The sequence below is a fragment of the Tachysurus fulvidraco genome, chromosome 11, assembly GCF_022655615.1.
Source record: "Tachysurus fulvidraco isolate hzauxx_2018 chromosome 11, HZAU_PFXX_2.0, whole genome shotgun sequence".
Classification (NCBI taxonomy): domain Eukaryota; kingdom Metazoa; phylum Chordata; class Actinopteri; order Siluriformes; family Bagridae; genus Tachysurus; species Tachysurus fulvidraco.
In genome coordinates this window covers 16794635-16866723 of record NC_062528.1, presented here as the reverse complement: position 1 = coordinate 16866723, position 72089 = coordinate 16794635, and the positions used below count along the sequence as shown (strand labels likewise).

At 38.4% G+C, this 72089-nt stretch overlaps 5 protein-coding genes across 13 annotated transcripts in view; 2 read left to right on the top strand and 3 right to left on the bottom strand.

The window, feature by feature from the left end:
- Positions 1–321, bottom strand: part of LOC113643754 (ephrin type-A receptor 4-like) — a 42773-nt gene extending 42452 nt beyond the window's left edge. The window contains exon 1 of the mRNA XM_027148180.2: positions 14–321. Within this exon, the coding sequence (XP_027003981.1) occupies positions 14–104 (91 nt within the window). The 5' untranslated portion in view covers positions 105–321. The remainder of the gene's footprint in view (positions 1–13) is intronic.
- Positions 322–4852: 4531 nt separating this feature from the next.
- Positions 4853–23346, bottom strand: LOC113643759 (NACHT, LRR and PYD domains-containing protein 12-like). Of its 9 annotated transcripts, XM_047820626.1 has the most exons (17): positions 23207–23311; positions 22869–22964; positions 22108–22209; positions 20875–20976; positions 20574–20681; positions 18303–18404; positions 18002–18109; positions 17199–17300; positions 12283–12390; positions 10493–10582; positions 8614–10410; positions 8356–8529; positions 7909–8091; positions 7634–7804; positions 7256–7429; positions 6469–6642; positions 4853–5698 (listed from the first exon to the last, which is right to left on the bottom strand). In XM_047820626.1, the coding sequence occupies exons 1-17, from the start codon at positions 23218–23220 to the stop codon at positions 5692–5694; spliced, it is 3612 nt and encodes a 1203-aa protein (XP_047676582.1). In that variant the 5' UTR covers positions 23221–23311; the 3' UTR covers positions 4853–5691. The 9 variants fall into 9 exon arrangements, with proteins under 9 accessions (XP_047676582.1, XP_047676583.1, XP_047676586.1 ...); XM_047820627.1 differs by lacking the exon at positions 22869–22964 and having other exon boundaries at positions 23207–23346; XM_047820630.1 differs by lacking the exon at positions 18002–18109 and having other exon boundaries at positions 23207–23312.
- A 10237-nt stretch (positions 23347–33583) lies between these two features.
- Positions 33584–48785, bottom strand: LOC113643567 (calponin-3-like). Its single transcript, XM_027147889.2, has 7 exons — positions 48586–48785; positions 38010–38131; positions 36974–37040; positions 36733–36870; positions 36005–36121; positions 35257–35403; positions 33584–34627 (listed from the first exon to the last, which is right to left on the bottom strand). The coding sequence occupies exons 1-7, from the start codon at positions 48640–48642 to the stop codon at positions 34283–34285; spliced, it is 993 nt and encodes a 330-aa protein (XP_027003690.1). The 5' UTR covers positions 48643–48785; the 3' UTR covers positions 33584–34282.
- Positions 48786–53628: 4843 nt separating this feature from the next.
- On the top strand, positions 53629–63683 carry LOC113642892 (TLC domain-containing protein 4-B-like). Its single transcript, XM_047820238.1, has 6 exons — positions 53629–54741; positions 54884–54973; positions 55121–55179; positions 57991–58085; positions 60083–60156; positions 61172–63683. The coding sequence occupies exons 1-6, from the start codon at positions 54587–54589 to the stop codon at positions 61488–61490; spliced, it is 792 nt and encodes a 263-aa protein (XP_047676194.1). The 5' UTR covers positions 53629–54586; the 3' UTR covers positions 61491–63683.
- Positions 63684–65436: 1753 nt separating this feature from the next.
- LOC125145944 lies at positions 65437–71355 on the top strand. The gene is made up of 6 exons (XM_047820927.1): positions 65437–66114; positions 67138–67240; positions 70168–70275; positions 70707–70819; positions 71044–71189; positions 71316–71355. Exons 1-6 carry the CDS (start codon positions 65473–65475, stop codon positions 71353–71355), a joined length of 1152 nt encoding a protein of 383 aa, XP_047676883.1. The 5' UTR covers positions 65437–65472.
- Positions 71356–72089: the final 734 nt, after the last annotated feature.

The following is a 72089-nucleotide window of genomic DNA, read 5'->3' as shown; positions in this document are numbered from 1 at the left end:
GTCACTTGTTTACCTTCGTTAGGAGGATAACTCCGCTGTAAGGTGCTGATACCGGCAGAAATCCCAAATAAAAGTGAAGCGAGTGAGTAAATAATCCCAGCCATGTGCAACACTCTTCTTTTCTGTTTTCTGTCCAGTTTCTCTCTCTCTCCCTCTCTCTCTCTCTCTCCCTCTCTCTCTCTCTCTCTCTCTGTTTATCTGACGCGTTCTCTCTGTAAATATTTATGGTTATAGAGATATATTTATATATATAGGTACTTGAGTGTGTGTTATATCCGAACCCGTGTTATCGCTTCTATCCCTGTGGAAACGCTGCACTGAGCTGAACGCGCTCGGATACACAGATACGCTTAAAGAGCTCAGGGGGGCGTGGTTATGGGCGTGGTTATGCCTTGTGACGCAGATGCCAATCAAAGTCAACTCCTTAACTTTAATTATTAATTGCATTTATTACATTATTTTCTTGTTTAAAATACACTCACCAGTAAGCACTTGTATTATGTATTTGTTTGTTTATTTATTTTAGATTCTTTATATGAATTGTATCTTTTGTCTTCTTGAATCTTGCAACTTTATTTTTATTTGTATTACTAAATGTATTTATATTGCATTATTAAAACTTTATTAAACGTGTTGATATTATACTTTATAAAATATTATTATTTATAGAATGTATTAAATATTATTTGTATTAAAAAAAAACATAAACAAAAAATTATTAAGAAACTTTAACATATTAAATTGACATTCATTCATTTTCACTCATACCATAAATCTGAGTTACAGTCCCACACGCACTACTGTAACATGTCATTTATTGTGTGAAATGTTATTTACAGTTATAAGCAGTCAGACATCATCATTATTATTATATGATTATATAGTGTTATATTACTATGAGTGTGCACACTAACTCATTTATCAGAGATGAAAATCACTCCTTATATACAGTCTGTAAGCCTTGCTATATGTAAATGTAAAATATGGGGGGCGTGTCAAAAAAGTTATATAGGGAGATAGTAAAATAATAATAATAAGAATAATAAGAATAATAATAATCATTATTATTATTATTAGTAGTAGTAGTAGTAGTAGTAGTAGTAGTAGTAATGGACTGTGATACAGTATGTTTAAATCTTTGAGTAAAAGGCCCACTGATGCATATAAATAAGGTAATGTCTCCCTCTAGCGGTCAGTACCTTTCAATCTATTGTATGCCTTATCTGACTCTGTTTCAATAATAATAATAATAATAATAATAATAATAATAATAATAATAATAATAATAATAATAATAATAATAATAATAATAATCCTATATATAATAATTACATTTATAAGATAAATGAAATGTTCAAAGATAAAAGATCAGTACACACACACACACACACACACACACACACACACACACACACACACACACACACACACACACACACACACACACACACATACATACAGAGAGAGAGAGAGAGAGAGAGAGAGAGAGAGAGAGAGAGAGAGAGAGAGAGAGAGAGAGAGAGAGAGAGAGAAATAAGATAACCCGCCTGGGAATGTAAACTGCGTAATGAGCAGCACTGGGTGAGGGGTGTTAATCTCAGTACTTGTGTCAGGGTTCAGCTGCAGCATGCGTCACCCATTCACAGAGTTTAATCACAGTCTTATTGACCCACATAGGCAGGAATGTTTCTGCTATTGATCTCTACCTCACACCTGGTCTCTCCAACGCAGCCAGATGGTCCTGCTAACAGGACCTGTCAATCATCTATCCCACTTTCTCCTACCTTCTCTCTCTGTCTTTCTTTCTGGATGTTGCCTGGATGTCTTATCCTACCACCCACATGCATTTGCCTTTTCCAGTTCTCCTCTATTTATCACTGAACATTTTATCTCGTTTTTATCTGTATCTTGCCCGTCTCTCTTTTTAATCTCCTCATAATGTGTCTATCTTTGACCCTAAGAGGTGTATGTAGATGTTTACTCTAAAAGGCAATTTTAGAAAAAGATTTTTTAGAAAAAAAAGGCAACCTGAAAAACTAGATGTATATTCAAAGGAGTAATATGTTCAAAAATTTCCGGTTAATCCCAAATGTTTAATACTTAACGTTTCTTTTGCACTTAAGCATATAGCATGGTATAAGCATATAGCATGGTACAATTGAGCAAACTGGAAGTCATCACAAAACCTGTTCAGTATATGAGGCAGATTTACTTATGTGGTTTCTGACCTTGTAATACACTGATGATTAAAAGACTGGAACAGAAATTAAAAAAACATAGTAGAAGCATCATCTTAAAAAATGAATTACTTTTCACTGCAGCAGATAATTTGGTGTCATTCCAAACAAGCATCAGACTCAGGTAGGAGGCATGGCCCAAAGCCTGGGGCCAGAGTTGTACATGCACGATTAGGAAGATAACATGGTTCTAATTTTATTTGCTCGAGCAAGTCAAGGCTGATTGACTAGATGCAGCATAAAGAAGAAATTGTGTACAATATAATTTGGTTGAATTATACCTTGAAGGTAAATATGTGAATGGAGAATAATGTGAATAAATGTGTTTAGCTTATAAAGGTCATGGCCACAGATGAGTTAATGATTGTGGGTTGTATAGTGAGTCAGTGAGTGATTCTGCCAGGTTTAATTTCACGCACGCACGCACGCGCACACACACACACACACACACACACACACACACACACACACACACACACACACACACACACACACACACACACAGACACACACACACATACACACACACACACACACACACAGTGTGTTCTGTGTTTCTGGCCAATCTAATCACAGTCCACTTGCAGGTCCATTAAAATTCTTTAGTCTAAATTGAGAAGAATCCATTTGTGTGAATGCTGATTTGAATGACTGCTGCCACTTAAACAGGATCTTTCATCGGCCATGTCACACTTACATACCTACCATGTGTATGTGGGTTTGTTTGTGTTTTGTGGTTTCAGATCTGCTGTATGTTCAAATGTACCAGCATAGTATACTGCAAATATAGATTCCAACATATATTTAAATATATATTACATTTTAGATTGTAAACAAATTGGGATCATTTTGTTTCACAGCATAGACTTCCTGAAGCTGTGTCTTAATTTTTGGTGTATACATATATATATATATATATATATATATATATATATATATATATATATATATATATATATATATATATATATATATATATAAGCAAGGGTAAGTTGCTTAACCTTATGTAAGACAGTGTATGTAGTATTACACAGATGTAATATAACTGTTGGCTGTTCTTTTAATTGATTTAACTCATAAACCATAGTGATTACTATAAAATGCTACATTAGTTGTATCACTGGTACAGAAGTATCTGTACTAACTAGCTAACTTAAACATTACCTCTAAAGTAGCTTAAAATTTAGTAGCCATTACACAAGCTGTTGTATTGGGTATAATATACATACTGTTTTTGTCAAGCTAACACTGGGTTAACTATCATATTGCACAAGATTAAATTAAATACAAAAACCACTAGCTTTTAAGTCACTAACATGAACTAAACTACTTTAGTGATCTGTAATATAAAATTGGCTAATGCACTATTTTATTTTTGATTGGTTTTGAAATATATATTTTAATCTTTAACAATATGTTTTTATTTGTCAAACTGCAGACATCTGAGGACGAGTGCCATATACAGTGATCAATATATCATATGAAAGAACTCTTTGAAAACAGTGTTGCTTGTTATAGGGAATTTAAGCAAAGATGGCTGTACTGACAACAACATCAGTATTTTTTACAGTTAAAATCATGCCCTGAGTTTATTGAAAAGGCTTTTAGTAGATAATGACACAGGATGTCATAATCTACTTCAAATATAATTATAATTCAGAAAACACACAGGAAGCTTATTTTCTTCCAGCTTCATCATACTGAGATTGTTACTACAAAGGAACAACAGGCTATAAAGGCAGGAAGCAGGAAGTATTACCTGTTCCCTGTCACTTTACCTTCAGCTTCTTCAGAGTCTGGAAATTTTTCTTACTGAATCTAAAGAGACAGGTTAAATACATTTATTTTGGAATTACAGCAACAAAAAAGATCAAATTTTCACATACTTCTCACCAGTGCTGCTTGATTTATGTCAGTTGGTGGCTTTTGTACCATAGCTGTAATAGCTTCTGTGCAAAACAAAAGTAAAATAAAAGCTAGACTTATACACTAAAGATATCTGTATTGATTGAGTGCTTTCCAAATATGTGGACAGTTTGAATATTTGATTTTTCCTTCAAACCATTCACTGAAGTGCCTGAAGAGCCCAGAGAGCTTGCAGGCATCAGTGCAGGTGCTGTTCAAAGTCTCCAGAGGTTTCCACACAGCATTCCTTTCTTTCTTCGTTTGGAAACTAGTGAATTACTTGTTAACTCTGTTGGGAATTAAAAGTCAGTTTCTTCCTCTTATGTGTCCAGGAGCAACAACCTGCTGTGTTTCAAATGCAGCTGCTTCAGATAAAGGCCTAAGAATATATAGGAAATAACATGAAGTAGTTAGTTTTAAAATAAATAAACATATTATTATTATTATTATTATTATTATTATTATTATTATTATTATTATTATTATTATTACTATTATTGATATTATTATTATTATTATTATTATTATTATTAATAATAATAATAATAATAATAATAATAATAATAATAATGTAAAATAATGTTTCTAAAGTAAAATACATAAAATATGAAATATGACTAAAAAACATTTTTTGTTTAGAATATCTTATTTTATTTATCCAGTTCTTCACAAAAAATACAAAAACCCATATATTAGACAAACACTAGAGACATAGTACAAATAAAGTGATTTATTTCACATACTGTTCATATGACTAACGGAATAATGGTAAGTGCATACAGTGCATACAGAAAAGTCATTTTGTGATCAGATAAAAAGGACCAACCCCCAAATAAAAACCTTTACAGTATGCAGTGGGATATCATTTATAAATGTCTTATTTAAACATCTTTAATAATAAATTGGCATAAATATATTATGCCATGACTTGAACACCTATAAAATGGATACAACCAGATTTTGTTAAAAGAAAATGCTTAAACAAAGGCATCACACAGATCCATGCAGAGCTATAGATACGAGTCAGTGATAAATCTCAATCTATCCCATACATGATGATACCATCATGCTTCACCTGTTTGGAGTAAAAACACTGCATGACTATGACACCTACCTAGACAGCATCCTTGGAATGAAACTATGATGTAGTAAGAGTAACCTGAGATATCACGATAAAAATATTGTGAATTTTAAAACTGGAGGCTGATCATTATCACTTGTAACTGCTAATGGATAATCTTTTTATTCATACAAAATTAAAGTTTAGTGTTCCCCAAGGCTATGTTCTAAGGCCACTTCTTTTTTCCTATACTTGCAGTAAAACATATAATTTAACTGGTAATCATATTGTGTGTGTGTGTGTGGGGGGGGGGGGGGGTGTCACAAAAACATCTCACAAGACACATATCTAGTATTTCCTCAGTTGAAAGACAGCTCATGGTAGATCAATATGCCCAGTGTGAGCAGCCCATCCACCTTCCACACTTCCATTTCTTTTTCAAGATTTTTTTTAAAGAATGCATTTAGTTGTGTCCTGTACAGGAGCCTTCTATAACCTACAATGATATGAGGAAAAAAAACATTATTTATGATTAAACATAATGATTAGAAAGTTACTCAAATTTAGTTTACTAAAGTACACAGCAAATTTCTGGAGTGGAATATTCTGGAGTTAGACATAAACTTGGATAATTGGATAAGTTAATTTTTGGGAGTTTATTTTATAACTTAGACTATAGTTTGTGTTATATTATTTTATATTAATATTTTGTGTTAAGGGTAAGTGTTGCTCTGGTATTGTTTGGTCTACATCTTTCCTGCACCCAGCTGCATTATCTTGGACTTTGCTGTGAGGAAAGAAAAATGGCATTTTAATTTTTTTTAACTATGTTTTATGCTGTGAGGGCTTTTCAGAGAAACCTGTGCTTGGAAGTAGTAGCCTAGTTGTTAAGATATTGTATTATTAATCAAAAGGTTATGAGTTTGAATCCCAGGTCCACCAAGCTGCCTCTCCTGGGTCCCTGAACAAGGCTCTTAACCTTCAATTAAGTTGTACAATGCTGTAAGTGTATTTTTGTTTGTATTGTTATTTTCAAGGGAAACCATACAAATATACATTAAGTATGGCAAGATTCACACCCATGTAATATATAATCATGAAGTATGAGAAGTATATAAGCATGAGAAATTACAAAAGTACATGATTTGAAAAGCTTTCTGGACCTACATGTTGGTTATACTAAGTTCTCAGAAATGCTCTTTCAGCTTGGATTATCCAGATATTACAGATTATCAGAACTATTTTAATTAAAATGGGACAACTCACTTTAGTTTTTCCAGTTTGTAGTCTTTATGTTGTTGTAGAACTGAAAGTTTTTCCCGTCCAGTGTTTCCTGGGTTGTTCCCAGTTAGTTGCAGCTCTTTGAGGTGTGATGGGTTCAGTGTGAGAGCCGACACCAAAGCAGTGCAACCAATTTCAGTGACACAACAGTATGACAAACTAGAAAAATACACATTTAATTACAATTCACACAAGTCTCAAAAAAGTGTAAGCAGTTACAGTATAAAGTTTTGTGTGAAAATTGTACACATTGAAAAGTACACTATCTATTTCCCTCTTTCACCACCCTCTAAGCTACTGTTTTTTCTTTAAAGTACTTTACGTTTCAAGTAAGAATAAAAGATTAATTGGGACTAAGATTTCTTTTCTATTTATGAGCAGGGACGATATTGTCTTTCTCCTGCCGGCTTGCATTGGAGGCTAATGGCTTTTGACCATCAATTAGCATCAAGCTAACTCCATCATTATTATCTTGAAAAAAGCTAATCTGCAGCATTATTTGTGACATTGGTATCAAAAACAATACAAAAATACATCACCAAAAGTTAAACTGGAAGATTCCTTTAAATGTTAATCATGCTAGAGTCACTGCAATACTCAAGAGGCTAAATTTAGACATAAAACATGCATTTGCTTCTAGATTTGTGGTACGTGGAACGATTTTCCCTGATCAATTTATTTAATATTCCCCATATATTCATTTATATATTTATATTTGAAAGCTATTTGTTTAAAAATCCTATTTATTGAATTAAACTGAATTCATGTTCACCTTAGCTTTTCCAGCCTACAGCAGGGTTTGCTTAGATAATTTGAGATGTACTGTACTCCAATGTCCCCAAATTTATTCCTGTTCAGACACAGCTCAGTCAGGTGAGAGGGGTTTGAATCCAGAGCGTTAAACAGCAAGCGGCAGCCGTTAATGGTGATGCCACAGTCTGATAAACTGTATATAGAAACAGACAGATAGACACTATGTCAGCTAAAACAGCTTTTTTAAGTGATCAAAACTATTTTTGTGAACACAAGAGCTATCAGTGTCTTTTATGTACAGTAATGCATTTCTAACACAAACACAAATAGTTGAAGAAAAGTCAATATTTATTTTGACACTTTGGATGGTATAAAAAGTTTTAGATAAATCTCCTACTTTAGAACGCTCAGTTTACAGGACGGATTCCCCAGGCCTTTAGAGAGATGTTGTACTCCATGAGAATTAAGAGCATTTTTACTCAAATCCAACTCAATCAAGCTGGAGTTATTCTTCAGCGCCTCAGCCAGGTATGGGCAGCATTGACTGCTTAGCTGACAGCTATAAAGCCTGGTGAGAAATTGTAAGTTTCAATTTTAATAAAATATCAAAATTATTTTGTCTAAGATAAATGACATTCAATTGACTGTTTAAAAGTATGATCTAGCGCTCACTTTAATGTCTCCAGCCTACAGTGTGGATTCCTCAAAGCATCAGAGAGGAGGCTTATTCCTGATGTTCCTGGTGCGCTCAGGGGATTGAAGCTCAAGTCAAGCACTCTTAGCTGTGAAGGGTTTGAGTTAAGGGCTGAGAAAAGGGGAATGCAGTCTTCTGCTTGAATAGCACAATCAGACAATCTGCACAAAAAAACAAACAAATAGAATTAAGAATATACACAAATAAGTATAGTCTATAAATGTTTTATGAAGATATAATATGGAGGAATCATTAAAAGTCTTATTTTAAACATTAACAGGGGTTTGCTTTTAAAAAAGGTTTTAAGTAACTATTTTTCTAATTTTTTAATTATCCAGCACACTGTAATGGTTAAATTGTTTATCTTAGGGAGCACTGGCAATATTAAACAGAAATGCTTATTTGTGTTAATAACATCAACTTACTCCAGAATTTCCAGTTTACAATGTGGACTTTGAAGACCTTCAGAAAGAATTCTTATTCCAGACTGATGCAAAACATTACTACCGAGTTTCAGTTCTCTGAGGTTTGACGACTTTGAGCTGATGGCTGTGGTCAGAGCTCGAAAGCCTTTGTCCAAAAGGTTACAGTTTCTGACTCTGGAAGACAAATCAGGAGACAAAGCTGAAACATATTGTAGGAAAATTATTATACTCATCTTCCATGTGTTGCAGAAAACTTACTCAGCTGTTCTAGACAACTTCACAACAGGCAGCATTCTTTGAAGGCATTCGTCTGAATTGTCCATGCAGTATTTCCTCAGATCATAGACATCTAGTGAGTTTCCTGAGGTCAGCAACACAAACACCAGAGCAGACCACTGTGAAGGTGAGAGCTTGGTTTTGGCAAGGCGTCTGGATCTCTGAAATTCTTGTATCTCCTCCTCGAGAGAAAAGTCATTGAGTTCATTAAGGCAGTGAAACAGGTTGATATACTTCTCTGGATCAAGGCGCATCCTGAGCCGGATCTTGATGTACTCGATTGTCTGTTGAACACTTTGCGAACTGGATTCTGATGTCTGTGTTAACAGCACTTGCAGCAGAGCCTGGTTGCTTTCCTGAGAGATTCCAAGCAGGAAGCGGAGGAATAGGTCAAACTCCCCACTTTTACATTGCAAGGCTTTGTCCACAGCAGCCTTGTGAAGTTCAGTGAGGGACATACATGTAAATTTTATGGCGCACTTTGTCGGATTCCACTGGTGAAGCACAGAATTGTTCCCTCTGCTGAAGTCTATGTGCACATACAATGCTGCAAGATGTTCCTGGATACTTAAATGTACGAAGCAAAACACCCTTCCTTTACTATGGAGAAGATCGATCTCCTCTCTGAAGATTCGGGTACAAACTCCTGAGTTCACGACTGCATCATTGACGTTGATGCCACACTCTTTCAGGTCTTCCTCATAGAAGATCAAATTGCCTTTTAGCAACTGTTTGAAGGCAAGCTCTCCTAATTTAAAAATCATCTCTTTGTCATCTCTTTGCTCCTCGTTATACTTTTCCTTTCTAATGCGAGTCTGAATTATGAGAAAATGTGTGTACATTTGAGTCAGAGTCTTGGGAATTGATTTACCCTCTGCTTCTTTTAACAACCTCTCCAAAACAGTTGCTGAAATCCAACAAAACACCGGTATGTGGCACATGATATAGAGGCTCCTTGACAACTTCAGTTGTTTGATGACATCATTGGCCAGGTTTATGTCACTGATGCTCTTTCTTAAGTACTCTTCCTTCTGAGGGTCATTAAATCCTCGGATCTCAGTGACTTGACTTATCCATTCATAAGGAATTTGACAAGCTGCTGCTGGTCTGGAGGTTATCCAAATGAGTGCAGAAGGAAGAAGATTCCCCTTGATGAGGTTTGTCAGCAAAACATCAACTGAGGTAGTGATATTTACCTCACTAACAACCGTACTGTTTTGAAAATCCAGGAGTAAACGATGTTCATCCAGACCATCAAAAATGAACACAATTTTTTTTGTCGTGACATTCGCGATCTTTATTTTTTTTAGCTGTGGAAAGAAGTAATGAAGCAGATCCTCCAGACTGAACCGCTGGTCCTTCAACAGGTTAAGCTCCCTGAACGGAAGTGGGAATATGAAATGGACATCTTGATTCGCTGTGCCTTCAGCCCAGTCCAAAATGAATTTCTGCACAGAGATTGTTTTTCCAATGCCGGCAACTCCCTTTGTCAGCACAGTCCTACTGACTCCATCTTGTCCTCTTAAGGCTTTGAAGATGTCGTTGCATTTAATTGGCTTGTCATCTGTTATCTGGTGAATCCTTGATGCTTCTTCAATCTGCCTCACTTCATGTTCATTATTCACTTCTCCACTTCCTCCCTCTGTGATGTAAAGCTCTGTGTAGACGTCATTGAGAAGTTTTGAATATCCCCGTCTTTGTAGTCCATCAGATATCTGCTGAAATCGATTCTTTAGACTGGATTTTAGTTGTATGTATGATTCTTTTTCAGGTGAGAACCTGTAACATAATGTATATTATGTAACACACAATCACGGTACAAAAAAATCCTTAATAAATATACAACAAAATGTTAGCTTACTTTTGAGAGTCATAAGCAGCATTAATCATGTTTTCTGAAATTCCAGTTACGTTTGTCATTGGCATGTTTAGTTGACTCTTGGGACTATTCCTAATTTTGAAGAAAAAATGTAAAAAAATACAGCTGTTAAGAATAATCATATTTATTATCATATTAACCATACTCACATTTTTCTACATTGTCAGGTCAAGTCACTTTTATTGTCGCATCACCACAGCACATGTGCCTTAGTGAGTGAAATTGTTAGGAGCAAACTCCAGAAATTGCAGAACTTATACAGATATTACAAATTATACAGATAAAGATATAGATAATGAGTTGACATGTAAAAATGTGCAATTTGCTCATACATATAGTCAGTACAATAGGTGAGTACAATATGTACAATTAACAAACAGATAATGGAATCAGCAAGTGAACACATACAATATGCTCATACATATATATGTTTTCACATATATATGGTTATATGCTATTCTTGACTTTTCTGTGAAAATCTTTGATGTCTACTTCTGGTACACTTACCAAAAAGGAACTGGTCTTAATTCTGATAGAGGGTAAAATAAATAAGTACAGTTCAGTGCCTGCCAGATCATTTGTCCATTGGCTGAGGGATTCCCACCCAATCGAAAGTTAGAAATCATGCAGGTATTTTCCCTGTTATTTTCCATTTTGGCTAAAACAAAATAATCAAACATTTGCAATACCCAAATTTGGAAACAGGATGAAAACAGGCTTAAAATATGTGTGATCTAGTAACCTGGAACAGCCTGAATGCTGTACAATGATCCTCACCGATGAGAGATGTTAAACTGATTTGTCAGACAGCATCCCATTACCATCATTAAAACAACACTTCAGTTAATATCTTTTGGAAAATCAGTTTCAGAGACTTGAAGAATTACAGGGCGAGTACTCACCGCATGTTTTGCTGTAAGCTCTATGGTACGTGTATAGCATTCCCAGTCAGATATTGGAACAATATGTTAGACAGCACTATATGCCAGTATAGTGAACAAAAATGACACCTGAGGGAAAACCTGCTTCCAAAATATAACCGGAGAACTTTCTTCACCACTCTCTACCTGTGTTTACTAGATTTTTTCAACGAGACTGGTTGTTCCATAGACTAGTCACTTTTAAAAGACACACGGCTGGATGGTGAAGTGTTTAATCTTTCCTGTTGAATCGCCCTTAACACGAACATTGTCAAAATAGTCGATAGTTCTAAAACAAAGATATTTAACTACTTGTATTGTTTTTTTGTTTTGTTTTTTACATGATTGATGGACCTTCTGAATATTGCACTTTAAAGAATATGATAATTTATCTTATCCTGTTTTTCAAGTGTCATGCTCATAAATGCCGCTGTAACACCTTTGTACTCATGTAAGCACTATAGGTTAAATACTGACAGGAACACCACCCAACCAACCTGAAGAACCCAAAATAAATTTGTCAGGATTAATGGATGAATATCAGTTCCAAACATTCATTCCCAAAAGCATATTGGATAGCACAAAAAAATGACATGAGTGTAAACCGAATGATTTCATGAAAATGACAATTATGTAAATTAAATGATATCGCCTTCACAGTCTGATATTGGAGTGACACCTGAGGAACAGTATTTGGAAGAACTGTGTGTATCCCTTCAGTGCACTTCCTGGCAAATAGAAATACAAAGCTCTATGGTATAGCATTCCCAGGAAGATATTGGAACATTAGGTTAGGTAAGCGACACCTGAGGGAAAACATGCCATCAAAACATAACAGAACAGAACTCTTACCTATGCTCAGTAGATTTGTTCAAAGAAATTGGTTGCTCCATAGACCAGTCACTTTTAACAGACACACAGCTGGATGGTGAAGTGTGTAATCTATTCTGTTGAATCGCCCTTAACATGAACATGAATAGTGTCAAAATAGTCGACAGTTCTAAAACTGTAATGATGAGTCGTAAGATAGGATCCATTTGCAGCTTTAATATATAATCTCGGAAACAACAGGCAGAGTTCAGTACCGGTAAACACGACAGTGTAGGTAAGGCAAAAACGTGCACTGATTAGGCTGAGCGGGGTGTAGTGGGAAGTGTAGTCCGGGAGCGCTTAATACTCCGGAGACGATTCTCTCCGTTGTGGATGCGGAGGTGAGGCAGGTGTGCTGATCATGACAGAGCCCCCCCCCCTGCGAGCGGCTCCTGACGCGAGGACGTGTGCGACGTCGAGGTCTACCACGAGACCGGGGAGCGGGCCTGTCTGGGTGGCGTAGGTGGAAGTCAGTGGTGAGTGAAGGGTCTAGGATGTCCCCTGCCATGACCCAGGAGCGTTCTTCCGGGCCGTACCCCACCCAGTCGGCTAGGTATTCCAGGCGGCCCCGTCGGCGCCTGGAGTCCAGCAATTCGTGGACCTGGTATGCCTCTCCCTCGTCGACCAAGAGGGGTGCTGGTGGTTCGGCGGAGGTTTCTGGGTCTCTCGATGGTCTCTCCGCGGGTTTCAGAAGTGAGGCGTGAAAGGTGGGGGATACGCGGTATGACGGGGGTAGTGCCAGGCGGTAGGAGACTGGATTAATCCGTCTGATGATTCGGAATGGGCCCACAAACCGTGGGCTGAGCTTACGACAGGGCAGACGGAGGCGGAGGTCACGGGTGGACAGCCAGACCCACTGTCCGGGTTGGTAGTCGGGGTGCTCACGGCGGCGTCTGTCGGCCTGTGTCTTTTGCCTGCGAATGGCTCGCCGTAGCTGCCGGTGCGCCGCGCTCCATGTGTCCCCGCTGCGACGAAACCACTCGTCAACGGCCGGTAGGTCCGAGGGTGTGTCGGACCAGGGGAACAAAGGAATGGGGTTAGACCCGTGGCAGGTTTGAGGAGAGAATTCTGAGCATACTCAGCCCACATCAAGTATGTGCTCCAGTCGGTCTGGTTATCGTGGCAGTAGGAGCGTAGGAACCGGATGAGATCTTGGTTCAGCCTTTCCGTCTGTCCGTTGGCTTGCGGGTGGTACCCCGAGGTGAGGCAGATGTTCACGTTGAGTTGTTTGAAGAATGCCGCCCAGACTCGTGAGGTGAACTGGGGACCGCGGTCGGACACGATATCCTCAGGCAGGCCATAGTACCGGAAGACAAAGTTGCACAATGCCTCCGCGGTCTCGAAGGCTGTGGGAAGTTTCGGCATGGGGATCAGACGGCAGGCCTTGGAGAATCGGTCGATCACGGTGAGGATAACCGTGTGGTTGTTGGAACGGGGAAGGTCGGTGACAAAGTCAATTGCAATGTGGGACCAGGGGCGTTGAGGCGTGGGCAGGGGAAGCAGTAAGCCCGCGGGGAGCCGATGAGAGGGCTTAGAGGTATTGCAGATTGTACAGGCTCGGACGAATTCGCGCACGTCTGTGGCTAGAGTCGGCCACCAAAACTGGTTCTGAGCCAGGTGTAGGGTGCCTGTGACGCCGGGATGGCCGGCGCTGGGGTTGGAGTGTAGGAGCTCCAGGAGGTTCGTGCGCCAGTTCTCGGGCACATAGGTCCGGGATGGAGGGCAATTGGCAGGTGGTGGTGTGTGGGCGTTGGCCTGGGTTATTTCCGTCATGATGTCCCACTGGATGGGCACGAGGATGTGGGCTTCGGAGATGATGGGTTCAGGGCTTGTGTCCGGGCCGGGTTCACGGAACATGCGGGACAGGGCATCGGCCTTGATATTCTTGGTCCCCGGCCTGTAGGTCACTGTGAATCTGAACCTCGTGAAGAACATGGCCCACCTCGATTGATGGGGATTCAGGCGTTTGGCGGTGCGAAGGTATTCCAAGTTCCGGTGGTCGGTGAGCACGGTGAACGGGTGTACCGCGCCCTCTAGCCAGTGCCGCCACTCCTCGAATGCTACCTTCATGGCTAGCAGCTCTCGGTCCCCCACGTCGTAATTGCGTTCCGTCGGAGATAGCTTGCGAGAGAAGTATGCACACGGAAACATCTTGTTGGCCGGGCCCTGGCGTTGAGACAGTATGGCTCCCACCCCCGTATTAGAGGCGTCCACCTCTACTATGAACGGCCGGTCTGGATCCGGGTGGTGGAGAATGGGAGCTGAGGTGAAGCTCGCTTTCAAGCACCGGAATGCCGTTATAGCTTCAAGGGACCAGGTAAGCCGAGTGGATGCTTTTTTGGTCATAGAGGTGAGCGGGGCCGCAATCGTGCTGAAACCACGGATGAAGCGGCGATAGAAATTAGCGAACCCCAGGAAGCGCTGTAACTCCTTCAGGCTCTGTGGTCGGGGCCACTGTAGTACTGCGCGCACCTTGGAGTCGTCCATGGCGACCCCCTCGGCTGAGATGACGTAGCCTAGGAAGGTCGTGGAGGTCTGGTGGAATTCGCATTTTTCGGCCTTGGCGTACAGACGGTGTTGGATGAGACGTTTAAGGACTGCCCGCACGTGCTGGGTGTGTTCCTCCATGGTCTCTGAATATATAAGGATGTCATCGATGTATACGACCACCCAGCGGTCCAGCATGTCGCGGAACACGTCATTAATGAATGACTGGAACACCGCGGGACTGTTCGAAAGGCCGAACGGCATGACTAAGTATTCATAATGGCCTGATTGGGTCGAAAAGGCGGTCTTCCATTCATCCCCCTCTCTGATCCGGATGAGGTTGTAAGCGCTGCGTAAGTCCAATTTCGTGAAGTATCGGGCCTGGCGGAGCTGTTCGAGAGCCGACGGCACGAGGGGAAGAGGATACCGGAACTTGACTGTCATGTCGTTCAGCGCCCGGTAGTCAATGCATGGGCGGAGGCCTCCATCTTTTTTCTTCACGAAGAAGAACCCGGAGGATGCCGGGGAGACAGAGGGTCGGATGAAGCCCTTCTGGAGCTCCTCCTCGATGTAGGTTTTCATGGCTGCCGTCTCTGGTTGCGACAGCGGGAAGATTCTCCCTCTGGGTGGAGTGGATCCAGGCAGAAGTTCTATGGCGCAGTCACTGGGCCGGTGCGGTGGTAGTTCGGTGGCCCGAGTCTTGCTGAAGGCCGCCGAAAGGTCTTGGTATTCCGCTGGGAGTTTAGAGGTGGTGGAAGTGGAGCATACAGAGAGCGTGGTGCTGGGTCGTGGGGTTTTCGGAGGCAGTGGCTGGTGTCGGTGGCATGCTTCGCCCCAGCTTGAGATGTGCAGGTCTCTCCAGGAGATGACGGGGTTGTGAAGTTGGAGCCAGGGGAAGCCTAGGATGAGGGTGTGACGTGGGGAGCGGATGATGTGGAAAGGCAGGTATTCTTGATGGTGAGGGCCCACCTGCAGCCGGAGACGCCTGGAGATGTGCGTGATGGGGCCCTCACTGAGCGGCCTGCCGTCTACCGCCTCCACTGCCAAAGGAAAAGCACATGGGGTCACTGGCACGTTATAGGCTTGCGCAAACTCCCTTGACATGAAATTGCCCGCGGCGCCGGAGTCGATTAGAGCAGACTGGTTAATCCTTTTCCCCCGTATTTCAACTTGTACTTGTACTACCGCGCAGTTCGAAGATTGAGGAATGAGCGGGTCAGGACTCACCGATGTGTTCCGTCTGCCGGGCGGCTTGTTGGGGCAGGCGGCCAGTCTGTGACCGGCTTCTCCGCAGTAGAGGCAGAGTTGGAAGCGGAAGCGTCTTGCTCTCTCCTCAGGCGTGAGGTGCGTGGCGTCGAGCTGCATGGGCTCGGGGTCCGCCGGTCGGGCTGTGCGAAGTGTCTCGCGCGCGTGTCGGGCGGTGTGCGTAGGAGGTCGACGTGTCCGCATCAAATTGTCAATGCGAATGGACAGGTCAATGAACTCCGTCAAATCTCTCCCTTCATCACGGCAGGCGAGCTCGGCTTGTAGACCCGGATGCAGCCCTTTGCGGTAGATCAACTTTAGGGGTCGCTCCTCCCAACCTGTCTCGGCGGCGAGCGTACGGAATGTCAGCGCGTACTCAGCGGCGGGACGGTCGCCCTGAGATACGGCCAACAAACGCTCCTCTGCGCTCTCACCCGTGGCGGAGTGCTCGAAGACAGCGCGGAATTGGGAGAGGAAGTGTTCAAACGTGGGGAAGGCGGAGCCATCCTCTTGCCAAACCGCCGTGGCCCACTCCAGCGCTTTCCCGGTGAGGAGCGTGCACACAAACGCTACGCGGCTAGCGGCGGTCGGATACAGGGACGGTTGTTGCGCCACAAAGAGCTGACATTGCATTAAGAAACCTCCGCATTTTCCAGGATCTCCGTTAAACTTTTCCGGAAACGCGAGCCGCGGGCTGGTGACAGCTGGGGTCGCGATTGGATCGGCCGGCGGGCGGGGCGCCGGTGCCGGAGGGTTCGGAGCCGCAGAAACAGGAACAATCAGACAACGCTCAGAATGATAGCCGTAGCAAATCAAGACTTCGCAATGGGATCAAGTTCGTTTGCTTATTTAAGTGCGCCAGCTGATAGAGAACAGCTGGTGCACTGATTAGGCTGAGCGGGGTGTAGTGGGAAGTGTAGTCCGGGAGCGCTTAATACTCCGGAGACGATTCTCTCCGTTGTGGATGCGGAGGTGAGGCAGGTGTGCTGATCATGACAAAAACAAATATATTTAATAACTCTTATTGTTTTTTTTTTTGTTTTTTTTTACATGACTAATGGACCTGCTGCATATTATCTTATCCTGTTTTTTGAGTGTCATGTTCCTACTGTAAATGCAGCTGTAACACCTTTTACTTATGTATGCACTGTAGGCTAAAGTCTTACATGGGAACTTGTGATGTTTCATTTTGAAACTTCAGTGGAGAGTTCATTGAATTATCACTTTTCATCGACAGACAGCTTGGTACAGGTGAAGGTGGTTTTACTCTATAAAAAAAACCAACATACAATAAATTAGATTTAAATGTATAATGTATGCACATCATTCAATGAACTCTATCTATCTATCTATCTATCTATCTATCTATCTATCTATCTATCTATCTATCTATCTATCTATCTATCTATCTATCTATCTACTTACACAAGCAGCAAATTAAATTTTTAACTTAGCTTCTGAATTTCTTTGAAATACTTGCTGACCAGAAATGAATGTTCATTTAAAACCTACTGTAAGTGAACCTGAGTTTGCATTAAAGAAATTCTGACAGGAACACCACCCAACCAACCAGAAGAACCCAAAATAAATTTGTCAGGATTAATGGATGAAAATCATCCACAAACTATCATTCCCAAAGACATATTGATTAGCACACTCAAAACAACAACCTGTAACTATGCATAGAGGACATGAGTGTTCACCAAATGATTTCACGAACATTAAATTATGTAAATTAAATGATATCGCCTTCACAGTCTGATATTGGAGTGACACCTGAGGAACAGTATTTGGAAGAACTGTGTGTATCCCTTCAGTGTACATCCAGGCAAATAGAAATATAGAGCTCTATGTTATAGCATTCCCAGTAAGATATTGGAACATGTTAGACAGCACTGCCAGTACAGTGAACAGATATAACACCTGAGGGAAAACATGCCACCAATACATAACAGAACAGAACTCCTACCTGTGCTCAGTAGATTTGTTCAAAGAAATTGGTTGCTCCATAGACCAGTCACTTTTAACAGACACACAGCTGGATGGTGAAGTGTGTAATCTATTCTGTTGAATCGCCCTTAACATGAACACGGATAGTGTCAAAATAGTCGACAGTTCTAAAACAAATATATTTAATAACTCATTGGTTTTTTTTTTACATGACTAATGGACCTGCTGCATATTACCTTATCCTGTTTTTTAAGTGTCATGTTCCTAAATGCAGCTTTAACACCTTTTACTTATGTATGCACTGTAGGCTAAAGTCTTACATGGGAACTTGTGATGTTTCATTTTGAAACTTCAGTGGAGGGTTCATTGAATTATCACTTTTCATCGACAGACAGCTTGGTACGGGTGAAGGTGGTTTTACTCTGTAAAAAAAAACAACAATAAATTAGACTTAAATGTATAATGTATGCACATCATTCAACTAACTAACTAACTAGCTAACTAACTAACTAACTAACTAACTAACTAACTAACTAACTAACTAACTAACTAACTATCTAGTTGTGAGCCAGCAGCATGCAAGAGATGTTATCAGACACCGGCATGTACTGAATGGAGTTACAGGACTCTAAATACCTGATACTGGTTTTCTTAATACTGGTTCTCAGCAAATAAATAATAATAAATATCAAGGTACACCACGACCAATTATTAACTTATCCGTCAATAGACAGACGGACATAGATAATACAAAGATAAGGAGAAATAGGGAAAGAAAAGCTAAATGTAAGGGGAAGAAACAAAGAAAGATTGATGTAAAAATCCAAAAGGTTGAAGAATTGGTTGAAGAGTTGAAAGATTTGAATACGAGTGCTTAAAAGAAGACACCGAGGGATCAGACGCTGTACCTAGACAGCTGGAAGAAGATTCCAAAAGAAAAAAAGAAGACTATAATGCATTATGTGTTATTATGTTTTATTTTCAGAATGTTCAAGAAAAATTCTGAAATGCTTTTCTTTTACTTATAATCATGTATCCTTATGTAATAGAGTTGATTAGATTAATCTTGTGTATTTTACTGTAAACTTTCTAGTAGTAAAGACTTATAAAGCCTACTGTGTATTACTGAGAGTATCTGCACACATGTGTTTCAAGGCCTGCTGTTGAAAGTGAATCCTTCTGTGTATTCGCAGGGAGTAATCTGGACGCGCAGTGTTTTATAGCTTTCTGTGGTATCAGTGTTTCACAGCCTGAGAAGTTGCAGGAAGTGTGACCATATATAGAAGTCTTAACCGTGAGGTTAGAAAAGAAAAGACATTAACAGCGCACACAGAGTCGGCTGGTGAGATATGTTTGGGAAATCGAGAAGTATTTATGAAATAAGATGGTAGCTGTCTAAAAGGCACAAAGCCAACCAAACCTGACAGCCAAATCTATCTGGCCATAGTAAAAAAGTATAAAAGCCTGCCTTGAATCACATTGAGTGTTCATTCTATTGTAAGCAGCCTTAGTGCATGTTATACTTTAGGTGCATCATAAAACAAACGCAAGTTTACACTTGGAGAGTGTTTCTTGGTTTGTTATAATCTTTGCATCTTAATACCTTTTACTTATTCTAGTACTGTTTGATTATTTGAAGGAAGTTTTTATTTGTAATCTTTTTCTTTTTCTTTTACATATATTACACACACCTATTTGTATTACTCTATTTTTAATAAAAACAAGGCCTCCCATTGTGAGGATCCTGAAAAAACAAAAAGGTACAAGTCTGCCTCCTTCATTTAAAGATTCAAACAATAGTTTAAGTAGAAGACCTTGGAGAGGAGCCTTTGTTAGAAGACCGAGGGGACTTCGAAGGACACCTGCGTTCAAGGTAAGACCAACTTTTAATAGTTGATCTTGTGTTTCCAACACAACCTCGTGCAAATTAAGATACACTCCTTAGTGGGGGCGCGCAATGTTTCCTACGCAATCCGAAAACATGTGTCGCTAAGGGGCAAGTATGTCAGTATAATTACTTCAATGTATCTATCTACCTATCTATCTATCTATCTATCTACTTACACAAGCAGCAAATTTAATTTTTAATTTAGCTTCTGAATTTCTTTGAAATACTTGCTGACCAAAAATTAATGTTCATTTAAAACCTACTGTACGTGAACCTGAGTTTGCAAGAAATTCTGACAGGAACACCACCCAACCAACCAGAAGAGCCCAAAATAAATTTGTCAGGATTAATGGATAAAAATCATCAACAAAAGGCATATTGGTTAGCACACTCAAAACAACAACCTGTAATTATGCAAAGAGGACATGAGTGTTCACCGAATGATTTCACGAACATTAAATTATGTAAATTAAATGATATCGCCTTCACAGTCTGATATTGGAGTGACACCTGAGGAACAGTATTTGGAAGAACTGTGTGTATCCCTTCAGTGCACTTCCTGGCAAATAGAAATATAGAGCTCTATGGTATAGCATTCCCAGTAAGATATTGGAACATGTTAGCACTATCTGCCAGTACAGTGAACAGATATAACACCTGAGGGAAAACATGCCATCAAAACATAACAGAACAGAACTCCTACCTGTGCTCAGTAGATTTGTTCAAAGAAATTGGTTGTTCCATAGACCAGTCACTTTTAACAGACACACAGCTGGATGTTGAAGTGTCTAATCTATTCTGTTGAATCGCCCTTAACATGAACATGAATAGTGTCAAAATAGTCGACAATTCTAAAACAAATATATTTAATAACTTTTATTGTTTTTTTTACATGACTACTGGACCTGCTGCATATTATCTCATCCTGTTTTTTAAGTGTCATGTTCCTAAATGCAGCTGTAACACCTTTGTACTTATGTATGCACTGTAGGCTAAAGTCTTACATGGGAACTTGTGATGTTTCATTTTGAAACTTCAGTGGAGAGTTCATTGAATTATCACTTTTCATCGACAGACAGCTTGGTACAGGTGAAGGTGGTTTTACTCTGCAAAAAAAAAAAAAAACAAACATACAATATATTAGATTTAAATGTATAATTCTGAATTTATCATTTCAGTTTTTGATGACAAAAAGCACGTAGACACCAGACCTTCACGCTCATATGCACCCATTTCAAAACCATGGCCATTAACATGGAGTACTCTCCCTTTGGTGTTACAACAGTCATTTTGTACACTTTTAAACTTCTATTAAAAGTCTATCCAGATTTTGTGTGCATTAAAGGACCTTTTTCAACCGCTGTTGCCTGTGAGTCTGTAACATAAAACGTATCTAAATTTAATGCAAGTAACGTGAATAAATGTTTTGGATAAAACGACTCATCAGATGGGCATAATGCTGCATGATGGCCAATGAAAAAAAATAACATCCTAATAAATTAACTGTGATTATTAAAATTTGAACATTTTGAACTCTGTTGCTGCTCTTTGTTTATTTTGGCTTTCAGTGAGAATGGCCTTGTTCATTGGAGCACAATCAGACACATGTGAGTTTGATCTCCAGTTTTGTTGTTCCCCCTGAACAAAACATGATCTGTTCACACTCAATTTCACAAGAAATCCTCTTCACATTTCCCCATAAAACAATGTGAATACAGCTTTATTTCCATATTATCAGTAATAAGTTACAAAAATTACAGCTCATGTTTTAAACATAAAAAATTCCTTGCCATTTTAAATGGAATTTGAAACATGGTAATTTGATGAAAAAAAAAGATCTTTAAAGACTTTTAAACTTTTGTTACAAGAATAATCAATATCATTAAATCCACCAATAAATACATGAAAAATACATAACAAATGTTGTAGCTATTTCTACTTGTCCATTTCTCACAAGTGAATATCTTATTTTCCCTGTTTTTAACTATTTTCCGATATTTTATGTATTATACAGGTACAAGTGGAAATAAACTATTCCAAACCAATGACTTTACAAAAGAAAGTTATGACATTCTAGATATATACCTACTCTGGTTTTCAGATGCAGGAGAGTTTCAAAACCCATAGATGAATATGTAAGACATAACCTTCGCAGGTAAGTGTAAATCCGTCATTATAAATTTAATTCAAATCTGTGCAAAACGGTGTAGGCTATGAAAATGTTTTCCTAGCCTTACCCAGGAGTGCTTGATGATTCTGCCTGAAACTTCAGTGGAGAGTTCATTGAATGGTCACTTTTCATTGACAAGCAGCTCCTTACAGGCGAAGACGGTTCTACGCTGTAAATAAAAATTCGTACATGAGACACAATATGAACACCATAAAAATTACACACTTGGCTCAATTTCTCTTACACTTAAAATTAAGGAATATTATTTCCTGCATTAGGTAAACATCGCATTAGTTAACAAACGTAAACATTAATTCATTACAGGTAATGTTAAGAGAGTAAATAAGCATTGGTTACTACATCCATGTTTTAAAATAAATCAGCATAAATTATTTTAATTCTAAACGTTGATAATCATCAGAAGTTGCAAGGTGTTAACACGAACATGATTCCGCCTCACACACACACACACACACACACACACACACACACACACACACACACACACACACACACACACACACACACACATAGCTGTACAGGTGTTCTTTTATATATATTTAGTATTGTATGTAGTAAATATTCAAACAAAGATCCACTGATATGATCATCCATCTATTAACATTATTGGTGACACACACACACACACACACACACACACACACACACACACACACACACACACACACACACACACACACACACACACACACAGCTGTACAGGTGTTCCTTTTAAAGTGGACGGTGATTATATATTAACGCTGGAATTTTAAACATTGTATGTAATTCAAAAAAAAAAAGCTTGCTTTAAAGACTTGCTTCTCATACACAGAATCGGCTCGGTGTTTATTCATTGTCATTTTGCAATCTTCCAGCCTGCTCTGGAGAACATTTTTAAATGGAATTTGATTCACTGCTGCCATTCTGTGTAGAGACACACCAGAACACAGCATGACGTCATCAGATAAACAGCTGAAACAGCACAGATAAAGCTGTTGCTTGAAGAAGAATCAATACAAAAACGACTCCAACAAATTAAATCCTCAGAGTAACCATAATGAGTCCATAAATAGTTTGTCTCACAAAAGACTAAAATAATAATTCACATTTTAGCTATTTTAATATATAAGACTTCCTGAAAAGAACAAAAAAAAGGTCATGCTCACTTGGGCGCTTCCATTTCTCACAAGGGATTATTTTATTTTTCATTCTTTGGGATTAATCCTACTGGCTCCATTGCTTTTAGGTTGTGGCTGTATCTGTTTCATTTCCCCTCTTAACTCCACCCAGTCATCATGTGACTTTCCTCCTTCTGTAACTCTTTAACTCTCATGTCTCAGCTTGTTGCAAACCAGCAGTGTTCAAACAAACATTATAAGGTTCTCTCTCTCTCTCTCTCTCTCTCTCTCTCTGTGTGTGTGTGTGTGTGTGTGTGTGTGTGTGTGTGTGTGTGTGTGTGTGTGTGTGTGTGTGTGTGTGTGTGTGCGCGCTAAATTAGTTTATGTAGCCAATAGTTGGTATGCTCACAAACACTGAATTGTTTTTTCCAGGTACTAAACAAGAAAACTAAACTGGCAGAACAGGTGAAACAAATCCCAAAGGTAAAGTACGGTAAAAGTAAGATGACATCAACAATGTTAAAAATGTTTTAGCCGGTTTCTTTTGTCAGTGTTAATGCTACTGAAAGAGCTTGATTGATTGATTTAAGGTGGGAAGCAAGAGATTATCCTCCCACAAGTTATACAAATGACATTAAGCAAATATTAACAGTCATGGCTATTGTAATGTGCCAGCTGGATGTAACATGTGTGCATACATCTGCAGAAGAATTGGTTAAAGAAGCACTTAAAGTTCTCTTTACCTTTGTTCATCAATGAAAAGGAACCATTAGACCACTACTGTCAAAATATATTTGGGTGGTGATCTAATCACAACAAAGCAGAAACACTGACAGTTGAGAGAGAGAGAGAGAGAGAGAGAGAGAGAGAGAGAGAGAGAGAGAGAGAGAGAGAGAGAGAACTGAGAAACCATAGGCTGATCAGGTCAAGCTTAGATATTTTTAAACACTTGGGTTAAGTACATAGCTTTCATTGTTTCTACATGGGGGGCACGGTGGCTTAGTGGTTAGCACGTTTGCCTCACACCTCCAGGGTTGGGGGTTCGATTCCCGCCTCCGCCTTGTGTGTGTGGAGTTTGCATGTTCTCCCCGTGCCTCGGGGTTTCCTCTGGGTACTCCGGTTTCCTCCCCCGGTCCAAAGACATGCATGGTAGGTTGATTGGCATCTCTGGAAAATTGTCCGTAGTGTGTGTGTGTGTGTGTGTGTGTGTGTGTGTGAGTGAATGAGAGTGTGCATGTGCCCTGCAATGGGTTGGCACTCCATCCAGGGTGTATCCTGCCTTGATGCCCAATGACGCCTGAGATAGGTACAGGCTCCCCGTGACCCGAGGTAGTTCGGATAAGCGGTAGAAAATGAATGAATGAATGGATGAATGTTTCTACATGGATATAGGCTGGTGTTTTGATAAAGGTGGCTGAGAACACTGTCTAACAATTCAGTCCAAAATCTCAGATAGACATGGTGACTCAAGGCCACAGTCAGACACAGTGTATGATGTACATCCTGCTATTACTAGCTCTTACAGATTCAGACATTTTTCATTCTGGAAAATGACTATCCCATCCTAAAGGATTCATGAATTATATAAATGGAGTATTTTCATTTACTTTTACATTTAAAGATAGATTCCTGCAGATTATCACAGTCCTTGTCTCATCGTCCCATCGTTGCTAGGGTAACCCACGATATCTGACACGTTTTGCATATTTTTTTTTTAACTTGTGTCTCTTTATGTGGGTCATGTTTTCTGTACTGTCTTTACTTTCATTGATAGTCATTGGTAGAGAAGTTCAGGCTGTAACCGAGAATGCCATTGGCTGGACGTATTGAACGAATAAGCCCTTTAACTGAAGTCTGAACAAAAGTGATAGATCTACTGATTATGTGTGATCTGATATTAGCAGTTGAATGAAATGAATAACCCAATAATTGTCGTCCGTGAGTGAAATGAATGAACTATTTGAAAGAGCAATCAGTTCAGATGTTGGCTGATATTTACAAGTCATCTGTCCAGTTCTCCACCCTTTCACCAAGAAATGACTGATGGCTGTTGTTGTTGTTATTATTATTATTATTATTATTATTATTATTATTATTATTATTATTATTATTATTATATTAAGACTGTAGCACCAAAGACTACATACACACATGCATTTTATTTAAAAGGAAATTACATTTATATCCTCAAAACTAGCTTGCAATGGCTGAAATGTAATTTCTGAAATGTCTGTCTCAGTGACTAGAAGGTTCTTTTAGACAAAAGTGAAGCTAAAGTATCCTGGAAAAAAACGGAGTTCTCAGATCCTAAGATACTTTGGTTAAATTTATCTCCCCCTTTTAAAAGTTAATGAAATGATTATTCAGTGCCTTGCAAAAGAAGTATTTAAACCCACTGAACTTTTTAATATTTTGTCACGTTACAACCAAAATCAAAAATGTATTTTATTTGTGTTGGTCTGTCACATAAAATCCAAAGTGGGACATAAATGTAATGTGGAAAGGAAATGATAAATGGTGTCCAAAATATGTCTCTAAAAGCTTTGTACACCGAGAGCGTAATTTCTGCCCATTCTTCTTTGTAAAATAACTTGATGTGCTCAATATGTCTGTGAACAACAAGCTTCGTGTCTTGCCACAGATTCTCATTCATGTTTATTGCTGGACTTTGACTGGGACATTCTATAATGTGGCCTATTTAGCAATCACTAAAAATAATCAGAGGCTGTGCTGCAGCTCCTATAAACAGCAAGTGGCGCCAGAACACCACAGAAAAGGGGAAAAAAAACACTGCCTTATCCTTTAATATTTGTGTGTATTGATTGTGTGTATGTGTATATGTGTGAGTGTATGTGTGTATTGTGTGAGTGTATGTGTGTATCGTGTGTGTACATGTGTGCTTCCGGTAGCTGCACGCATCAGATACAAAACACTGATGCTGGCCTACAAACATAGATATATATACAAAAGATGTCGCCTTGTATACGGCAGTACATTGGAACAAATGCGTCAACTGAGCCGCCATCTTGGTACGGGGGACCCCCTCCTCTTAAGGCATTAGCGTCTATGTAGGTAAAGAAATAAAATCACCATAAATACGATTTCTAGTTTTTTTTTTTTTTTGGTTCATTCCAAAGGTCAGACATGTATTTATCATTAAGTCCAGAGAAAACTTAAGGTTTTGATATTCACGATATAATGCAAAGTGCTAGTAGGTGTAAGTCTATTACTTACATTCTTCCACTTGAGTAAACTTCAAATGAACAATCACTACTTACCTTATAGCCTACTGCATGCAACACTGCTACAATGGTGTGACTATACATGTTCATTTAAACATTTAAATTGTATTAGTTTATTAAATATGATATACAAAGCAATTTGCAGGTGGAAGCAAATCACAAATTTGAGAGGAACATAATGTGAAAGATAGTTGAGGTGCCAAAGACTGTTGAATCTTTTATTTATTCCTTTCCCGCAATACTTTTCCCACATTAAATAAGTATGTAATAAACCAAAAAATAAAAAAAAATAAAAGCCCTGTCACATAAACAAAAAAAAAAACAAAAAAAAACTTTTTTTTTCTGTTTGACTTTGAGGCTGAACATGTGTGTGTTACACTGCCAAGCTAACTGGTGACATCCTTCCAGGTCAGCTGAGTTAACCATTAAAAAAAAGTGTTTAGTCTCCCTGCAACTTGTCCATGACTGACGTCTCTTTTTATCACTTGGGAATCTACAGATTCAGGTTCTGATTATTCCATTTTATACCATGTCAGCAATCAAAAGCTATTTTCATGGCAAAATTCAATTACAAAAACACAAATTATCATACAAATGCAATAAAAACAAAACAAATAAATATAAACAGCAAGTCATATTATACATTTTTTTTATTTTATTTAACATACAATAAAAAAAATCCAAAACGTTTTCAGGCATAATATCATTAAATCTATCCTTATGTGAAGTAACTTGATAAACGAGCATTCTGCTTGTGTTAAGTCCAGGATAATCTAATAAAATACGTTTGACACCTTTAGGTAAGCAAAAAAAAAGCATGGGTCAACTTTTAATTTTCTTATTAAGAGCTTCGGAATCTACAAACATTGTCGGTTTTCCTAACTGTCAAAAACTAATGGGTAACTAGCATGGATTAGGTGCGGTCGTTAACAGAGGACTAAAACAAACCAACGGAACAAGAAATATAATTTCCTAACATTCAATATCATAAAACACATTCACACTTGTGTAATGTAATCCCTTGCTGTCTGGTTTTTAGATTTCTTTCGTTCGAATAACCAAATGCAGCACAGAAGTCCGGCATCGTCCGGCACACCACACCCCCATATTCTCACGCCACACCCCCATTATTCTCACGCCACACCTCCATATTCTCACGCCACACCTCCATTATTCTCACGCCACACCCCCATATTCTCACACCACACCTCCACATTCTCACGCCACACCTCCATTATTCTCACGCCACACCTCCATTATTCTCACGCCACACCTCCATTATTCTCACACCACACCCCCATATTCTCACACCACACCTCCACATTCTCACGCCACACCTCCATTATTCTCACGCCACACCTCCATTATTCTCACGCCACACCTCCATATTCTCACGCCACACCCCCATATTCTCACACCACACCTCCACATTCTCATGCCACACCTCCATATTCTCACGCCACACCTCCATTATTCTCACGCCACACCTCTACATTCTCACGCCACACCTCCATTATTCTCATGCCACACCCTCATATTCTCACGCCACACCTCTACATTCTCACGCCACACCTCCACATTCTCACGCCACACCTCCATTATTCTCACGCCACACCCTCATATTCTCACGCCACACCTCCATATTCTCACGCCACACCTCCATATTCTCACGCCACACCTCCACATTCTCACGCCACACCTCCATTATTCTCACGCCACACCTCCATTATTCTCACGCCACACCTCCACATTCTCACACCACACCTCCATATTCTCACACCACACCCTCATATTCTCACGCCACACCTCCATTATTCTCACGCCACACCTCTACATTCTCACGCCACACCTCCATTATTCTCACGCCACACCCTCATATTCTCACGCCACACCTCCACATTCTCACGCATATAGACTCGTGCAGCAGTGAGGGGGAAAAAAATCGCGCCGCATGATCTCGCAAAGCAACGCGTAGAGACACCAGACAGACAGTGTAGTGAGTTTTTTGTGACAATTGTGAGGGAAACACACAATTTATTCCCATAAACTGTGTAGTCAGCCGTTCTCCCTCCCATCTGCACCGTGTGAATTGTGAACGCAGGCAGGTCAGTGAGTTACAGGGCGCTCCGTGTCTCCGTACAGTTTAGGGTAATAACTAATAGGCCTGTGCTGTTATATAGTTTATATAGAATTAAGTTAGCATTAGCGGAGTTGTTTGTTTTGCAGCACTGAGCAGTTATTTTACCTAACTTTATCATAAAAAAGTACAAAAGCATTTCCAGATGACAAATATCTGGACATGCCTAGTAGTTAATGTTAATTATTGTTTTCTAACATAATGTCAATTCAACGACATCCCATATTAAAATGCTTTTGAACATGTTAATCTGTGAATATTTTCATCACATGTTAATCCTAATTCTGTAAAATGTTTGTGAAAATTAAATGTAATGTAAATCTCCCAAGAAATTCTGTACAGATACCAAATACTTTGACAACCAATATATACTTAATACACTTGCTAATGAAAGGATTTTGTGTTTGTATTTTTTTCCAGACCAAGCCACGCCCCTTCACATACCCCGCCCCATAACCAAAGCCCCGCCCCCCAAAATTTCACTCCAAGCTGAACTCAAAAGTTGGCAGCCCTGTACTAGCACTTACTTCCCTATGTTCTGCATTTATTTATTTAAAAAAAAAACCTTTGAAACGTTTTCATTGTAACTTTGAACAATGTTTTAAGCTCATGGTATCTTAAGAATGTAACCTAGAGAACCAGCATTAATGTATCCAATGTCAGGATATCCAGTCGAGCAGTGCTGGTAGATCGCATAAACTTTGTGCAGACTCCCCAAATCATGCACACAGGAAAGCCGTATATAGTCATAAAAACACACCTGCACTATATATATATAGTGTGTGTGTGTGTGTGTGTGTGTGTGTGTGTGTGTGTGTGTGTAAAGCCAAATATATACAACCTTAAGACCTTTAAGAATGAGTTAATTGTGTTCTTAATAAATGAATAGAGAATACTTTGTTGCATGTCTATCTCACACTACATGTCCAGCCATGTTTTGTGTATCTAATATTACTGCATAACAGACAGGAGAGAACATCTAGCACTTAGAATGCATTTACAAAGGTGTGTGTGTGTGTGTGTGTGTGTGTGTGTGTGTGTGTGTGTGTGTGTGTGTGTGTGTGTGTGTGTGTGTGTGTGTGTGTTTGCGCGGTGTTCTTGAGTCCACCCTTTATTTCTTTATTCTCCTGACTAATACTGTCCTTGAAGCATCCACCAGTTTGTTAGATACATAAGCACTAAAGTGCATTAGACAGTTTTATCAAGTTTCTGTTCTATTCATGCCAAAGTTACTTTGTATGTGTGGAAAAATAGGGTTAGAATACAGTGCTTGGCTCAGATCCTTCAATGATGATTTAAAAAAAAAAAAAAAAAAACTGTCATCTGTAACATGTAATTTTAGCTCAGAGAAATTTCACATTATCTTAATTAAATTATCTGCTGATAATAGAAGTCTAAGGTAAAATCCACAAATAATAATGTGAATATATAACTGTAAATACAGAGCACTCAGGATGACTTGAACCCTCTGGAGGAATACAGTAAAACATGGCTTCTGATGTGTGACGGTTGATTGTTTTGTGGCGTCTGTGCTCTGACTAATACAAATAGACGGTTAATGTTTAACCATAAACGCTTTCTTCTGAAAAGTCTGATGATTTCTACGAATCTAGACCTTAATTTTCAAATCCTCTTAATTAAACTATTCTACAGTAACACATTTAAAAAATCTGCCCTTCTTTTCTGCCTGTGGAAAAGTTCTTCATGGTAATCACATATAATCCTGTGTGGCTGCCGATTTTCCGTTATGAACTCAGACACATCTGCGAACTTCAGACAGACTTTTAAAGCAGAACTTAATTTCACAGACTTGCAGCCAATGTTCTAGATGATGTTTAGATTTCTAAGCACTATAGAAGAGGTAATACTTTCTACTTAACTTAAAACCAGTCAAAGATATAGAGGCTGAATGGAATAAAGTGAGATACAGTAGAGGGGCTTAAGAGAGAGTGAGGGATGTTTCCAGTCCTTTAGCAGTTTAGTGTACTGAGAGGAATTCCCTTTAAGCCACAAGTGGAAAATATTCCTCACTAAGTACAAAGCAAATTCATTCTTATTTACCGAAACCACAGCCGGCTGTTCTCAGATGGTGCTCTTTTGCTCAGCAGGGAAGTACAAACAGTGTATCACGCTACTGCTTTAAAGTAGTGCTGTACAGACCTTCCTACTTGGGGCAGATGGAGATAAAATCCTGTAACTCTTAATGGATTCCGGCAAACAGCATAAAAAAGAAGGGAAAAAATCAGGTTTTACCAAATTGTTCATTATTAAAGTTTTGCTGGCTATAACAAGCTGAGACAATTTATTATATATTTAACAGAAAGGACATGGAAGCTACTGTTTATGAACATTTTAATATTGTCATTTGATTATTATTTTTTTTAATGGTCAGCCTTTTTTTTTTTTAAACATGGGGCCAGTTGTTCAAAGGTAAGCTGATCGGATTTTGGTTATCGGATTGGATCAAATCTTGAAAATGGGTTGTTCAAAAGGGAAAGAAGGAATCTGAAATCCGATTAGATTACGAAATCCAATCCTAGTTTTAATCTGGATCAAACCTTCAGTTTGTGTTGTTCAAAACTTGTCAGTAGGATTTGGATAACTTTGATTAAAAAAAAACAGGATTCTCCGGATCCCAACAAGGGGTAGGATTACAAGGTGGATTCTAGGAGGAAAATGTAGTAAAACTTTAAAAGGGGTCAAATAATACATTTGTATCATTAAGTCTATATACTTTTATTGAAGCAAAACTTCAAAACAAAACTTCAGATCCGCCTCCTAAAAGCAGAGCTTGGAAATGCTGGTCTGTCCTCCTCAGATGAAAAAGAAGCCTGGACATTCTTTATTTTGTTAACTATTGGACATTTAGCCATTTTAATTTTTTTAAGACGTTTTCAAAATATCCACAATGTATCTGTTAATGTATATTTATTTTTTATGACACAGATGATTGGTCATAAAAGAAATTATGAATGGAAGTGGATGTTTTTTATTTTTGGGTTTTGGTAATCTTGAAAACGGTGTATGTGGATCAGGGTGATCCGATCCAATGTTGCTTGAAAAACCGCTGTAAAAGTAAGACAGATTACCTGTTCGTGAACAGAAAAAAATGGGATTTCCAAATCCGGATCATTTTGATCCATATTAAATTTTTTTAACAACTGGCCCCATGGTGATGAAACTGACATAAGCCTAATCAATTCAGTCTGTAATCAAATACCGGCCGTTAAGATATGAGTGATGCACCGCATTTTATTTATTTCGAAGAATAAAGAGTGAATAGTGTAAATAATGTGAATGTCTTCATACAGGCCACGAGACAGATGCAGATAACCAAAGAACTCATTTCCTATTGTAAACTCTTTGGAAACACATAAACATAGAAAATATACTAGTTTATTTTAATATTAAAAAAAACTTCTTAGATAATTATTTAATTAATTGTGTTTGTATTTAGAGAATCGGGTGTTTTAATTACTTTCTGATGTACTTGTGAATTTGTCAGTGTACAGTAGGTAAAGACTAGAGTTGCCTTATGTCCCGGTTTTCCTGGGATTGTACTTCTTTTTAATAGCCAGTCCCAGAAAATGTATTCTTTCCCCCCGTGCTAGATCGATATTTATGGCATTTGAAACTCTTTTATCCAGACCAACTTACATTTACAATTGAGGGTTAAGGGCCTTGCTCAGGGGCCCAGGAGTGGCAGCATGGTGGGATTCAAACTCACGACCTTCCGATGAGTAGCCCAACATCTTAACCAATGAGCTACCCATGACCACATTTTTGTTATTGTGAATGCTTGTCTGTATTTGGCATGGGTCATTGGTGGAATATGAAGTAGCATAGCTTACATCTCAGTCTGTGGCAGCAGTCGATAGAAAGTGGCAGTAAATGGGTTGAACTTGTTAATGTAGCCTAATGAAAAGGTAAACCTAACCTCTGAAATGGATGGGAAGATGGAGGACAACGATGTGGTGTTTTCCGCATTACAGAAGTCGAAGAAAAAAACCAGTCACATTCAAATCACCTGACAAAATGAAGAAATGTCATCTACGATTAAGAAAGACTCAGACGATGACAATTGTTGTCGCCAAATGGTTTCTCTCTTTATTTTCCTTCAGTGCTGCCAAGTCTGATAAAATGTTCAATACGATTAATGCAGGCCTATATAGACTTAACACCAGTGATACTTACAAGAGGGGTGTGTGTGTGAGAGAGCATTGCAGATCATGTTTAATGGAATTAGACCCAGTATTAAAGGAAATGTAATGTTTTTAACCACCTTAATGTTCAAAACAGCTTGGTTGCTCCTACCTTGAATAAGTAAATCTACAACTATCTATTTTACACTTCAGCTACGTGTGTGTGTGATGTTAATGTTTCTTAAAATGATATACACAATAATCTATAAAAAGCTTTTATCATTTGCCTGTAGAGCAAAAGTGCTACTGTACCATAGCACCGCCGTGTGGAGAAAATTATCTTGCTACACCCATATTACTGGAAGTTTGCAGCTCCACAACACAAATCCAAGTGAAGCATTTTGTGCGTGTTGTTGTGCACTTGCCTGGCATTTGGTCTGTCCTGAAAGGCCAAGTTGCTAGGAGAACCTGTGCTGTTGTTCAGCTTCTGTTCTAACTGATAGCTGTATTATGATCAGGCTTGAATTGCTGAACAAAGAAAGGCTTATTCTCGGGGGGAAATGAGGGTGGGGCGAAACTCTGAGCTTCTGGACTTTTCCCATGAACCTATCGGGCAGTTTGCATCCGTATCATGTCTTACTGAGTCTCTGTACCAAGACTATTTTGGGCTTATTGACCTGGATGTGAGAGTATTCTGACTCCTGTCGACATATGAGCACACGAACGAACAAACACAAAAAAAGGCGCCTGTCTACACACACAAACATGCACAGCTATATTGTCCCTGAGAGGCAAGATCTCTCATTCTGGTGGTGTATCTCTAAACAGATCCTCTTGAGCATAAGATGCTCGTGTTCACTTTTTCATAACCTTAGTTATGAAGACAAAAAACTGTACATTCATGTCATATGTAAAAATTTATTCATTTAAAAATAATTTGATGGGACCATATCAAGTGGCAGTGGCAATAAATACAAAAGGAGAGAATAGAAAATAAAAAGGAAAGGTTGCTTAAAAACATGAGAAGGATATGGCACAAGTAACAAAACCACCATTAGATCAAATTAATTAAAAGGGCACATGAATCTAAAAGAGGCTTTGTGTTTAAAACCAACAGCTAGAGACTTGACAGCTTCCTGTCTGGGCATGGGAAACTACACAAACATTCAGGAAGAGGTACTCAAGCCCCTCCAACTGTCCTTGAGCTCAGAGTCCAAGAGTACTGAGACGATGAGAGACGGCCAGAAATAGATGAACATCTCATAATCAAACTAAATCAAATTACATGAGGACAAAGACGACTCTGAGGGAGAGGCTCTGCACTCTTGGCATTCCCTGCAAACACCCAGGTTAAAAAAAGGCTTTAAAAAAAACAAAAACAAAAAAAAACCAAATGTTCCAAAACATAATTCTCAGCAATTAAGAAACAAAAAACAAAATACAATACTGACAATCTACACAGGAATAAGTACTAAGGCAACATTTTGCTCCCTCTTCATCAGTTTGTAAGGCCAGCAAGGAAAGAAATCTTGCTCTGTTGAAATAAGAACCAAAAACAAGGAGGAAAAAAAAAATCTTAATCTGAACACTGTAATTCAGACACCTAATAATCGATGCCCTGGTCATAGTGGCCACGGTACTCATCATATTGTGGCTGGTACTCATGGTGGTACTCTGCTTGGTAGTCAGCCTGGTAGTCGGTGTCGCTGACCTCGGAGCCGGTGGTGCCTGTGCCCTGGCTGCCGTTGGTGTGGGCTCCAGGCTCCCCGGTTGCAGGGCAGTATTTGGGGTCATAGATCTGTCTGCCCAGGCCATAGGCACTCATGCCCTTCTGTGAGGCTGTTTTGTTGGTGCCCATCTGCAGGGAGATGGTGGAGTTGTCAATCGGCTGTTGAGACAATTTCTGGTCGAAGATGTCTCGCCGGGTGCCGGGGGCGCCCATGCCAGACTACAGTCAAAGCCAAAGACAAGATTGGGGAAAGAAAAAAAAACATTAATTGATGTTCTCAATAAACCTGGTGTTTGGTACACTTATTTGAGCATCTCTCTACTGATCTAAACCAATAGAAATACACTCGTCTATTGTTCAGGTATTACTGTGGAAATGAAACTTTATGAATGAATGATTACTGCCTTGAATTGTGTCAGACTTGTAAATGTATGTTCATTGGTTATGGGATCCCTTTTACAGTTTCTCAGGTAATTAACATGAATAAATAACTTTACAGTGAACACACTGAATTATGTGCTTGTGGTAATTGCATGCCTAATTAGCATGTGGAGTCTTTTACGTGATATAAAACATAATCTTGCACGTTTTCATGGAACGGAGAAGCTGTGTTCACTTTAAAATAAGGTGAGACACTGGCTGAGGAATCAAAAAAGTGACACAAATGTCACTAATTGACCTCACCCACTACACCCAGTCTGTTGGAGTGAGCATGGTTATACTTTCTGCTATGAAAAAACATGCTAGCCACAGTGTAGACAAATCCAAAAATGTGTCCAGGCGGAGACACGACTGTAATGATAATACAGTTCTCAGAACTGGGCTCAGAACTGTTGACAGTGACGTACCTGACTTGCTCCCTTATTGGTGCCCATCTGCAGGCTAATGGTACTCTGGTCATATGGCTTGTCCGTTTGGGTCTTTGGGTCATAAAGATGTCTTCGTGTGCCATAAGCAGTCATGCCAGCCTGACTGGCACATTTATTCGTCCCCATCTAGATGTCAGAAAGAAAAAACAGAAAAAAAAAACAAAAAAAAAACAGAGATGTCAGAAACAGAGAGTGACGTGTAGTCTCAATCCTTGCTCAAAAAGATATTATTCGATTTCTTGTTCCATGCATTAGGTCTGAGATGAGGGGAGAAAATAATAATAATAATAATAATAATAATGTATTAACCTGAATGCCTCAATGTGGAACAGTTTACAGGAGCAATTCAAACTTACTTTGCTTCCTTCAGTGGTTGAATTTATGGAACTTGCAAATTATTGCTAGAATTTGTTTCTGCGATTGTATATTACTATGTATTTTTTAGTTAGAATGTGATTTATTTATTATTAATTAAATTGTTAATTAATTATCATTAATTTCCCTCCTCTCTAAGGGGCAGGGATAATTGCGGTGGTCTTGTGCTGTCTTCAAAGAAATTTTTCATCTCAATGAGTTTTTATCCTGGTTATAAAAAGGTTACTACTTCAATTCATGAATAGATGAAGTTGGAGGAGGAAAAAAAAAATAAAAAAAAATCACACACTAGGGTACAAGAATGCATCAACACCTCTTATTCAAATAAATACGTCATGATGATATGCCACACCTGTAAGCCAATGACGCAGTTTCCAGCCTTTAACTGCTCATCGTTGAAACGTCGTTCCTGCTTGTCAGCATACTTCACACCAATATCAGACTTGGTGTCCATGCCTCTGGTCTTTGCCTTTGAATCGAAACAAAACTCTTGAGTGCAAAGAAAAACATACGAATACATTATCTTGCTAGTTTTTCTTTTGTAAAAAAGGGAGTGATTGAATATGGCTGAAACTAAAATCCTATTTGGATCGATTCGTTTTCCATTGGGAAGTTAGATTATGTACTTAGTCCTGGTGTAGCTCCAAGATCTAACCAGAAATAATGAAACTTTGATTAGGTTTAAAAGGTTTTTTTCAGAAAAGCAGAGATTTGAGGTGTTTTCCGAGTTCCTAAATACGACATGATCGTGTGAACTACTAATGATTAAGCACAACGTGCGCAGCCACAACGGATCATACTTCAGAAAAACATCCTCCAAATACATTAAAAGCCATTTGTCAAGAAATCCAGTCTGAATAGTATGAAGTGATTCTATTACTAAGTTTAAAACAGCTATTTTTTTAACCGAATATCTGAGTGACAGTACAAACCTATTGCATTACTGTCATTTAATGCCATCCCCTTTGAAAATGATATGAAGTAATAAGCAGTTAACACAATGCATCTAAAACCACAATATTGCTTTGTATGGTCTTCCTACCGTGGATTTTTATTATGTGTAAAAAGTGAAAGTCTCACCATGCTAGCCAGCGCAAGCAGCGTGGTCTGGACCTGTGTCATGTTCCCGTTTTCAAACAGGTCATTAGCTTCAAATATGTCGTTTGGCTTCAGGCCATATGCAAGAATGGCTTTGATGAAGTTGCTCAGGTTCTCAAGCTGTACAAACCACAGAAAAGAGGATTTGCTTTTGCACACAAACTGTTTTGGTGTAAGGTTTAATTTGGAGTCATGCTTAAGAGGTCTTGCCAAACTACCTTACCTTATGCCAGTTGAGTTTAGAGTTGTTAATTTTCTTTACTGAGCCAGGCTGGAGTTTGTTGATCAAACTGTAAGTAATGAAAACAGTAAATCGTTCACTCACTTATTCAGTCATCTTCAGGACCTGCTTTATCAGGGTCAGGGCTGTAGCGGAGTTTGGAGCGTATCCTACAAACACTTGGCACAGAGTGGGAATGATGCCAGTCAAACAGAACCATGCAACACACATTCACACACTCATCACAGCTAAGGGCAATTAGGTGTGGCTAATCGACATGGCAGTATGTTTGTGAGATTGGGGAAACCAGGGAACCTGGAGGAAACCTGCATGGACTCATGGAGAGCATGTGAAACTCCACACAGGGCTTTAATCAAGTGTGGGATTGAACCAGGGGCCCTGGAGCTGTGAGGCAGCAACACCCAAACTGTAATTCACATCTGTTCACATCTGCTACAAATAATACAAAACAAAGTGAGGAAATTTGGGTTCTTTCTCAAAATAAAATGGTATGGAAATAACTAGGCTAAGCAGCTTCAAAATGTTCAGAACTACAGCTGGCTCCTGAGTGATGCAAATGTTTTATCCGGTTGTCTTCTAATCAAGAGGTGAAATCCCCATGATGCCACAGCCATCTGGGATGGAAAAACAGTCTCCTGAGTCACGCTAGCCAGTCTTAGTTATCATGCGGCTCATGTGTACAGAATAGACCAATTAGCACTCTATAATGCTGCATAAGCGGCAGTCTGGAAAAAATAACCCATGACTTCAAACGAAAAAAATTGGTAGATTTTTGATGGGGATTTTTCCAGGGAGACATTTGGAGAAAAGAGTGTTGAATAGTAAAAACAACATAATCGTCCTCATAAAAACGTCCATTTGTAATGGAACATGTCTGACCATGTTAGCCTACATTCCTGATCAACTCCATTTCTATAAAAACATAGAAAGCTAGACAAAGTGTTTCCTCAAGTGTAGATATACACACCAGTGCTGAGGGAAAGTACAGTTGGGTCAAACCAAATTAGCAACATCTTACTCGCAAAGAATGACACCATCCTTCAGCCCCTGCTGGAAGTTCTCTCCAATTGGCATGCCGGTGACCTCCTCAATCCAGATGCGCAGCTCCTCCTCCTTCAGAGGGTCATACTTCTGAGCGATCTGAGAAAGCAAAAGCAACAATATATTGGAAAATGCGTATTTTTATTTGCGTTGCTTCTTCCAGAATTTTCATTCAAATTTAAATAAAGTCAGAATGCTCTGCTATTAAACAAAACTTTTTTTTTGCATCATACCTGTTTTTATTTGCTAGAAAAAAAAAAATTGAACTTCTTCAAAGTGTGGCGATTCATTATTTTGCCAGAGGAATATAAAAAAAAAAACAAAAAAAAAAAACTGACAAGTGTTGTTATTGTTATTGTTATTTTTTTGTCAGGTTGTTTCTTACAGCACACCTCCACCGATAGGATGGGAGTTTAGCAGTAAAGTCAAAATTATAAACCGATTCGTAACATCCCGAGGACAACATTGTGCTCTCTTTGCATGTAATCAAATGTTAGAGAATTAAAGTAGAGTTATTAAAATTAAGCTGATGTTGATAGTGCTGTTCTCATAACAGCCAAATGCTTGGAAAGTCCCTATAGTCACATTAAGCCAAAATGACCAACATGAATTAAATTTGAGCTGTGTTTATGTGAACGATCTGTTCCGTGTCAGTCATCATACATCTCACACAGTCAGGGCATAAAATAAATGAATGATATGTTGTAATTTTGTACTGCTACTAGTGTCAGCACTCACACCCATGAACCCCTGAATATCTGATGCATATGATGCTTTTTTGTGAAGTGGAGTTTCGAGGTCGTCATCTGATTGTTTGGATTCTACAAGATTTCCAGCCAAGAAACAAAAGTTGTCGTGATGTGTGGAAGATCCTTGTGGAAGAAGGAAGTCGTTTTTACAACTGTGACAACGAGTGCTTATGAGGATCAACTAAAATGTTGTGTTTCCATGGTATAGACTCATTAATGTGCATGATTTTGTTAAATGATCGATGGTTGCACACCCGCCTGTTTTTGTAAGGACACTGGCATTACGTTATTATGATCCTAAATGTGATGCTGAACAAAACGAACTGTAACTGTTGGCTTTACACGTCAGTTAGATGTAAAGACATTTCTCAGTCTTATGGAGTCAGTTCTGCTTTAGGTCTGGCTAGATCAGGGTTTCCCGCATCACTTTGCAGTTTGGGCGGCCCGCCTAAGCTGGGAAACCCTACCGCCTTAATTTGGTCGTCCAAAAAAAAAAATAAAATAAAATAAAATCCCGCTGCACTAAAGGATAACAAGCCAGTTGATAAAACGTGTGTCCGTGAGAACTGTAAGTGGACTTATGTTTTGGGTTTATTTACGCCTGTTATTGTATAGTCTTTAGTTCTTGCAAATTTAAAGTAAGTTAGCTGGTGATTTTGTTGTTTGAGTTCTTCACCTGATAGCTAGGTTGCACGTGCCTGTTTTTAATAATTGTTAAATGTAGTACCGAGTCTGTATGTAGTAAACCCCCCCCCCCCCCCACCCTACTGCCTTAACTAACAAATTTTCCGTGGGAAACCCTGTATGAGATTAATCTGCTACTGAACATGAATTAATAACTAATAAAGAAAGCAAAATATTATTGACCCGTTCATGTAAGTCAATCCTTCCGTTTTTGTTTTTGTCACTAGACGTGAATTCTGTAAAAGTAAACCACGGCATCTCAGACTACAAAAATTTAATGTGAGAATAAGTGTGATGATAAGCATTATCTATTTCTATTTTTTTAACCATCATGCCCGAGCACCAAATGAAGTCCAAACATATACATTAAAGATGTGAAAATCCTTAACCAAAATCCTAAACCAGATCCCAGTTTTCTTAGACTATCTTAGGTCTCAGTAACCCAGAATTAAACAGTCTATGAAGTCAAGCTACTGGAGATAAAGTTCAAGAAAACATTTTTCCTTCTTCACCCCGGTTATGTTTATCTAGAGTCTTTGCCAAGAGCCATGTTGCATATACAGGAAATTGTATTGAGGGTTGCCGGACCTCTGGCCTGTGGTTTTAGTTGTAATTTAAGCTTCAACTCTTCATAACTGACCCATAAATGAAACCAGTGACGGGGAAGTAATATTGGAAAATTATATCCAGATACCTACTCATACCAAGCATTAAAAATATGCACTCAGAATATGAAACAAGGCGGTTTACACTTGTAAAAATGGTCACATCTGTCACATCTGTGTTGTAAGGCATATGGGAGTTTATGAGTAAGTGTAGCGTGCACAGCTCCTCGATCCTAATAGTGTGTTGTGTATATTTACAGTTGTGCGTGTCCAGCACATGCTGGCTGCTTGTGTTGGAAAGTCTCAACCATTCACATCAAAGAGCAAGTAAGCCTAATTTTAGTTGGTTTTCTTTGTTCCTCAATGTCTATTTCTCATTCCTACTGGTATATTTTGATCAGTTACTCTCACTTGATCTATGATTGTGACATGCGGCTAAGTACGGTGACCCATACTCAGAATTCGTTCTCTGCGCTGTTACTACACAAATAACACCTCTTTTCTATCGCAGTAATGTAGAGAGGCAGCTACAGCCGTGTTTTGTGTAGTAACAGTGTTTAGCTCAGGAGTTATTGACTCGGGAAACTCCAATCTGTGAATATGCGGCCAACTTAAGACGTCGAGGCGCTTTTTTCCTTCTCGATAGGTGAGTAACGTTGGTTTTGCTTTGTTACACAGAACTAATATATGCCGTCCTTTGCATGATTATGCTTGCATGTCATTTTTGCTTGTTTGTTTATCTGCAATCGTATTGTTCTTCCCTTCAGCTATGATAAAGACACGTTTCTTTCCATTAGTTGCCTGGGTTACGCATGTATGTGTGGGCGGAGCTATCAATACCGGGGTGGGACCAATTTGGGTTAGGGGCATGTTTGTTTTGGTGATTTCAAATGTCGGAGACCCTGCCTTTAACTAATATAACTAACATCATAATATCTCGGTTTTGAACAATAAATACAAGTAAGCTGGGAGCAGCATTAACATACCTGGTGCTTCGGTCTCAATTCTCAAATCTCAGTTCTTTCAATTGTTCAAAAATGTTTCATTGACTTTTGATTGTTTTTTCTGAATTCATAGCAGTTCATAATTTACTTTGTCTTACAACTTACAATGTCTACAAAAATAAATAAATAAATAAATAAATAGATTGATTAATTAATTAATAAAAAAAGAGTTCAATACACTCAGACTCTTGTGATGCCATAATAACATTGGAAGTTGTACTATATTTGGGTAATACCAGCAGAAGAACAGAGTCATTAAGAGGTCAATTGAGAATTGAGCAAAGCAACAACAATGCAACTGAGTCATCCTGAGTTAGCAGCGGTGGAATTGTTGACTTCCTTTGCATGTTCAAACACACCTAACGGTCTTTCCAGCAAGCTCAACAAGTCTAGGCTTGAAAGGCAAAAGATAGAAAGCCTGCATGCATGATTGTGGTGAACTTAATTCAACAAAAGAACAATCAGTTTTTCAAAAACATTTGCCGATGAATATATTGAAGTGTGCAGAGTAAAGTGAGACACCATGTCATCCTGCAGTTAAAAAAAAAAAAAGGGTTTCTTTTTTTTTTATTTTATTTTCAGACAAACAGGGTCTTCATAAAGTTAGTTGTTTTTGTCCCCCCCAACTGCTTACTTATAAAATCCTTACTTGTCACACGATTTCTAAAACCTGACACTCAAACACTAGAACCACACACCAAATCTGTAAAACCATACACTAATTCTTAAAAATCACGACACTTAAAATTTACTTAAATACTTGTGAAATTCCCTGAACTGAAATCTGTGCATGTGTGTGTGTGTACTGGGAAAAAAATTTCTATGTTTCTATGTAAAAACTATGTTTTGGTGACTTATTACAAAAATCAAACACAATCTTCTGTGAACTTTTCTGAATTCAACTGTGTGTGTGCTAGCTTGTGTGTGTGTGTATACACGTGAGGTAGCTTGTGTGTGTGTCTGTGTGTGGGGGGGTTATTTTGTGCATCTGAGGTAGCTTGGGACATCTGGATGCTAAAAACCTGGATAAAGGTTTTTTTTTAATCCTTAAAATTACAAAATGTTATGACGCTATTATCACAAGCTTTTACATCAATGTTGTTATAAGGGACAGTTGCAACAGCATCATGGGACAGCCATGACAAACCAGCTTTGACACATGCAAGCTATGCCTTTTAGAAGCTAAGAAAACACTGATTATAATAGGACTAAAATCCTGCACACAAACGGTTTAGAGTATGACAAAATCTGAGCATTTAAAAAAACAAAACAAAAAAAAACCTTTACTGGGAAATTTGTTTCTTTGCAGAAGAAACGGTCTGAAAGGGGGAGAATGTGCAGTATGAGTATCATCATTTTAGCTCATACATGATCGGATTAATTAGCCATGATGCAATGTCCTCGCTCTCCCCTATACGTTCACCTAGAAAACTGTATAACTAAACACTGAGGGTGAAACATCGAACCCTGAATCAGCATCAACCAGTCTCAGGATATTTACCAGGTGAATTTGTTCGATTGTTTTGTATCCTAGCAGGCAAACAGCAGAAAAACTCAATTTTGTTGTAGAAAGGACATATTTTAGAAATCAGGATGGTTCACTTTTGAATCTGGTTCCTCTCAAGGTTTCTTCCTTGCGTTTGTTTTACTTGCGTCTATTGTCTCAGGGTAAATACGTTTAATTTAAAACTTTTATATTTTCTAATTGAATTGTACCTGAGTATACCGATACCTTAGCCATGCCAGTGCAAGGCCAACAGGAAGCAACACTTCAACAAAAGCATTTTGTTGAGTCAACACTGGGGTTTCAATGTGACACGGTGTAAGTAAACAACACAGTGCACTGGCACAGTGTTCACAAACCCGGCACTCAAGGTCTTCTGCAACAAGAGTAAAATGCAGAGGAAAAAAATCATTGCATCTTGTTTACAGACACTTCAGCACACAATGTTTCTGCCAAGAAAAGGCAGAATGTGCAGCACATTAATCACAACGTTTCAGTACTCGTAGTGAAGAGAACAGCCAGGTCTCTTAAGACTCAAGTCCTCTGAACCAAAAAAAAAAAAAAAAACCCACAGAAGTGAAAACAAACAAACAAAAAGAAATTAAGCAGTGAGGTCGTGTTCTCTTTCTCCTTTCCATGCTTTCACTTTCCAACATGAACACTGACAATGACTGAAAAGCAAAATGATGGAAAAAAGTTAAACAGCTGTCGGTAGATAAAGGCACACCTGCATCCCAGTATTGTTTTCTGTAAACACTTGTATACATCTGCTAGTGTAGAAGGGAAAAGTAATGGAATTTGGTTCCATCTTCGAACTATGGCTGAAAGGCTAAAGCAGCTAAATTTAAACGTAGCTCAAATTCTGTTGAGCTAACAGCTACCGGTTTAGCATTATTCATGCTTTCTAATAAATAAATAAATAAATAAATAAATAAATAAATAAATAAATAAATAAACAGGTAAGTAAATTAATTAATTTAACACCACAGAAGTTTACAGAATTATAGGCATTAATCTTCCAGGCATTCAATACTAACAGTTAATCCCAAAGGCTTGGAATTGATTCTGCACACCAAAAAGATTTAACCAACCCCCATGTGATGTAATCAATAAACACTTCCAAGCTTAGATGGAAAAATCAATGATGTAAACACTAAAAAGCTGATCCAAGTGACCTCTGACCATCATGAAATAAAGCACCTCTCTGACAGGCCCACAAAAGGGGGAAAATCTTTCACACAGGGAGGTCAAAGGTTAACGGCAAAATTACATCAAACTTCTGCCTTTTTCAAGAGGTTTTGTGTCCTACAGTTACCAAGAGATCAACACTAGTGTCTTCACTTGCAGCCATCTGCACCCACACAATAGATCCTATGTGTTTGGACTCAAACGTCACTTATTTGAGGGAGAAGAGGAAAAACTGATTGCAAGTTTGAAGATGAATCAGGACCTCGATGCCCCTACAGTCAACATTTTTTCATCCCACGAGGTTGTCAGCTGCTCGTCTACATGGGGTTTAGTGTGAACATGTTCACAGCTATGATTAAATTTTATAGGTATGGTGCAGAAACAACCTACAATTTTGCCCCATCCTGTACTGAAGGAACACTTTGCACAGCTTCAAATAATTATTACGTACACCAGATTATTATTATAATTTTAAGAAACACACCCGTAAATTCGGTCTGCTGAGAGGAAATGTGTAATATATGCTTTGCTGTACATGTCACAACACTACATTTCATACAGTCTGGAAGATGGTGGAGGGGAGACCGGAGCGCACTCTCATTAACAATGCCATTAAAAAAAAAAAAAAGAATGCTACATAAATGACAAGAGTACAGTGACTGGTCGTATATGTGAGTGCAAATATACCACAATTTCACCACATCAACAAGACTTTTGAGCTAACTCGGGTACATTTACATTATTGTAATGAAAGAGAGAAAGAAAGAGAGAAAGAGAGAGAGAAAGAAAGAAAGAAAAGGAAAGAAGGAAAATTCTTGTTTACAGACACTTCAGCACACAATGTTTCTGCCAGGTAAAGACAGAACGTGCAGCACATTAATCACAACTTTGCAGTACTCGTAGAGTACTTTAAGAAAGAAAGATCTGTTCAGATCTGTTCGAGAGACCAATCAGAATTAAGAAATCAACAGCGCACGGATAGATAAACGCTCACAGCTTGCAAATAGAAAAAGTGTTGATGTGCATCAAATGATCGGTTTGGAGCCACAACCACAAATTATTTTGTCTGTATAAATGTAAAATAATGGCAGAAATTTCCATGGACATTGAGTTTTGTTTTTTAATTTAAAGATACTATGCAGATAATCTGCATTTACAGTCTGAAGGTAGATTAACATGATCCACAAAAATCTAAACAGAAGATTCTGATATTTTAATCAAATGCAATTATTACAAGGCCCAGTTTTTGTATCTAATTACTGATGTCTCTTTGCACTGACTGAACAGACTGTTTTTATTGAATGTTCTACCTTTGTTGATCTACAGAGGGATCTTTAAGTACTAGACACTGTGTCTGTGCCTCTGTCTGGGTCTGTGTCTCTGTCAGTCAGTCGGTCGGTCTGTCTGTGTGCCTCTGCCTGGGTCTGTGTCTGTCAGTCAGTCGGTCGGTCGGTCAGTCTGTGTGTGCGCCTCTGTCTGTCGGTCGGTCGGTCAGTCTGTGTGTGCGCCTCTGTCTGTCGGTCGGTCGGTCAGTCTGTGTGTGCCTCTGTCTGTCGGTCGGTCGGTCAGTCTGTCTGTGTCTCTGGGTCAGTCGGTGGGTCAGTCTGTCTGTGTCTCTGGGTCAGTCGGTGGGTCAGTCTGTCTGTGTCTCTGGGTCAGTCTGTGTCTCTGGGTCAGTCAGTCTGTGTCTCTGGGTCGGTCAGTCTGTGTCTCTGGGTCGGTCAGTCTGTGTCTCTGGGTCAGTCAGTCTGTGTCTCTGGGTCAGTCTGTCTGTGTCTCTGGGTCGGTCGGTCTGAACAAGGACACAGTTGGCAGTGATACCACTTCAGCATGAATTAATCCCCTAATTAAGTTTATTCCTTGAAAGTCTGTATTTCCAGCATCTGGTCGCACTAAACAGACTGCACACGTCTAAATCCTGAACGTTGGCCTGCGTATTCTCCAATATAAAAACCAGCATGTCTGTGAACTTTCTTTGTTACTATGTGCTCATGTTCCAGCAGCAATTTAACCATTGCATGTTAACCAGACATTATACATATACTATAGTTCGCCATCATTTTACTTTAATGTCATTTCTCAGTTAAGGTATCTTGAGGGAGTTTTTCTCTATTGTAGGTTTTTTGTATTGCCTGGGATCTGTCGAGGATTAATGAATGTCTGTTAGTAACATTGGTAATATTTAAATAAGGAACTTTTTGCAACCCTACACATAAAACAGGCACTGGTGAGTGTGGCACTGTCGGCAGGACTTGCTATCATATGTTTTACATATTATACATAACATATGTTTTACATATTATACATCCATCACCATAAATGTAAAAAACAAGTTGAGAAAAAAAAAAAACAACAAAAAACCCCCCACCACCCAGACCTCAAGAATTTTTTTTAACACCGTGGGTAATCCCTGCAGTGCGCATTAAAAAAACAACAAAAAATACTAAACCAACTTAAGTGAACGAACATGGAGTCTCTTTCTGGGCTAAACAAAATGCAAAGTGATGCAAAGGGGAAAAAAAAAAAAAAAAAACACCTACAACATACAATTCATGTTTGGTTGGTTCACATTAGCTGCCTTTCAGTGCTACATGCAGACACCCTGTAATTTAATGCGAGTCATATCCTGTTAAATATGCTGAGATGTGAAAACTAGAGAGTTAATAACAATTACTTGACACCTGGCTTACATAAGTGTCTCAGCATTGATATCCAGTGCAACATGCAACCCCAAAACCCAAATCTCACCATCACTGCATGTAGACTGTGAATAATACACAGAATTAATATTTACCACAGTCAGCTGAGACATTTTGGATACTGAAATGTTGGCCACCTTAGTCCTTCATATCAGCTTGCATGCAGAGCCTAAAATTCTGCACATGGTGAGAGTGCAACCACAACATAACAGTGATTGATTCGCCGACGTTTGAGTCTTTCAACAAAAGCAATGCACATCTGCCATAGTTATCATTTCCAAGTACTGCTTTGACTCAGACAGCATCAAATTGTTTAGATTTTTTTGTCTGCAAACTTACTTCATCAGAAATGGCCATGTGCTAGCACATCTCAAGACATGGAGTGGAACAATGTTACTTTACATGCTTGAAATCAAGTTTGTCAGGAAACTACATACTTCATTTTGCTACATATTTACACTACATGTGACTGAAACTCCCCCCCCCCACCCCCCAAAAAGAACACTTCTCTGTATCAGCTGTCTGTCTCAGATCATGCTTTGTGCTTTTTTGTTTGTTTGTTTTTTGTTTTTAAATAAAGCATATGAAATATCCTTAAATGACTTCTGCATGGGGCAAATATTTTTGGGATGCAAGCAACCTAATGACACCCAAAAACTGGAAGTAAATACCAAGTTGTGTACCGCTCATTTAAACAGCAATAATAATCTGGTGCTGTAATCTATAATCAATTACTGGCCCAATCTGATACATACAAATCAATTCTGGTTTCTTTTTTCAGGAAACAGGAAGCTGCCACTTTGTGTGTGTTTGCCACATTTTCACCTTGTTGTAAGAAATACTTTTGCTGATTTGACTTTCAAAAAGAACAAAACTTACGAAACATGCTTGCTTTTTATATAATTTATATGTAGAACCTGAGCCTTGTGCTAAGAATGATTCACATCTAAGAATGCATGTGTGAACCCATGATCATCATTTGACAATGACACCCTTTGAGCCATTATCCTTTGGGGAAACTCCATAAACTGCAACTTCTCTTAAAATAACATTTAAAAAAAAAAAAGAGACTCAGTTCTGTGGGTAGATGAAATGACTCGAGATCACTCTCTGAAATGAGAATACTCTAGAAAAAGGAGTGAGCTTACTTCCTGAAAGCTTATAACCACAGCCGCAAAAAAAAAAAGTTGCTTCCATTTTATTTTCACTATTCGACTTGAACCGTATTGCACTAAAAAACGCAACATGCATAAATAACGCAATGAATGCGAAAGTAGATGAACCATAGATGTGTTTGTATTTAACATTCAAGTCTGCTTTTATTTCAGTTTCATCGACCGCATGGAAGCCCCCGCCATATGCGTCTCAGTAAACCTATGATGGCTTGCAGTAAGGATTTCTACATTATCCTCTCATGCATCCTATTGCATCTAACAGCATAGCGTAATACATGTTCCCTGTTTTAACCCCAACAAGCGTGCGCCTCTACGACCTTTTGCTCTCCAAACACATCATTACGCATCACAGATTATTACAATACACGAGCCATTCATGTCACCAAAGCTATAAACTCCAACTCAAACCAAGCTACTCTTTGTTGTTACAGGACTTGAACTCGTAAAAGAGTCCCAAATCAAAGCAGATTACTGATATGACAGAATTTATAGAAATGCATTCGTGGCAGAATGAGAGTCTGTTGGAAATAACAGACCACAGAATAAAGAAACAAACAAACAAAATCACTGGCTTCAATCATTCATTAAGTTCAGCTGTGTCCTGTGAAGGTGTGATGTGGTGTGATGAAAGTTATCTACCTTCTTTGGGGGATTGTGTGTGGGGTTTTTCCCCCCCAGAAGGCTTGCTGATGAAGTAGAGTGGGAAAAAAAGCAAGCAGTGATGGGCAGGACAAAGAGAGAAGCAACTAATCCCAAATGGATCCCACTAAAAAAAGAATCGATTCTTTTATCACAGAACCAAAAAGTTTCCACTGACTTTCGAGCATTTTCCAATAATCGAGCGCGAGGAGGGCGGAAAAAAGGAAGCGACAGAGAAACAAAGTAACAGATTTCCCTCTAAACAAAACAAGCACATAATAAACCTTTCCCTTAATAAACGCTTACCTTGTTCCTAACTTCAGCTGATAATCCGTAAGCGGGTCCCTTGTTAAACTGGGCCATTTTTTTAAATCTGTATTATAAAGTCGGATTGAATGAAGGTTGCCCCAGAAGTTTGCTTAGATTTTGAGGAAGATCTTCGGCAGCGAGGAGAGAAATAGGCTACGTGAGTTTGGGCTGGGCAGCGTGCGCAACCTCCTACCCGAGAGAAAGCATGCACTGTGGAAGGCCAATGAGTCCAAAATGGCTTTTATTATATAATGTATGCATGCTGCGTCATAGACAAGCAGATCATTAAAAGCTAACACACTATAGAACTGTTATATGGTTATATAGTTATTTAGTTATATAGTGCAGTTATATGAAAAAATGCATATAACATATATGAAAATTAATATAACATATGACATCATGGTCTGGAGTGTGTTAGCTACAGAGATAGAATGTTTAAATTTATTAGTGTTTGGAATGTCACACATTATGTTGCTTTATGGTTTGATTTATTGTTGTGGACCATTAAAGGGACTGATTATTTAAACACTCATAGATGAGGTAAGTACTCATACCCTTGATTAATACCGTTCTCTCTCTCTCTCTCTCTCTCTCTCTCTCTCTCTCTCTCTCTCTCTCTCTCTCTCTGTATCATTATAGTATGCTTAAAGGACTGGGAAATCCCTTTGGGGGTCGTTTCTATCAAATAAAAAAAAGAAGAAGAAGTCAAAAATTAAGAAGAAGTCAAAATATTTTCTTTTCTTTTTGCCAGTAACAGGGAGTTTTTTTCTTGCCACCATCGTGAACACCTTGCCACTGGCTTGCTCATTAGGGATAGGGAAAGATGTTAGATATATAGTAACTTTATATTAAACTTTAAATATTTTTTTTATTCTGTTTCTATGCTTACCAGTTTTCTGTTTCTTTGCTTTCTGAAACAGTGACCGACTCTCTTTGATCCATTTTCTGAAATTTACAGGCTTTCATTAAAGACATATAATCCTAATCGATTCAGGGTGTAATCACATACCAGTGAATCTCCAGCACTGCAGACTGAGTATGATGTTGCAATATTTTTTTTTACCCCTCTACACTTTTGAATCTAACTTGTCCTTGAGAAACATGCAAAATATTTTAGTTCAACCCTTCATGCTTGTTTATTTAATGATCATAGTTAAACCAGTTTTTCAAGATGAATAATTTGTGGTTGTCTTTAACTTTGATAAGATCACTTTGTCATCACAACTGAGAACTACTACATGCATTTTGCTCTGGAATTAAGAAAAGTTCAGGGTAGCGACATGACTGTCATGTCAGATGCTTGTGCAGTACAAATCTTTAGTGTCTAACACCAGGCTTATGCTAACATTTATTTCAGTTTTAGGCATTTTCTCTAAAATTGCAATCCAGCTAATATAGGGATGCTTAAGATGCAAATGTCTAAATCGTTAATATTGACACCTGATCTTAGTCACCCACTTTATTTGTATGATGCATGTGCTCACATCCATAAAAATATTGCATTACATGCATGGAATTGATTTTTTGTAGCCATTTTGACACCTTTAGACTTCCATAAACACAAGATTGGTAGTTTATCTGCTGGGTGGTTTTTGAGGGTTGGACATGATTGCCACCAATTACAAGTCACATGGAAAAGCCATACATATTTTTGGACATTCTGCTAAGGTTAGCATTAGTTACATTTATAATCTAACAAATGCACTAAATTAACATATGTGGGTGGTTAGTAAACATGGATCAAAGCTATTAGACAACATTCTTAAAACAAAAACTGGTCACTACATGCTGAACATTATCACAAAATTGCACCTTGCTAAAATTAGTGGGAGGTCAAGGCCAAGATTTCAGATCATTTACTTTTTTTCAGGATATCCTGAGCACGGTGTTGACAGCAAGTCCAGGGACCTTAGCACAGCTATCAGGGGATGTGTGGCTATAAACAGGAAACTGCCAGGAACAACTTTTAGAAAGTTACACTAACTGGGATTTTCTGGAGAACTTTCAGTGAGCTGAAAGAGACATGTAGTATATTATAGTGTGTTTAAAGAAAAGGGCTTGATCTATATAGACATGTGATGAGTAAATATAATATGAAATGTCTTTATCAGTCCTAGTAGACTTGATGATTTAGCAGATTCCTCAGTTTAAAATCGTCTCAGATTGAATCTAACCAAAATAACTCTTCCATAAAAATGTATATAATGAATCCCGACTAAAATTATTCCATATTATAACTATCCCACCCAAGAAAAATGTGATTGAAATATCCTAACTGGACAAGGTATGGACAAGGTATCTGGCAACATTCACCATCTCTGTGCCTTTTGATTGGACTGTATGACTCATAAGCCACTTTGAATAATGGTATCTTCTAAATAAATAAATGCAAATACTGTATAGTTTGACCTTCACAAGTAATCTAATATATAAATCATGCTATTTTTTTAAACCACGGTTTCCATGTTGTAGTGTGGATCAAGGAACAACTCAAAATCAGAATCTTTGACTGTTATACTGTATCTTCTCCACAATTCCAATTTGGATGATTTTAAGATGCTCATTTTTTTATTTTCATATTTAACTGCTTTGGATAGTACACAAACCATGCTGAGGTTTAAAAGCCGTGGATCATGCCTTTTTAAAGGAATAATTAGGAAGTGGATTAAAATGTACACAACATTTAAAAAGTAATCCATATTAGTATGGACTAGGTGAAAATTGGAAATGATTTGTAATATCGGATAAAGTTTTCTTTATATTCAATCAAGTTTTAGCTGAATAAAAAACCCCCACAAAAATGCAGGAGTATCTGTAAACGGGAGGATAATGATAATAAGCATAATGATTTGGACCACCGGTTGGAACATTCAACCAGATCATGACAGTATTGTTGATTGTCAATGTGGAAAGCTTTTACACTTGCCTTGACATTCAGGTATTGCAAGCAGCACATGTGTCTTTTTTAGGGGAACAGTGAAATAGCTGGTGCTGGATTTTATGTAACTCCGGTTAACAAATGACTGACTATAGCTTTAGTTCGGGATATTTACACCATTTATAAGTGTTTGTGTGTGTGTGTGTGTGTGTGTGTGTGTGTGTGTGTGTGTGTGTGTGTGTGTGTGTGTGTGTGTGTGTGTGTGTGGACCTTTCCACCTCCCCAGAAAATCTTCCCAGCAGCAAAATGTCCTTATACACATTTTTGCTTTTTCTGCATTGTCCCCTGAGTTCTGTCCATGCCTATTTTTCACTTTTTATGCAGTACGTCCTGTTTAAAGTTGTAGGTGAGATTTAAAAATACAATTTAAAGGATTAATGCTTTCTTTGACTTCTTTTTAACTTTTGGTGTGTTCTGGTCAGTGAGTGTAAAGGTACAATATAAATGATCCTTTTTCATCTTCTTTGCTATTCTTCTTATTCTTCTTTTTCTTCTTATTCTTCTGCTTATTATTATTATTATTATTATTATTATTATTATTATTATTATTATTATTATTATTATTATTATTATTATTATTATTACAAAACATTAGCATAAATAATGTGTCAAACTTTATTCCTACTGTAAGTACTTGCGAATGTGACCGCAATGTTAAACTATCTAATGCTTTCCTATTCAAGCATGTGAAAACGTAAGCAGATACAGTGATGTACTGGCAATCCTAGAATATTATTTTGTATAGTTATGTACTGTAAGTGCCTTATTTCACTCCACCCCTTACATTTACCTATAAACTAAATGCGAGGAAGATTCTGTAGACAGTTCAGTGCTTTACAGTTTTTTCCACCTATAGTGTTACACGTGTCAGCAGTAGCTCCACACTGCTGAAGAGCAGTTCATATCTGACAAGGTCACTCTGGTTCCTGTATCACTGCCTATTCCATCACTATGTCTCATTATGGCGGGTATGATGTATCCATTGATAGAGATTTTAAAGCTCTGGATAATTATGTCTGCCAAATGCTGTAAATATAAGTGTTTGACATGTCTACTGGATATAGTACACTACTACAGCTACTACTGCTAATATGTCTCATTAATCCAAAGGCTTACTTTCATCTCCAATAAATCTGCGCAGTCCTCTCTATGGAACCGGGCAGGAATCAAGCGCGTCTCCCCTGGAGTTCTTAGTCGAGCCTGCCACTTATCAGCCATTCAAAAAAAGAGACTGCACAATAGCCAATCAGAAAATAGCACTATTGTATCTGGGTAAAATTTAACGCAACTACCAATGAAAAAAAGCAGCTCCTGGAATCGTTCAGCATGATCCTCGTTCACCCACAAAGAAAACCACTGGAGCTGCGAGCATCACATTGAGCACAGAGTAAATCATGATCTCCTGTTGTAATGTTACAACAAATTCACAGCTTGTTTGACACAAACAATGACATTTTGACTGCTTTTAGAGAAAGTTTCCCAGATAATCAGCATCAGTTCTTCTGTAACTTAACCAACAGTTTTACAGCCTGTTCACTGACAACACCTGCTCAGAACAAGTAGTCTAGGCCAGTAGTTCTCAAACTGGGGCCCTGAGATGGTGCCAGGGGGCCCCGGTTCACTGACAATTAATTCAAATATTAAGTTTTGGAATGTTTTATGTCATAATTTGTTTTTTATTTTTATTATTTTATTTATTTATTTGTTTGTTTGTTTGTATATTTATTTATTTATTTATTTATTTATTTATTGGGAGGGGGTGCACTGTATACAAGGGGGACCGCACGCCAAAACAGTTTGAGAACCACTGGTCTAGGCCCAGTCATATTTAAAATATGTCGCTCTTGCCTGTCTTCAAAACTTGAAAGCCCTGTTTAGAGAACCCTGTGAGTGACAGTAGAGGTGGTAGAGGTGTGGCCAAAGAGGATAACAGTATTCAGTCCGTCAGTTAGGAGCAGATCTAGTCCAGAGTGATGAATGACCAGTTCACAAAGCCTGAACACATTTAATACATAATACACAGATTAATCTCTGCAGCTATTATTATTATCTGTGTATTATTATTATTATTATTAGTAGTAGTAGTAGTAGTAGTAGTAGTAGTAGTGGTGGTGGTGGTAGTATTCATAGTACCAATAGTAGACTTAATATATACTCAGAGTAATACATGCTTAAAGGAAAACAATAAAGTATCTCCTATACAAACATATTTGGTGTCTGAAATTTGTATCTTAAATTAGTAGCTAACTCACAATTTGTTTTCATAAATATCTAATTGATAATTGATGTTCTTGTGGATGTGGTAGTAGGACACAGTGTGATGTGCTGCAATCTATAAACATGAACAAAAGTTCCCAACATCGCTTTAACGTGAAGGACAGCCATGTTGGGCAAGCAGCCTTACTTTTGTGCTTTAGCACCATGTGGCATCAATCCAAGCCTATGATGATAATATAGTTATAGTTCCACTCTGAACACTGACTGACTGTGAAAATAACAAAATCACTTATTTTAGATACGTACTAGTATATCATCTAGTACATCACACTCTTGTTTAGAAGTTTAGTTATAAGTTTGTGTGAACATTTTGAAACAGATTTAACATGCAGTAAAGACCATCTTCGGAAACAAAAATAAACCTGTCTAGTACCTTTTTTCCTGACAGTGTATTTTATGCCAGAGGACTGTATTCCGGTCCTTTTCACATGCATCTCCTAAAGCCATTGGTCATTTCACTGTAAAAGAAGGATACAGCAATATGAGAATTGGTTGTCCAATAGTGCTGTATCAGCAGATATGCAAACGGAGCTCCACGCCGGGCATTTGGCAGCACAGAGATACTGCGGCAGCACGTGGGACAAGTGATGCTTTTCACCCAGCTGCAAATCTAAAACCAGGAAATAGTCCTCTTTTTACAGCACAAGACATGATGTAGTCAAGTGAGGAATTTGCTGCATGCTGGAGTGAGAACGGCGGTGTGTATGGATTGTCTTTTTCTTCTACCCTATGCTGTCTCTGTCCCTCTCTCGCTTGCTCTCTCTGCAGGACTAGGTGGCTATGGAGCCTCTGAGCATCCCTGTGGTGTTAGTTACCCTCAGCAGTTTCCTCATCTCTCAGTGGATATTTCATGTCGCATGTCCATGGCTGTCCGATCGCCTCGTTCCAGCTTTCCTCAGGCTCACACACATGCAGAGGACAGAGTGGAGCTCTAGGTCAGTTTTAATGTTTTTGTCTTTTTTTTTATACATTTCCTGTAAGAATGTTAAACCATGTGTATTTATTTCATCATTTCATGTTTACATGTCCCTGTGTCATGATGTATTATATAATGCGAGCCATGTGTATCCCAAACAGGGCCGTCTCCACAATCCATGCTTTGGTCGTGGGACATTTTTGTCTCTACATATTAATTTTTGATGATGCTCTCAAGAAAGACCCAGTTTGGTGAGAGTTTTATTGTGATATTGTTAATATGTGATATATATATATATATATATATATATATATATATATATATATATATATATATATATATATATATATATATATATTTACATAATTCTACAATTATGTTCCTGTCTTTTCTTAAAGGGGAGATCCAACACTTGTGAAACTGAATGTGGGCATAACCACAGGCTACCTCATCTCAGGTCAGCACCTTTATAATTATATAACCCTTAAATTCAGTAGCACAGGTCAGTCTCTGTGCTTTTATTGATGCATAAATTTCATTATGATGTGTGTGTACTGTGGTATGTTCATAATGATATACTTATACAGTATGATGAACTACATCCGTAAACACTGTATCAGAGATGTAGCTATACCTGGAATATGTTATGACTGTTCAGAGTGATTATTCGTGATTTAGCGTAGCCCGTGTACAGTGCATCACAGCTGATTATGAAAATACAGTAACTGCACAGTCATTATTACGGACTTGCTGCTTAGTCGCTTAATCACACTGAAACAGGATTAACCAATCAAGTTGGGTATTAAATGCGACAAAAGTAAAATAAATAAATAATAAATACGCAAGCAAGCAAGCAAGCAAACAAACAAACAAACAAACAAACAAACAAACAAACAAACAAACAAACAAACAAATAAATAAATACATTAAAAATCCTAACCAAGTATTTTCAAACATTCATACAGCACTTCTCAATGGTTGTTGGTTAGATGGTATAATATTCTAGCCTTTAAATAGAAATATTGGAAAAATATAGACATAAATTTAGAGCATTTAGCAATTATGGAGAGCTATTTACATTTTTATCTCATTTTGTACAACTATTAAGGGCCTTGTTAAGGGGCACAGAATTGGCAGGCCAGGGATTTGATCATGTAAGGTTCTAATCCGTAGACCAACACCTAGGTTATCTCATCTCAGAATAAATGGAATAAGGTTCTTCAGTAGGGCAAATTATGGTTAAAAACCTTGATCTGAGAAAACTTAATCTGTCATAGAGGACAAATATTAACTGTTATCTACTGTAAAATAAAGACGATTATAAAACAAAGCTAGCAGATTAACAAGCTAGTATTTAACAAGTGCTAGATAAAATAGGTTCAATCAGGACACCTTTAAGGGTCTTTGGGTTTGCTCTTCTCATTTAGAAAGCTAGAAGCCTTATCTATCCAAAGAACCAATTTCTTAAGGAACCCTTTTTACTAAGTATGGTTAAAAGGTGCATTCTTTTACTTATCTCTGACATTTACATGACGATACCTCCAGTAAACACTGAGTAGTTTTTAAATATAACAATCTGGAAATGTTCATGTTGATGCCATAGTGAGCACTACATATACTATTTTTGGGTGGGGTTTAGTATGAATAGCATTCTCACTATGCCAATGTGTTACATCCACCCTAATTCCATCTCTGTTCACTCACCATACTCTCCTACATTCCTTACATACATTTTTTTCATGGTCAATGTTTTTTGTTCTCATTTTCTTTTGCTATGATTGTTATTTGTTTCACCTGTTCACTTTTTATCCCTTGTAATTCCGGATATTTATGGTAGGTTTCCTGGTATGTTTGGGATGAATCACTTCTATAAAGATGCATTACTAAGTTATGGATTTCCTTCCTGTGTCAGTGCTGTTCCCATTGTTAAGCTACAATTTTTTAAAAGTCTTTCTATTCGCATGAGCCTGTGTTTAATCCTGTGAATATTTTTCATAATAATAATAATAAGCTATTATTATTATTATTATTATTATTATTATTATTATTATTATTATTATTATTATTATTATTATTATTATTATTATTATTATACATGGATTTGTAATATTTCTGTATCTGCTGTTAAAATTGCCAATATCTATTTAAGATACAGCAAGTGACGTCTGTTAAATTCAGTTAAATTTCATGTTCTATCAGAACTTTTAGGTCGTACAAACAATTTCTGTCAGTTTGTCTATCGGTCAGGCTTTAGTTTGCAGCAACCCTTTAGCTTCTTAGTATCGCTTAATCTTTTTCCTTAGATGAGATTTCTTAATTTGTTTCTATTTTGCATTACAGTTTTCATAGGAAACATCAGTTAAAATCAAATTTACCTGTATGTAACTGCAGGTTCATTCTGAGTAATCAATGATCATTATATTGTATTGTTTGGTTAACTCTTTTAACCAGGGGCCAAAACTTAGTGTAGCGGCACAATGATCTTAAAGCCGCCGAGCAGTTGAGCAATAAAGTCGTGACACGTTAATCATCCTTGCAGTTTGCTGTTTATTCTACATCCGTTCGAAAGCTTGTTTCTATATACAATGTATAACAGTGATTTGCTTAAGTTCAACAATACTGCTTCTCAATGCATATATTATTCTCATACCGTGATTATACGGTCAACCAAAAAATATGTGCTCCTACACTCACCCCCACATGCTTCCAGAGCTACACACAGGTTCTCCCGCAGTCACATGACATACACTTAACATGGCTCCTACACTTAGAATTTGCATCTGTTTGGGGATCCTGTATTCATCATTGTATTTCTTTGCCACGAAACACTCGACAGTGGTGATTAATAGCTTTTATGAACTTAGAAACCCAGGGTTTTAAGATTTTTAGTTTTTTGTAAGTAATTCTGTTTTTGCTTACCCAACTAGAGGCAATAGTTCTTTGAAACATAATTTTATTTTCACAAATGTTTCTTTTTTCAAAGTATATGATGATTTTGAGCCCATTTTTGCCTTCTGAGATGCCCCAAGTACTTGTTCGTAAACTTCTAAAATCTGCAGGTGTTATACTTAACCACTAAAATTGTGTGTAAGATTATCCCAACAGTGGTAAAAAATTATCTCACACTGAAAGCCAGTGATGTCCTGATTAATTTTGTGCCTTGCAGCGATAAAATAATTCACTCTTTTATACTGATAAGTCGTCATTGTACTGGTAAAGAAGATCACAATGGGTTTTCGACACTGTGTAAACTTTGTTTCCTTTTCAGATCTGCTGCTTATGATCTACTTCTGGGACTTCATTGGAGAGAAGTATTTTGTCATACACCACCTCGCTGCCCTTATTGCTTATTATTATGTACTGGTGAGTTTGTAGATTTTACAGATACTCACTAAAGTCATTTTTTTCTTTCTTCCTGGGATTTATCATTATATATATATATCTGTATATTAGTCTAATTGTAATACACCATAATTATAATATGTATAATAAAATCAGAGGCAAAAAGGGGTCTTCTAAATCAAATGACAAGGTTTTGGCATTAAACATTAACATACAGTACATAATACGTAAGACTCCACATACAGACAATAATACAACTACGACAACTTTAAGAATGGAGCCAGAATAAACGTAAAGGTCAATAAAAAGCCGGGAGCCAATTAACATACGTAAATATCTCTCAAATTCTAATTAAAATTCAAATGAGCTTTATTAATAAAACAAATTGTACATGTATGAAACTTTCTAAGTTAGACAGGTGAACAATCATACAAATAAATAAAATTTATTTAAAAAAACAACAACTAATACATAAATACCAAAACAAAAGCCTGTTGTGTGCGTGTGTGCATGCGTGTGTGTGTGTGTGTGTGTGTGTGTGTGTGTGTGTGTGTGTGTGTGTGTGTGTGTGCGTGTGTGTGTGTGCTCATGAATGCATTGCTGATTGGTCAACTCCTTCCTCTTTTTGTGGCAGCGAAATGCAGTCTCTTTTTTCTTCAAGCTAATTTTATATTGAAATCCCCCCCCCCTCTGTCTGTCTGTCTGTCTGTCTGTCTGTCTATCTATCTATCTATCTATCTATCTATCTATCTATCTATCTATCTATCTATCTATCTATCTATCTATCTATCTATCTATCTATCTATCTATCTATCTTTATCTTTATCAAACCTGACTCTGAGCAGGAGTTATCTGGTTGTTTGTTTGAAAATACACAATGTATAAAAGTTTCCCTATCATTCAAGATTCAATGATTCACAGTGAAAACACAGCAGTTTGAACCGTACAATGAAATTCTTACTTTGCACGTTTCCCTTACAAAAAAGAATAAAAATAAATAATAGAAATGAAATGTATGGGAAACTACAGTATATACAGAGTAATGTGCTCAGTGTGTTGTGTGTCAGCAGTCAGTGGGGGTTATGGGCTGTGAGGTAGTGGTGTTAGGTTAAACGTTATAAGTCATATGTTAAACACTAATTAATATGAAATGTTGAAATAATATAAACTAAACAAATGTTTCATTTAATTTTAGTTTGGATATTTGGAAAAATGATAAAGAATGAATGGATATCTAATATATTGTGGATATCTTTGTAGATGTATTGTAGGCTAATTTATGCTCAAAGGAGAAAAGAACAATTCATTTTGAGATTTACAATTCAATTTTTCTAAATATTGTCATAATAATGCATTAGAACATCGTAATTAGAACATCATACTGATCATTTAACAATTTGGTTTAATTTTACATAAAGCTTTTTACTTTTTCAACTCTTCTGAACCATTGTTGCATCCGTCAGCTGTATGGTCTGGTTTTTATCAGCGATCATTTGAAGACTTTGGCAGGAAGGAATTAGTGTTGAGTCTTTGGTGAATTTGCACTGACCCGTTAGTTCCTCTTGGCTGCACAACTATAAACTGTTGCAGAAATGACATTATTTACATTAACATCATTTACTGTCCAGTGTCACAAAAAGGTTTTCTTCTATTTCTAGTCTGGTTCCTCTCAAGGTTTCTTCCTCATATCATCACAGGGAGTTTTTCCTCACCACCGTCACCTCTAGCTTGCTCATTAGGGATAGATGTCATAGATAAATAGTAACTTACTTTTAAACTTATTGTATTTACTTCTGTAAAGCTGCTTTGAGACAATGTGTAAAAGCAAGCGCTATACAAATAAATTGTGTATCATATCTATATCAATCAAATTGTACATATCTAGATTTGGAGATATTCAAAACAACAAAACACAGATTTTTGTTTGGGGAGAAAAAAAATTTAATACTTTTTTTTCATCATAAAGTGTATGATCACTTTCATTTGTGTGTGTTTTTTTGTTGTGTTTTGTTTTTTAGAGTCAGGGAATATTGCCCTATTTTGCTAATTTCCGTCTGCTTGCTGAATTTTCCACCCCCTTTGTGAACCAGAGGTACAATCTTACACACAAACACACACACACACACACACACACACACACACACACACACACACACGCACACACACACACACACGCACATGCACACGCACACGCACACACACACGCGCACACACACACACACACACAAACACACACACAAACACACACAAACAGACGCACACAAACACACACAAACAGGCACACACACACACACACACACACACACACACACACACACACACACACACACACACACACACACACACACACACACACTTACTTCTGCTCAGCACTATACAGTACAAAAGCAAATACAAAAATGTGGTTGATTGCAAAAGTTTACACACCTGTTTTTTTTTTCATGTTTTAAATATTTTCAATATCTAAATATTTCCACATAACGTCTAGTGTTTGGTGATTCATATGTTTTGTTTTGTATGTCTGTGTGGTATGACTTCCTCCCACCTCTCAAAAAACCAGTAGTTGGATTGGCAAAGCCAGATTATATGAATATGTGTGTGTGTGTGTGTGTGTGTGTGTGTGTGTGTGTGTGTGTGTGTGTGTGTGTGTGTGTGTGTGTGTGTGTGTGTGTGTGTGTGTGTGTGTGCGCGCATGTGTGTGTCCCACCCTGGGTGTATTCCTGCTTCACAACCAGTGTTCCTGGGATACACTCCAGATCCACATCAAACCTCAGCCGATTAAAGCAGTCACTAAAGACACTGCTCACTGGGTGGAACATGGCAAAGACTCCTTTTAACTATATTTCTGTTGATCCAGTGTAGGTTTTTTCTGGATTATTGTCTTGTTGCAGGATACACCCAAGGTTTATTTTTGCAGTATTGTGTGTTTTCAGTCTGTACCATGTTTTTAGATCAGTGTAAAATGGAAGTTCTTCTATTCATAAACAATTAATAATTATTAACAATTATAAATGAATAATATAATCATGTCTACTCTGAATGTTGATTATGATAACTAACTCATAGGTCATGTATAACTTAACACTGACCTCATTATATGATTTCAGGTGGTTTCTTCAGGTTCTGAGCTACCACAAGCTTTCCAAACCCAACCTTGTTAACGGAGTAGCCATGGCGTCCTCCTTTTTCCTGGTGAGGATCGCCGTCATTCCAGTCTACTACAGCCAAATGTACAGTGTGTACGGCACTGAGGCCTTTTACAGACTCACCCCAGCCGCTCGCAGTGCCTGGATCCTTTGCAGCCTCTGCCTCGATGTCATGAATGTCATGTGGATGCGTAAGATCCTTCGGGGCTGCCTCAAAGTTCTACGCTCGAGCAGATCCCAAAAACCAGTGATGGAGAAGGAGAACCCGAAAATCGACTGAGACTGAGAAAATTAAGCCTAGTCAACTCTCATCTTTATAGACAGATACTGTGATATTAAACACTACGCCTGTAGGACCATGAGGGCGCATGCTAGACAATACGGGGTCTATAAATGGGGATGCATAAAGAGCAAATAGTGACCTCGCTGTAAATGTACAATTACCGACTGTAGGCCGTGTGTCAACATGAACAAATTGTCAGTCCTCTGTTCCTGTACCAATCAATGGAAAGAGAAGACAAGACCTTACATTTTTATAGAGTTCTTTTACAATTCTCTTGTTTATGATCCGAATTGAAACTGTGAACCGATTCCACATGTCCGATATTTTCACTGCTATTCAGCTGCTATTTGAACTTTTTTGTCTTTTGAAAGTGACTGCACAGCACAGCACACAAGCAACCTTTCAAAATCACACCTTACCCTTAGGATTTGATTTGAAATTTAATTTAATTTAATTTTAGAATTTGATTACAAATGAAATTTAATTTTAGCCCAAAACTTTCCAATCGTTTCTCTTTTCACACAAAGTTAGCTCACTTTAACTAAACGCTTTAATGTATGGAGCTTAACGTCTAATGTTAGCGAAGTCAAACATGATAATAGGTTTTATTTCACAATAATAAACATACAAAGTTGGAGTTGAGATAGGAGGAAGGGGCGGGGCTTCCCGATCGTGTCAGTCAATATATAAGTGTTCAAACAAGAAACAAAGAATTTTGATATCATTTTTGAAAGACAACTTGTTCCAGAGTACACTGAGATTTAAAATGCGAAGCTACTTTTCATTGATTAATGGAGTAAAGGAGGACTGACAGCTTGTGTATATCAAGTTACGATCTTACTTAATAAATTGTAATCTTCAAAGTGACCTATATTTTATGGTAGATAGAAATTATTACAATTAGAGCAGGTAGCACATGATCAGAGCACCTACTTTACCTGCACCTGCAAACGGGTTCAAAATGTACTATAAATGAACTCTTCACAGATTAACCCAACGACGGAGGATAAAAATCCGGACAATCAAAACCGAAGATGCTAAGCTGCTATGATGCGAAACCAAATTTGCCTTTATTTTATCGGATGCAATAAAGTCAGCACAACATCAGCACAGTTTAATGTAAAAGAATTAACGAGTCCATAGCTTGTGACTGGAGCAAAATGGATGCCGTGACTTACTGTATATGTAATACATACAAGAAGGGACCATGCATGCCTATAAAATGATTTTAATTCTCTGGATGAATGTAAGTACACAAACCCACTTGAAGCAACCTGTATAAAAACCGTCTACTCCAGAATATCATGTGAATTGTAATTTGAAGTATTATTAATGAATGAGTTAAAACACTAGGTTCATGTTTTATCATTCATTCATTCATTTTCTACCGCTTATCCGAACTTCTCGGGTCACGGGGATCTCAGGCGTCATCGGGCATCAAGGCAGGATACAACAAGGATGCCAATCAACCTACCATGCATGTCTTTGGACCAGGGGAGGAAACCGGAGTACCCGGAGGAAACCCCCGAGGCACGGGGAGAACATGCAAACTCCACACACACAAGGCAGAGGCAAGAATTGAACCCCCAACCCTTCAACGTGCTAACCTCTAAGCCACCGTGCCCCCCCTCATGTTTTTATCAGCTATGTGATATTTCTGACCATAACTATTAATGTATAAATAATTGACTTTGTGTATTTGCTTAATGAAGTCTAGGTGGTATTATGGAATGTTAAAAACAAAAACAGCATCATCATTATTAATGAGGGGAAAAAGAAAATACGTTAAATAACATTATAGAGTTGCTGAAATTGGCAGGAAATTTGTACGCACTTCTTTTAAACCATTGTTTATAATCAGTTATATATCATTTGAAAACGTATTTATTCTCCAAGGCAATTATCTTTTTTACGTTTTCCAATTGCCTTATTTAATCAGTTTGATCTATTAATTGTGTTGTTTTTATTAATTTTTTTTATCTTTTTTTTGCTGTTGTTTTTGCTGTGCTACAGAAATGATGCCGAAGTAACTTGATTTTTTCTCCACTTCAGACACAAACGTATTAACAGCAGATATGTTAATCCCTTTCCACTGCTTCTCTCTTTGTACCCATCCCGAGGCATCCAGACATTGTACCAGCCCCCAACGTCCTCTGTGGGACGTAGCCTTTGGATGTCCACTGAGCCGAGGCCGACTCTAAGAATTCTGAGACATCTCCAGTTAGACTCTGTGATACTAAGGAGATCTGAAGTCCATGATCCTTACACCAATACAACATTTAACTGACTGTATATTATAATCACACCCCCAGTGTCACCCATATTCGGATGGGTTCCCCCTTGAGTCCGGTTCCTGTCAAGGTTTCTTCCTTTACCAATTTAAGGGAGTTTTTCCTTGCCACTGCTGCCTGAGTCACCTCAGACTTGCTCATGGGGGAATAAATACATACACATTGTGAACTATTTATATCTAATAATAATCTAGAATTTTTTATTCTGTCAATTCTTTTACTTTTATTAATCGTTATTTCCTTTATCATTAATTATGTTTACCTTCTGCTCTATGTTTATGTTGTGTAAAGCTGCTTTAAGACAATGTCTATTGTAAAAAGCGCTATACAAATAAACTTGAATTGAATTGAATTGAACAAACCTCATCATCTACCAATTTTAGTCCAACTACATTGTGACACAGAGAGTGAGATTGCAAACAAAGAAAGATTTCATAAAATATGTTGGAAAATAGATTTGAGTCTAATCGAGTTTCAGTTAGTATGTTTTTCTTCCTAAACAGGTATCTATCTATCTATCTATCTATCTATCTATCTATCTATCTATCTATCTATCTATCTATCTATCTATCTATCTATCTATCTATCTATCTATCTATCTATCTATCTATCTATCTATCTATTGTAGTGGAAATTTTTACTTTAGAGAAGAACACATGAATCTGTCCTTCTAGGCTTCTGTATTTCCCATGGCTGGTAGTTATTGTGACTAGAGATTTCAGTTGTTTCTTCCTAAAACTGCCTTTAATCAGACCTTTCCCATGAGACCTTTTCTGTTCCCGTGGGATTAGCTTGGTCAGAAGATGAACAGGCGATGCTTCTAAGCCAATGGTGGATGATGTTTTGGTTTTACATGTCCTGTTTCATTTTATTCCTGTCTATAAAATGCTGGTGTTATCAATAATGGAGGCCCTTCCTCTCTGATTTTACATGTAGAGTGTTGGGTCCTTCTGCAAAGCTGAAAACAATAAACCGTGAAAACCTTTATACTCTTGCCCGTGCCTGTTGGTGTGATATTTTTATGCTTTAATTCTCTCGAACCTCAAAACTTCCACGACAGGCTGGCGTTGTCGGCAGGATTCCGCGTTTGAGAGTCGATTCCGGGGATTCCCGGGGAGGCTTGCAGCGCTCGAGCCTTGAAGGCTGTTAACTTCACCTCGACCGCAAAATTGGCTATGAGCGTGAGAGGACTCGGGAGTTCACCGTGAGCCGCCTCAACGCTGGAATCAAAAGTAATTGGATGTGTGGAAGGTGAGAGAATCTTTTTTATTTGTGTTAAAGAACACTGATTAATCTGCTAAAGTTGTAAGGGTTTTATTTTGAAAACCATAGTTGAATTCATTAGTGTTGAATAGTGAATATTGTTGGTTGTCTCTGTGTAGAAAGTGCTGTAAAGACAGGATTTAAACCTGGATCTGTCGACAGGTCAGTGACCTGGATAGGCACCCAGTGCAAGGCCTAAAATACAAAAGTAAAGCACGGCACTAATCTGGGATTAGGTGCTAAAGGTGTCTTGTTTGCGAGGTTTTGAGAAAACCCGCCGCTAAGAGCTGACGAGCTCGGTGTAGACTCTCCGGAGAGCAAAGCAGGTTTGGGGAAAAGAGAAAAGGCCAAAACAAAAGATAACACACAGACACATAGCACAGGCTTTCTGGTGCAGAGACTGTCAACAATAAACTAAGATAGTCATGGGCAACAGTATTTCTAAGAGCATGCTCAATAAAAACCCAGTGTGTGTCACCGGACCTAATGTGAATTATATGAGAAATAATTATGGTCCTGATTCTGTGTCACAATTGCTGCGGTGGGTGACGGAGTGTGGCTTCCCAGACGGCGGCAGTTTTAGCTTGAAGCAGTTAGATTTGCTGAAAGGTAACCTGACCAAAATGGAAAGAGATAATGTTGGGAAGAAGAAGAAGAGCAGGGTAGAAATAAACTGGACAGCTTTTCACTTGTGGAAGTTAGAGGCTGAAAAAAGGTTTCAAAAAGCACAATGTACTCCAAAGAGAGCATCTATACAATATGTGCAGAATACACAAAGTACAATAAGTAACTCACAAAGTCTCCAGTGTCTTAAGTCTTTTTCAGATGATCCTGACCTGGATGGACCGCCTCCTCGACCACGTCTGGCAGCGACTGCGTCATGTCGACAGGTGTGTGCAGATCCGGAGCCAGCTCGTGTGGAGCCGAAGGAGAGTCCACTGCCTCCACCGAAGGCAGTTAAGGCTGACCCACCCTCTCCACCGATCGCGGATCGTACACGCCAGAAAGACAAGCAAAAGGAGACTACGGATCTTGAACCTGTCAGAGAAGAGGCTTCGATTCCAGAGGTCAACGAGAAATTGAAAACTGAAAACAAAGCTGAAAACAATAAACCGTGAAAACCTTTATACTCTTGCCCGTGCCTGTTGGTGTGATATTTTTATGCTTTAATTCTCTCGAACCTCAAAACGTCCACGACACTATCTATCTATCTATCTATCTATCTATCTATCTATCTATCTATCTATCTATCTATCTATCTATCTATCTATCTATCTATCTATCTATCTATCTATCTATCTATCTATCTATCTATCTATCTATCTATCTATCTATCTATCTATCTATCTATCTATCTATCTATGGTGCGAAGCTATAGTGAATGATTGTCAGTCCAGTTTATCCCTATAGTAGTTTATCTGTCTTAATGCTGATGTTGAGAACGTACACTCACGATATCAGGTAGTGTTTGTGTTTCTCTGTGGTTTTGTATTTCAAACTTGTTATATGGGGTAATGAGTGGATCATTAAGGCCTTGTGTGTATATTTATCACTCTCTGTTTTTTACAAGTTGGAGGAGATCATGAATGACACAGACTGGGTACAGAAATCAAAAGGGACCAGAAATGTTCTTCCTATTGTTCATTAAGCAGTTCATTGTTAAATCAGCTGTAATTACCCGGGCTGCATTCCAGTGTGCATACGACAATACTAAAGCATTATTACTGCACTGCTAATGTCACAAAAACTCAGTCAATACTCGATTTATTTTCCATTCTCAGTGAATTAAAGGATTTGACACTTTTGCAGTCAGAGGGACTGATTTTCAAATCAGCTCCTTAAAAAAAGAAAGAAAAATAAAATGTTTTGTGTAAATAAACCATCAGGAATCTTAACATTGAGTACATGCTGATAAGAAATAATATTAATATTAATATTAACATTAACAACAACAATAATAATAATAATAATAATAATAATAATAATAATAATAATAATAATAATAATAATAATAATAATAATAATAAAGAATTTCTCTAATGAAAGATAAATCCAGTGAACCTCTACTGTCTTGTGTTGTATAATTATAGTGCTGTTCGTCATCCAGCCAGCAGGTGGCGATAAACACTCCACAGAACCATGTGTGCGGCATCACTGAAACCGATGAAGAAGTCGGTTCATGGAGTATGTTTGGTAAGGCTTCGACATTGACAAGAACATGTGGATATTTTTATTAATATTAAACATTTAAAAGGAATTTTGTGACATTTCTGAAGCAGGACACAGTGTTATAGTGAGGTAAAAGTTTTGTATTGATTTGTTTGACAGTGTGTGTTTAAGTGCAGGGACTTTTGTGTGACATGAATGTAAAAGTATTTATGAAGCTTTACATGTGGTTTATTTCTGTGTTCAGGACTACAGGCACTTCTGTGTGATACAGTTACATTAATGTCATTCATTTAAAGGAAAACTTTAGCGGGTGATTTGTGTTAAAAACGTTTTGTTGCATCGTTACAATCCAATAAACATCCACAATACACTAAATACTAAACTACTGACTTCTAGGCAAAATGTATTAAGTGCCAAAACCCCTTCACACTCACACTCACACTCACACTCACACTCACTCACTCACACTCACACTCACTCACTCACACTCACACTCACTCACTCACACTCACTCTCATTCACACTCATTCACACTCATTCACACTCATTCACACTCACACTCACTCACTCACACTCACTCTCATTCACACTCATTCACACTCATTCACACTCATTCACACACTCACACTCACTCACACTCACACTCACACTCACTCACACTCACTCGCACTCATTCTCACACTCACACTCACTCACACTCATTCACACTCACACTCACTCACACTCATTCACACACTCACACTCACTCACACTCATTCACACACTCACACTCACACTCACTCACACTCATTCACACTCACTCACACTCACACTCACACTCACTCACACTCACTCACACTCATTCACACTCATTCACACTCACACACACTCACACTCATTCACACACTCACACTCATTCACACTCACACTCACTCACACTCATTCACACACTCACACTCACTCACACTCATTCACACACTCACACTCACACTCAGCTCACAACAACTCACACTCTCACTCACTAGCACTCACACTCACTCAGCACTCATTCTCACACTCACACTCACTCACACTCATTCACACACTCACACTCACACTCACTCACACTCAATCACACACTCACACTCACTCGCACTCACACTCACTCGCACTCATTCACACACTCACACTCACTCACACTCACTCACACTCACTCACACACTCACACTCATTCACACACTCACACTCACACTCACTCACACTCACACTCACTCACACTCAATCACACACTCACACTCACTCACACTCATTCACACACTCACACTCACACTCACTCACACTCAATCACACACTCACACTCACTCGCACTCACACTCACTCACACTCATTCACACACTCACACTCACTCACATCAATACAATCACATCACTCGATCACTCGATATCACACAATCACTACTACACTCACTACAATCATTAACATAAAAATAAAACAATCACATAAACAAAATAAAACAAAATCAAATAAAACTATACAATCACACACTCAATACACACACTAAAAATCTCAAATCAATACATCAATCAAAATCTACTACTCATATCATAGATATACACTAAATAAAGACTAACAATACTAAAACTACAAATACGCTAGTCTCTCTAAACTCATGATATATCTATCTTATCTATCATATCTCTATCTCTCTCTATATCTCATGTCTGTAAACTGTCTCTATCTAAACTGTCAATTCTATATATATATCTCTATATCTCATCTATTATCTATCTCTCATCAAAGTCATTCTCTATCTCTCTTTCATCTATCTATTACAACACACACACAATGTATGTACCTCACTGTCTCTCTCTCTTAAATGTAATTCTCTATCTATATCTATCATATCTATCTATAATCTCTCTATAATCTCTCTCTCTCTATCTATCTCTATCTCATCACACTGTCATTCTCTCTCACTATCTCTCTATATCACTCACACTGTCATTCTCTCTCACTGTCTCTCTCTCACACTCTCTCACGTCTATCTTCTCTCTCTGTCTCTATCTATCTCTCTCTCTCTCTCTCACACACACACACACACACACACTGTCTGTCCCTCACTGTCTCTCTCTCTTACACTGTCATTCTCTCTCTCTCTCTCTCTCTCTCTCTCTCTCTCTCTCTCTCTCTCACACACACACACTGTCATTCTCTCACACTCTCTCTCACTGTCTCTCTCTCTCTCTCTCTCTCTCTCTCTCACACACACACACTCTCACTCTCTCTCTCTCTCTCTCACACACACACACACACACACACACACACACACTGTCTGTCCCTCACTGTCTCTCTCTCTTACACTGTCATTCTCAGTCTCTCTCTCTCTCTGTCTCTCTCTCTCTCACTCTCTCTCTCTCTCACACACACACACACACACACACACACACACACACTCTCACTCTCTCTCACCGTCTCTCTCTGTCTCTCTCTCTCTCTCTCTCTCTCTCTCTCTCTCTCTCTCTCACACACACACACACGCTCTCTCTCTCTCTGTCTGTCTTTCTCTCACTGTCTTTCTCACACTGTCTCTCTCTCTCTCACTGTCTTTCTCACACTCTCTCTCTCTCTCACTGTCTTTCTCACACTGTCTCTCTCTCTCTCTCTCTCTCTCTCTCTCTCTCTCTCTCTCTCTCTGTGTTCAAGCAGTAGTTTTGATCGAGTGTCGATGTCCAACACAAATACTTATTATGATTTTCCTTTCTGTATATAAAAGCAAACCTGAGATGGTGTTGTAAAGATGCTGTGAAACTTTCTCTAACATGTTTACATACTGTTTACAAACAGTAAAGCTGGGCTTTGTTTTGATATTGCAGTCTTCAGCTGTCATCGTATTTTCAGGATACAAATTGAGATGTATTGTGCAGCCCTGGTTTTCTTGCAATAGTGTTTATATACAGTGACCGTGGCAGTTGTTTTGTGTTCATCTCGGACAGAGACGATGTGCAGTCGTTTTGGCTCAGTCAAAGCGGAGACTGCTGCGATGCCTGATGAGAGTCGAGCTCCACCTCCAGGCTGTCCCATGCACCAGGACTCCAAAATAGGTGACTAGAATGATAGTCAGTTGGATTAATTTGTTTGGATTCTACAAAAACTCCACCAAATATCTGACCTTTAAGTGAAGTTGAGCTATTTTTAATAATTATTTTTTTGTCATCCAAACATTTACACTGCGTTCACTGGAAGAGTGATGAGTTTCAGATTCAGACAATGACTTTACAATCTTTTATCAGACTTGAGCAAACACATAAGACATGAACATTATTAATATTTGTTTTGTTGCTGAGATATTATTAATTAATGAGGTTTAGTACAGCAAAGTATTGTGATATTCAGCTTAAAAAAATAGTCATAGTACTGATTTTATTCCTTTGGTCTATTTGTCTTGCAAACACACAGAGCAACAGTTGAGAGAGAGAAAAAATATTGACTTGATTTTGCTTAATCATCTGTTTGTTTATGTCTCTCTGTGTAGCTGCTCCTCCTTCCGAGTGTCCCTTGCACCGAGCAGCTGCTACAGAACAAACCCAAGAGTGCACAGATGTCCAGCACATCAGGACAGAGCCTTCGAGTTTTGTGCAGTGTCCTGTGACAGGAGCTAGAGGAAGCAATCCTACGGCATCTGACATCAACCTGATAACATGGTGTGATATTCATTCATTCATTCATTCATAAAGCAGTTACAGAAGATGAATGAATGAACGATGAGCAGAATTAATCTATCAGCAGGGGTAGTCAAGTAATAAAAAAAGAATAGAGGTTTCTCACATTCTCAGTAAACCTAAAGCAGCTTCTTTATCTCTTGATTTCAGATGCCTCCTCTAACAGCAGCTTCTCCCGGTCAGCCCTTTCTCGGTCTGTGGTTCGAGAAAGAAGAGCCCACATCCCTCGTGCAGGATCGAGCAGAACTGGGTTTATCCTCCGAGCAGATGTTCTGGAACGCGATGCTGAGGAAAGGGTGAGTGAGTATTAAAAAACTCTATTCAGGGCCGATGTGGTCGTTTTGTAGAGGTTAACGTAAATAATGGAAATGCAGTTTATCATCTCATTACCGTGGATTTTTTTTCTTGAACGTGTCCACCAGGTGGCGCTGGAGGGAGCAAGACGTCTCTCAAAAGACATGATGAACATCATTTCCATTCAAACCAGAAAACGAGACGCGTGGAAGGAGACCTGAAATGGGAAGCTTCCATTCAAAAGTGCGCATACAAGTGAAGCTTGAGTTTCTATAAGCAGTGATGCTCTTTATGATTCGCTTTGTGTGTCATTAAAAGGGAGTGTCCGTGTGGACCTGCTCTAAAAAGGTTCGGAGGCACAAAGCAAAGAATTACTCCAGAGCACACGATTCCGTCACTGGAGTGAGTTCAGTACCAGTGTTTATTTTACAAACAAAACAAGAAGAAAACAGAAAGGGACTGATTTCTCATTCTAATTGTCTTAATCTGTGTCCTTGCCAACACAAAAACAAACCAACATTAGTTTATATGATGTATAGATAATCAAAATATTTGTGTAATATGATCTCCGTACGTTCGATCTGATATTAATTATCCATGGTCATCTTTGGTTTTTCTATCTTCATTTTGTGCTAGTTCATTGAATGAGAGAGATTTTGTTTGTGTATATTTTCAAGCCCTCTGTGGCTTTTAGTCAACAGTTCTGCGGCGTAGTGTGTTAGTAAGTGAGCGAGGGTGAGAACACAAGCAAACAGCCAAAACGACAAGAGTATGCATTTATCGGATCACACTCAGGATGCAGATGAATAGTTTGACAACCCTAAAAGTTACGCGTTTCTTCGCAAAGGACTTGCAGAAATGGCCTTTTTAGAGAGGCCCAGGTTAGGCCGAACCCGGTCAGA

Coding starts and splice junctions, on each gene's coding strand:
- LOC113643759 (XM_047820626.1), bottom strand. Junction 22,210..22,868: donor AAACACCGAGCCGATTCTGT/GTATGAGAAGCA, acceptor TTTTATTTACAG/CGTAGAACCGTCTTCGCCTG. Junction 7,805..7,908: donor TGTAGGCTGGAGACATTAAA/GTGAGCGCTAGA, acceptor ATTTCTCACCAG/GCTTTATAGCTGTCAGCTAA.
- LOC113643567 (XM_027147889.2), bottom strand. CDS start 48,642: ATGGCCCAGTTTAACAAGGGACCCGCTTACGGATTATCAGCTGAAGTT. Junction 38,132..48,585: donor CAGCTGAAGTTAGGAACAAG/GTAAGCGTTTAT, acceptor TTGCTTTCTCAG/ATCGCTCAGAAGTATGACCC. Junction 35,404..36,004: donor ACTGCGTCATTGGCTTACAG/GTGTGGCATATC, acceptor TCTGACATCTAG/ATGGGGACGAATAAATGTGC.
- LOC113642892 (XM_047820238.1), top strand. CDS start 54,587: ATGGAGCCTCTGAGCATCCCTGTGGTGTTAGTTACCCTCAGCAGTTTC. Junction 55,180..57,990: donor CACAGGCTACCTCATCTCAG/GTCAGCACCTTT, acceptor TTTCCTTTTCAG/ATCTGCTGCTTATGATCTAC. Junction 58,086..60,082: donor TTGCTTATTATTATGTACTG/GTGAGTTTGTAG, acceptor TTTGTTTTTTAG/AGTCAGGGAATATTGCCCTA.
- LOC125145944 (XM_047820927.1), top strand. CDS start 65,473: ATGGGCAACAGTATTTCTAAGAGCATGCTCAATAAAAACCCAGTGTGT. Junction 70,820..71,043: donor CGAGTTTTGTGCAGTGTCCT/GTGACAGGAGCT, acceptor TCTTGATTTCAG/ATGCCTCCTCTAACAGCAGC. Junction 71,190..71,315: donor AACGCGATGCTGAGGAAAGG/GTGAGTGAGTAT, acceptor CGTGTCCACCAG/GTGGCGCTGGAGGGAGCAAG.